This window comes from Meriones unguiculatus, chromosome 18 (genome assembly GCF_030254825.1).
Source record: "Meriones unguiculatus strain TT.TT164.6M chromosome 18, Bangor_MerUng_6.1, whole genome shotgun sequence".
NCBI classification, from domain to species: domain Eukaryota; kingdom Metazoa; phylum Chordata; class Mammalia; order Rodentia; family Muridae; genus Meriones; species Meriones unguiculatus.
Genome location: NC_083365.1, coordinates 53,393,110 through 53,465,198, shown reverse-complemented (window position 1 = coordinate 53,465,198; position 72,089 = coordinate 53,393,110). Strand labels below are relative to the sequence as shown.

General features: G+C 38.3%; 1 pseudogene; it reads right to left on the bottom strand.

Moving 5' to 3' along the window:
* Positions 1–52,402: 52,402 nt before the first annotated feature.
* LOC110563962 (ferredoxin-2, mitochondrial-like) lies at positions 52,403–52,909 on the bottom strand (annotated as a pseudogene).
* Positions 52,910–72,089: the final 19,180 nt, after the last annotated feature.

The following is a 72,089-nucleotide window of genomic DNA, read 5'->3' as shown; positions in this document are numbered from 1 at the left end:
TCTATAGTGAGAGCTAATAGTTAAAGAATTAACGACTCAGCCATGGCTCTAAGAAGAGTCATTAACCAGTGGGACCAAGTAAGAAAAGATTTATAACAGTTGTTAGATTTTTGACATCTTTCTTTTTAAAGATTATTTTTTTCTCCATGGCTAAACTTTTATTGTCTTCTTATTTTATTTGCTTTTGTTTGTTTGTTTGAGACAGGTTTTCTTTGTGTAGCTTTGGTTCCCCTGGACTTGCTTTGTAGATCAGGCTGGCCTCGAACTCACAAAGATCCTCCTGTCTCTGCCTTCCAAAGTGCTGGGATTATAGGTGTGTGTTAACATGTCTGTCTGGCCAAACTTTTTTCTAATTATCTCTGACTGCTTGCCATAAAAACAATTTCTCACATCATTATACAGAAACCTTCATAACGTTCCAATGCAGTGGACCCCATGACACCTACCCCCACCAACAGGGAAAGGGAATGGGGATGGCTTTTGTTCATTCTAGGTTTAGGTGGGCCCTGCCCTTTTTTCCATCATGGAGTAACACCTTTCATACAACATCTATGAGGACAGAAAGTCTTACCAACATGAGCTGATCAAGGACAACATCAAAAGACATGCTACTATGAAAGGGAGGAAGGCTTCACACACAGCTGCAGGCAACTAAGAAATAATGAGAAAGGGAGAAATAATCACCCCCATACAGAATACATCAACTAGTTATTTAATTAGTTTTATTTCAGTTATTAAGAGAGTTTTCCAGAATTTTTAATTTTTTTCTTCGTGTCTTTAGTACCAGTTAATTGAAATTACTGAGATGTATATTAAACATCTTTTTATACTCTGACTATAAATAAGCTTATATATCAAAATTATCACCAATAAATCATAATGAGGAGTTTATAGGTGGAAACCAACATATGGTAGACAAGATGGTCTAATGTCTCCATTTCTCTTTCAACAGGGACCTAATGAAACCTGCAAACAATGGTATCCTAGGCTCTACTCTGTATTTGAGGCCAATTTGCTCCAGTCTCCTGAAGTCTATTATCTATTTATAACAGCGTAAGATACTTTCCAGATTCCTTATTTTCCCTCATTGTTCCTTTTTCCTACCCTTCCTAAAACATCACAATTAAACATTTTGAAATCATAATACATCATAAATAAAGCCTTCATCTCTTCTTCTCTACAACCTACTCTCTTAATTGCAGCCATTCCTACTGAGGTGAGATGGAAGCTCTAGCACTGAGTTTTAATTTGCAATTTAATAGTAGCTAATTTTTTTCCATATGTTTACTGTCTATATGTACTTTATATTTTCAGACTTATTGGGCTTTACATTTGCCCATATTCAATTCGTTATTTAATTGTGTTTTATTCAGCTTTCATATTTCTTTGTATATTTTAGATATTGATCTGTTAGATGTGAAGTTGTAATGAAAGGTTAATGGGACCCTCAAAGACCACCAGGAGATGAATCGATGCAATAGCAAGAGAACTTTATTACATTACGAGAGCGATCGAACTTGGAACCCAAGTCTCACTGAGGCAGCAGTAGAAAAGTGGGACCCTGAGCTCTGAGTGAACAGGATTTTTAAAGGGAAATTCTGTGAGCAGGGGTTTCCATGGCAGCAAGCAGGGGGCCACAAGCCTTGGTGTGACAGAATTGGGTGAAGTTTAGCAGGGCGGCATGACCTTTTCTGAGATACAATCACAGTGGCTAAGGCATATAATCACAATGGCTATTTTTCTAAACTATATCTGAAACATTGGGGATAATTCTCCCACCCGATCCCCTCCCCCATCCAATTCCATTCATTATTGCCAGGGAGTTTGTCTCTATTTACTATGAAGCATTTCTGTTATATTTCCTGGAGGCTGTTGCTAGGAGAGTTAACTTTGTTCTCTGCCAGGTGTACATTCTGTGATATTTCCTGGTACCTGAATTCAGCTCCTGGTCAAGATGGCTCTTTATTTTAAAATGGAGTTATACTCAGGCTAACTATACCCAGGCTAACTTAAACTCTTCAAAGTCAGCAAAAATATTTCTTCCTTCAGTAAGACAGCTCATTGTTGTTCCTTGTCCTGACCCACGGGACCTAGTAATTCGTGGGGTCCCGAGGAGGACCAAGCCTGAAACAAAAACGGGCGAGAGACAAGGAACAAGACCAGGCAATGAGTTGTCGAGGTCTGTTTATTGCTCGCTGGAGCTACACTTTTATATTTTTGAATTAAGGGAGCGACTACCCTCCCAAGTGGAAAAGGGGGGCAAATAATCTCTTGCATAAGTGGCACATTCCATGGCTCTTCCTGGGATCGATAAAATCAGTCAGGGTGGGGGTGGTTTAGCAACTTCTCGGGAAGTCCCCTCCAGGTGGTTGAAGTTGATTGCAGACCCTGGCGCCAGCATCCATCTTAACCACGTGCCTGGGATTCCTGGTTCCAGGCAGTTCCTTCCTATACTGGATTTTTTTTTTTTTTTTTTTGGTCCAATAGACACAGGCTAGATTCAACAGAGAGGAAGGAGGCTCAGCTGAGGAAATACCTCTATGAGATCCAGTTGTAAGGCATTTTCTCAATTAGTGATCAACAGAGAAAGGTCTTGCTAATTATAGGTTGTGCCATCCCTGGGATGGTGGTTCTGGTATCTTTAAGACAGCAGGCTAAGCCAGCCATAGGATACAAGCCAGTAAGCAGCACCCTTCCATACCCTCCACATCAGCTCCTGCCTCCAGGTTCTTGCCGTGTTTTAGTTCATGCCCTAACTGCCCTTGGTGATGCACAGCAATGTGGAGTGTAAACTGAATAAACCTTTCCTCCCCAACTTTCATTTTCGTCAAGGTATTTTGTCATAGCAAGAGTATCCTTAAGTAAATTCCTTTTACATATTGATGCATAAAATCACATCTGTATATAAATCACTTCTATATGAATGTAGAAATTAGACTGCAGTTAAGGAAATTAATAAGAAGGCGAAGGGATAAAAATGAAAAGTGACTCTTCAATGTATATACATTATATATACATTGAATTTCTGTAAGGTAAAGTCAACACAAAGTACAAAAAAAAATCACATATTCACATCAAGCTGCATAAAATTCAAATCCACTAGAAGGCAACGTCCTCTGCAACATGCACATGAAGGTGGTTTATCCTCTTCTATCCATATACAACCAGGATTTTTTTTTATTACAGTTTATTCACTTTTTATCCCTCCTGTAACTCCCTCCCTTCTCCCCTCTCAAGTACACCCTTCCTCCCCCTTCTCCACCCGTGTCCCTCCCCAAGTCCACTGATAGGGGAGGTCCCCCTCTCTTTCCTTCTGATCCTAGTCTATCAGATCTCATCCGGAGTGGCTGCATTGTCATCTTCTGTGGCCTGGTAATGCTGCTCTCCCCCCAGGGGGAGGTAATCAAAGAACAGGCCAGTCAGATTATGTTAGAGGCAGTCCCTCTTCCCATCACTATGTAACCCACTTGGACACTAAACTGCCAAGGGCTACATCTGTGCAGGGGTTCTAGGGTATCTCCATGAATGGCAGTATTTGTTTTATCATGGCATTTTTCATAGTCTGGCATTATTTCTTGTGGTAACAGCTAAGTGTCCTAGACTTCTACAGCAGTTCTTAAAATGTCATTATCTTTGGTCACACATTTCTTATTGCTAAGTTTTCAATCAAGGTGATCATTATAACTTTCCTTAAACCCTTCAAACCACATAATTATCAGGGATTAAAGTTCTCTAATATTTCCCTTGGTAGCATGGTTTCTGATCTTTTTCAATTCTGGCCTATTGCTTTGTATTATTTTTTGATTCAATTTTCAAAGAAACCAGATATGTCTACTATGTGTAAAACTACAAGCAACTTCAATATATTTCCTTTATTGTTGTTTTTTCCCTACCTGGCACTTGTTTTTGTCTGAATCCATTATCAAGAAGGTAACTATGAAATATATAACCAGAGTCTGCTATAGCTAGGGACTTGTTATTGTCTGAATTTTGGGGGGCATTAGATTTCATATATTGGAAGATAGTATCTAAGAAAAAAGTATTAAAAATGGAACCTTTATGTAATTGATTAAACCAGAAGAGCTTTACTCCTATGAACTTATGAAGGGGTTAAGAACTCTTTATTGATGCCTTATAAAAGATGTTGAGAGGGTGAGTTACCCCTTTCACTTTATGAGAATCCAGCAAGCAGGTGCCATTGTCAAAGTACAGAGAAGTCCTCACCAGACATTACAGTTGATGATACCTTCATCTTTGAAATTCTAAACTACAAAATAGTAGCTTGTTTCTCTAGTGTAATGATCAGAGGTTGGGTACACCTAAACTTTTGAGGTTGGAATTTAGGCATGCAAATGGATATCTTTGGGCAAGGCCAGTTTGGTATTCCTCATGGAATCAGTGAAGAGATAGGCTACAGTCATTCCTCAAGTTGTCACCTAGGGTTGGAGAAGGACTAGAAGAGTGAGCTTGATTTTCAGAAGAAGGCATGCCCTTCTTGTGGAAATATTTCAGTTAAGGCCAAGGAACTTCCAGAGTTCTGGAGAAGGTCTATATCTGGGGGACCTCCATGTTGGTTGTTATGGTGAGTGTGGTGTGATAGATAAACAGTGAAGCATCTCTTTTTTGGAGGTTGATAGTGAGAGAACTGAAATAAATGCAAACAAGAAGGACCCAAACTGAAATTATGGGGCACACTCCAGAGCACTATGATGACAAAAGCAGGAACAAACCAGAGGTTTCAGATCCTTACTAGCAGCTGTTAAATTCTTTAGTAAGCTTGGTAAGTTGCTACCCTCTTTACGTGACACATATCAGAAAAAAGATAGGGGGTGGGTAAGGGAACAGAAGAAAGAGTACCTAGAGTTGAGAGATGGGATGTGGGACTGTCTAAAGTCCTCTCAATTTTTAGCATCAAATTTTACATCACAATGGATCCAGGCAATGTGAAAACGAGAGAGAGAGAGAGAGAATGAAAATCTTAATGGAAAATATAGAACATGTATTGTTATGAGGTGTAAGCATCCTTCCTGTGGGAATGATGGTCATGAAATTTGGGGATGGTGAAGACTTATGAGAATGGGGAAGGCAGGATTTTATAAGATATAGAAGTCTGGGACAGGGAAAGGGAATTGTGTGATTTTTTTTTTCTGATACTTCCTTGTTGGATAGATTTTTGGGGCCTTCTGGAACGGAAGACTTAGGTTGGATTCTGCTGCTTGATCAGGAGAGGTAAATGTCCTCAAGGGAGGGAGAGTCCTTAGTTTTGGAGGCTATCCATGTTCTCCTTCGGACTTCTACGAGAAGGAGTAGATGCTATTCAGCAGAGGGAAGGTTCCTGAATTTAGGGGCCACACCTTCCTCCAGTCTTCACACAAACAAATCAAATAACCTTCTAATTATTATGGAAACTCAAAAGACCTCCTCATAGTAGAAGCAGTATCAAACACAGAGGACAATATTGAAAAGACTGTAATACTTTATTTTTGAGTTACACTACAGAGACATAGTAGCAAAATCGTTATAGTCTAGACACATACCGGTCAATGGAATAGAATAAGGAACTTAGATATACAGATATGGCTTCATTTCAAAGCATGCATTAGAAACAAACAAACAAAAAAACCCAGCCTCATTCAGAAATGGTGTGAATACAGATATCCACATGTAGAGAAATGACACCTTATCTTTCATACTGTAAAATTCCTGAAAGGATCTAAGATCTTAAAATATGACTTCAATAGAACTCATAAAATTTCTGGATCTCTTAGATCAAAATTTTAGCACAGGCAAGGACTTTCTGAAAAAGAAAGTCTTTGAAAATGGGATATAATTAAATTAAAAAAAAAGATTTTGCACACTACAGAAAACAAACACCAGGATGAAGAAAAAGCTTAGAGAATTGGGTGAAATGATTTCTAGCCATACATCTGGAAGAAGATTAATATCTAGTTGTAGAATAATAGGTAAAGGGCTCAAAAAGCTAACTACAAACACCCAACAGCTTTTCTTACAAATAATCTAATGGAATATACAGTCAGATCTCAATCTTTTCCTTTAGGGAACCCTGTGAAAAAGAAGGCAGTAAGAATGTAAGAGCCAGGCATAGAGAACACCAAAGAAACAAGGCCTTCCAAATGAACATGATCAGAACTCACCTGAACTCACAATGAAATAGTATGCACAGGGCCTGCTCAGTCAGCACCAGGTTTTTTGCATATGTATTATGGCTTCCAGGAGACCAAGGGGATAAAAATTTGAAAGAAGTCAAAGCATTGTTATTTGCAGATGATATGGTAGTTTACATAAGTGACTTCAAAATTCCCACCAGAGTAATTCTACAGCTGATAAACACTTTCAGCGAAGTGGCTGGACACAAAATTGATTTAAAAAATCAGTAGCCCTCCTTTATACAGATGACAAATGGGCTGAGAAAGAATTTAAAGAAATTACACCCTTCGCCATAGCCACAAATAATATAAAGTACCCTGGTGTTACTCTAACCAACTAAGTGAAACACCTGCATGACAAGAACCTCAAATCTCTGAGGTAAGATATTGAAGAAGATATCAGAAGATGGAAAGATGCCCCATGCTCATGGATGGGAAGGATTAACATAGTAAAAACTGCCATCTTACAAAAAGCAGTCTACAAATTCAGTTCAATTCCCAACAAAATTCTAGTACAATTCTTTGTAGACCTTGAAAGAACAATTTTAAACTTCATATGGAAAACACAAAATCATAGAATAGCTAAAACAATAATGTACAGTAAAAGAACATCTGAAGGTTATCTATACCTCTGATTTAAGCTATTCTACAAAAGAGTAATAATAAAAGCTGCATAGTACTATCATATAAATAGACGGATTGATCAATGTAATAAAATGAAAGACCCAGAAATAAACCCACACACCTACAGCCACCTTATTTTTGAAAAAGAAGCCAAAACCACACAGTTAAAAAAAAGAAAAAAGAAAAAAAAAACAAGAAAAGTAAAAATAGATCCACATTTATCACCCTGCACAAAACTCAAGTCCTGGTTGATCACGACTTCAGCATAAAACCATATACACTACATCTATTAGGAGGTGGGAAAGAGCCTTGAAATCATTGGCATAGGAGACAACTTCCTGAACATAACACCAACAGCCCAGGCTCTAAGATCAGTCATTAATAAATGGGACCTCGTGAAATTGAGAAGCAAAGGACAATGTTAATAGAATGGAAAAAGCAATCAACAGACTAGGAAAAGATCTTCACCAATCTTACATTGGATAAGGGCTAATATCCAAAATATATGAAGAACTGAAGACATTAAACACAAGAAAACAGAATATGACAACTAAAAATGGGGCACAGAGCTAAACAGAGAGTTCTCAATAGAGGATCTTGAATGGCCAAGTAGCACTTAAGGAAATGTTCAACTTCCGTAGTCATCAGGGTAATGCATACCAAAATGACTCTGAGAGTCCATCTTACTCCCATTAGAGTGGTTAAGATCAAAAGTGCAAATGACAGCACACGCTGACAAGGATGTGGAGAAAGAGGAACCCTCCTCCATTGCTGGGGAGGCACAAACTTGCACAACTGAAAGACCAGAAATAAACCCGCACACCTATGGCCTACTTTACAAATCAATCTGTAACATTCTCAGATAATTAGAAAGACACCTTATCTCAGGACCTAGCTATACCACTCCTGATCATATGGTCTACAATAAGACAAGGAAAATTCTCAACTATGTCCATAGCAGAGTGTGTGGTACATTTACACAATGGAGTACTACTCAGCTATTAAAAACAAGGAAATCATGAAATTTGCAGGCAAAAGATGGAACCAGGAACGGTCATCATTAGTATAGTAACCCAGAAGCTTAAAGACACTCATGGCATGGACTCACTTAAAAGCAGATTTTAGCTATATAGTACGAGATAAACAGCTACAATTCACAGACCCAAAGAAGATAAGTAAATAGGAGGACCCACGGAGGATGCTTAAATCTCACTTAGAATGGGAAATAGAATAGATGGTAGAAGTAGTTGAAGAGAGGGAACAAGGTAGAAGAGGGATCCCTGAGAAAAACTAGGGTAGGGGGCTCCCCATTTCTGAGGAATAGGGGAGGAGGAGAGAGAGGAGGGAGGAAAGATGGGACCAGGAAGAAAGGAGGGTGGGGACAGCAATGGGATATAAAGTGAATAAATAAATTAATTAAAAAAGAGGATCTATACAAAAAGTAAAATTCAATTAAAAATATCGTTCTTTGCTCTTAAATCTTAAGATGATGTCTGTAGATGCTAATGGTAATAAAAGAATCAGTTTAACTCTTGTGCGTATGGTGCAGATTAAAGGCAATGGCTGTTTGCAAACACTTTAGCATCTTTTTTAAAATTGTTGTTTGTTTGTTTTTGTTTTTATAATTTTTTTTTTATCACGCAGAGCATTGTTGCATTCCTTGCTACAAAGCACCACAGGCTGAGTGGTTCACACAGCCAGAATTTATTTCTTTAACAAGCCATCTAATTTCAAGGTGTCAAAATATTTTCCTGTGGTGTATGATAGGTAGAAGGTATTCTCTTTGTTGTCATATAGCTTTCTCATTGTCTACTCATTGTCCTGATGGGACCAACTGAATCTTGTGAGTCTATCAAAACAGAGAAATGGGGCTGGCTCTTTGTTCATCTCCACCTGGTGGGGGTGGGAGCTTTCAAGTCCACAGAGGAAGACAATGCAGCCAGTCCTGATGAGACCTGATAGGCTAGGGTCAGATGGAAGGGAAGAAGGACTTCCCCTATCATTGAACTGGGGGAGGGGCTTAGGAGAAGAAGAGGGAGAGTGGGATTGGGAGAGGCTGGGGGAGGGGGCTACAGCTGGGATACAAAGTGAATAAACATGGCATGCCTGGGTTGGCTACCCAGAGGCTATTTAAGCTGTGGGCTGGCTTTCCCCAGGGTCCGAGGATTGTTCAAGGTTTCTGAATAAACTGCATTGAAAAAAAAATTTGAAAAGTAAACAAACAAACAAACAAAAACAGAGAAACTTGCTTTGCTCTATAGCACGGGTTCTCAACCTTCTGAATGCTGAAAATTTTTAATATAATTCCTCATGTTGTGGTGACCCCCATCATACTTATTTTGTTGCTACCTAAACACTGTAATTTTGCTACTGTTAAGAATTATAATGTAAATATCTGATTCTCAGTATATCTGATATGTGAACCCCAAATGGGTCATGACCCACAGGTTGAGAACTGCTGGTCTAGAACGCAAGAGAAAATTTACTGAAAGGGAGACTATATACCGCCAGTTGAATAGATGGATAAATTAAGGTCTGCCTTCCCCTGGGTCTCATTCTCCTACCAACTCAGAAATTCTCCAAGGGATATTAACTTACTGAAATCCCAGAGAAACAGTTAGAATCACATGTTTCTGCTTCTAAGAAGGAAGAAGCAGAAAACAATTACAAGTAGACCAAAAGAAGGGCCAAATCCAACAGTATTTCTCAGTATTTACTGTCTGGAACTCTCTCGCTCTCTCTTTATTTTCTGGTCTTCAAATGACTCTGGAAGCTCCACATCTCTGGCTCTGCCCTCCACAGTCCTTATAGTTTGCCATGAACTTTTCAGATGACTCCACTCCACACCTAACACTGTCCGTGATGGCCATCCTACTGTTCTGGAATTTCCTGTAGCTTTCATGCCTTTGAAAGCTTCACCCTATGGGAGATACTTAAAATATTCACTAACTTGGCAGGCAGCTTGGGTTTGCAGCACTGTCCCCGTCTGGACCACATCTTTTGTATGCTGATCCAGAGAAAATAGTTCCCACAAGATTTAATACCATTGATGCTAGCCTGTTATTTTTATTAGAGCTCATGTTTCAGACACAGCTTTCCAACATCAATTATACAGGTAAAGCAAAGGTTTTACTTCAGTGGTGCTGATCTCTTGTTAATCATAGATAATTCTTCAGCACTAGTTGACCAGAAAATACAGATTATTAATTCAAAATTTTGTATGAACAACACTGATAGATTCTTCCAGAAACTTTGAAGCTTCCCTCTGGCATTTCACAAGCCATAACTGAAAGGCAGCATTATTTCTCTCTTACAATTTTTTTTGGGAGGTGTGGTCACATTATGATCTATCTAGTCTGGAGATGACCATGCTGGAAGCCTTTTAGGGAGACAACTCCTGGTTGTATAAACTTCACACTTTTGATTTGGCCTCAAGTCTTTTGTCAACCAACTAAAACAGACTACATGAAGTTTGTGAATTCTTCACACTTTATAGTGGAACTTTTAGATTCACCTGCAGTACAAAAATAAATAAATAAATAAATAAATAAATAAATAAATAAATAAATGACACAGAGGCTTTTTAATATTTTAAAGCCTAGGCTTTTCTTGCCTGGGCAGTCTCCCAACCAGCTCTCTAGCTTAACATGAATACATGTTGTCATGTGGCTAGCTCTACCTCTTTGCTTCCCTTCACACTTGTCCATTCACCTTGTATTCCTCTGAGGAATCTCCCAACTTGCTTTTTATCTCCCAGAGTCCCTTCTCTCTCTCCCAGAAGTTCCACCCTCCACTTTCTGTCCAGCTATTGTCTATCAGATCTTTATTGTATTTATTAAGCAAGTGAGAAAGGATGAATGTTGACCAAATATAAAAAGGATGATGGGTCATAGAAATAATACCAAAATACAGCTACTCCTTAGCTCCCTGGCTAATACATAGCTCCTTGCCCAGGTTTAGCAATCAGTAATTGAATATACAAAGACACACCTTCTCATAATGCACCCCAACACAACTTTGTAAGCAAAGTCTCATATACATCCTGCACTCACATGCGGTCTGTTGGGATTCTGACCAAGGACAATAGGCTGAGGTGCCTATTTAACATATAAAGCAGAACTGGTCTCCAGGTTCTCCCAGCATCCCTCATCTCTACCTGAACTTTCCAGACACTGGCTTTCCTCTCCCCTTATAGAGGCTCTTTGCTATATAATTCAGACATTTTGGTTTTCTCCTCTCTTTCTTCTCTCTTCCATGTGCACTTTCTCTCTCTACATGTGCTTTCTCTTTCTGTGGCAACTGCAACCCCCTCCTTTTCTCTCTTCTTCTGTATGGCCATTTTCCTGGCCCCTTCCCTTTGGGACTGGTGAACCCACCCAAGAGCTTCCCCCAATAAACCTCCCTTTATACTTTAATTTGGCTTGAATTGGCTCATTGCATCAGCAGAAAATACCTACCACAGTCCAGTGTTATTTATCAACTCCTCTGTCAATTGTTCAAGAGGAACTAGCTTTCATGTGCACCTTTCCTATTTTTTTTTCAGACCATACAACCATAAAACCAAAGGCTAAAGGTTGTAACAAATAACACCTGTTACAAAGAATGCAACCACACAGCAGGCAAATCGATAAAAGAGGCCCAGTGCATCTGTATTTGGTAGGAAAATCAGTCATAATCCCAAATATCATCAGGGGCACAACTAGTGGGCATCTTCTAGTTTTCTCTGAGCTTGTAACATTCCCTCCTACAGGGGAAGCTCTATAAACGTGAAGGTAAACAACTCACAATAGCTTTGGAATGTCCCTAAAACTGACCAGATTCTCTGGTCCTCCCCACCTTTTATTGCCTGGAAATAAGCAGAAGCCACCTGAGATGCCTGGAAAAGTTCTAGGCCAGAGTAACTCTCTAACCTCTGGAGCTCACTGCAGGCTTTCCAGTGTGCACCAAGTTCCCAGCTATTCTAAGCTTTGGTGATGCAACTGTAACTTCTGACCCTGTCAATAACCCTTCAATCATGTTCCTGCGAGTAATCCTAATAAAATGTGTTGGCTCACAAGGTTGGACTTTGCTAGTTTTTTTGTACTTTGGTCTGTTGTGGGTTCACTATATGGGGTAAATAGACATGTGTACTGTCTCCCCAGGAAAATATTTGCCACACAACAATAAGATAACACTATTTCCTGGCAACTGTGGGCCTTAGTGGCCACACTAGGGGCAGGATAAGTGAGTGATTTAGATGGAAAAGCAGTATCCAGAATAAGGCAGGCAGTGTAACTTGATGACAACCTACCTCTTAACCACAGGAAGTGAGTATCTAGGAAGAGAGTCATTCCATGCTCTCAGAACAAGTCAATTGGCCTATAGAGATCTAGAGCTTAACCCCTTCTTGCTCGTCTGACCCTGCAGGGTCACAGAATGTGCCTCTCTGTTGCTCCTGGGAGCTGTTCTAAAAGTGCTTCCTTTATTGACAATAGTTTGTTGAATTTGCGAAGTACTTAGGAAACATAGGATTCTTACCAGCCTTTTGAATGTCTCACAGCAAGAAGCTAGTTTGTCTAGCTTTTTACCTAAGCCATGATCTTCTTGTAGCTGTGTAAACTTTAAACTCTGTTAGTTTTTGCATATTCTGATGTTGTTTCCCACTTATTTTGTCTTTTAGTTTATATTGTGAGCAGGCACCTATGTAGAGAATTATAAAGTGTTTCTTCCTAAAGGCCATTGGATGTGGATGGAAGTGATCCCAATGAGAACAGACACAGGCTAGCTGAGTTTTGCTAATGACTATGTGTCTGTGGACAAAAGAAAATATATTGAGATGTCATTTATATCTTCCATGTTTCTCTCTCCAGAAGAGACTGAAAATTTGACCAACATGGACAAGGGTATCTGTATACTGTCCTTCCTCATTTTGACAATGAAAGGGGGATGATCTATTGAGATTATTTGTTCTCATTGATATCTCTCTTTGGAACCCTGTGACCCTAATAGATTGTTAATGTTGCATGTGTAGGGTATACTATTCAAAGAATATCTGGTGTAAACATTTCCTTTGACTTCCTCTACCCCCTCCAATTTATATTCAAGCACTGTACCTAGAGAACATAGAAACATAGAATGCTTTTTTCCCTCAGCTCGTTTGTGTCATAGCAGCTAGAAAGTGAAAACAAAAGCAGGATGCGCAAGGTGCAATGAGTGGAAACAAAAGCACTATCAAAGGAAGGAAAGCATATTTAATTTCAACTAGAGAAAAACAGGCTGGGAACACCAGGCATATGAACAGGCATTAAAAACCATTGGAGAGGAAGGCAATGCAACCAGTCCTGATGAGGCCTGATAGGCAAGGGTCAAATAGGGGGGGGGGGGGAGGACCTTTGCTATTAGTGGACTAGAGGCATAGGTGAAGAAGACAGAAAGAGGGTAGGATTGGGAGGAGATGAGGGAGGGGGCCACAGCCTGGATTCATATTGAATAAATTGTAATAAATGATGATGATGATGATGATGATGATGATAATAATAACCCATCATATCCCTTGTCTTCTGCCTTCTACCCAAGCAGGATTATTATTTTTTGCCACCAGCTGCAACTGGCAGTAGTTTGTCTAGGGCCTGTCCCTTGCCTGCTGCAAATTCTGTGCTGGCCATGGAACTCAGGACATCCAGCTTGTTTAGACTCTTTCACTTTTCCTTTGATTCCCCAAACATAGCCCCACAGACAGCCCTTTGGACTTCAAGAGCTTAAGTCTTTTGCAAGGCCAGAGAAGTTCTCTGCTCATTTCAGCAGGGACATGTTGCAGCCAGGACTAGATAAAGGGCATGTGCATGATGTCAGAGATGTCATCCACCAGACAGTCCAACTAAGGGAGACCATGTTGTGGCCAGCTGAACATTTTCTCATAGATTTCCCATTAGAACCTTCCTCCCTCTCTTGACAGCTCTATAAAAAAGCAAAGATAAGCTTCCAGGAGCCATAGAAGTTCCAGACAAACAGCCAAGACCCTTTAGTTGTGTCTGTATCTAAAAAAGCTTTCCTGCAGAGCTAAGAACTTGCTTTCCTATTACATTTTGGTTATTCTCCATTTTTATATCAAACACTTTCCATTTCAAACTCAAAACAAACTTGATATGAGAATGTGTGTCATATATCTTCGAGTGTTCCTTGAAGCCAGAAGAGAATGTTTAATCCCCTGAAGTCAAAGGAGGTTATTAGCTATCCAATTTAGGTGCTGGAAATTAGGCTTTGTTTCTCTGGAAGAGAAAGCAGCACTTTGAACCTCTGAGTTATATCTTCAGTCAATTTTGTGATTTTAGTGTTTATTCACAAAAAAATTATCATGTAATTTTATCATTATTTGCATAAGTTTGCAAACTTTTACAATATCTTCATATTCTGAGAAGATAGTTATATCCTAAGAGTGATGGTCTAAATTTATCAATTAATGTACGAGACAAATGTAATAAGGTATATAATGTGCAAAAGATTAGAAAGAATCAATCTAAATTCCTGTCAGAGGTACCCAAAGCTAACCTATTTAAACACTGATGAGTCAACTTTCTGAAGAATCCTGGGAGCCAAGGGCAATGACAGGATTTATGCTTGGATTGTTCTTTCAGGAGATTTGATCAAATGGTATTAATGTGATTTGAACTTTGAAATTCCAGCCTGAGCTTAAGAAGTCTTTTACTTAATTCCCCTGCTACCTGCAACCACTAAGTTTAATACACTCACAGTTCTAATCCATTAAAGTTAACAACTTTCAGAGCCATTAGCAATAACAACTTCCTCCATCACAGTTTCTCACAGCAGCCCTCCTGTGTAGGATTTATACAAAAAACAGATCAAGAGAGAGGAAATACTTTCAAATCTGTTAACATGCTGACACTGGAGGTGACAAACCTTGTGACCTGGTCCATGGAATGTACCGAGCTGAGGAGAGTTCAGGAGACTCCATCAAAGGCTTTCTTTATTTCCTATTACTTCAGACCAGAAATTCATGTTTGGTTCTGGGTCTTATAATTCCAACTGTTTACCCCCTCTAACATCTACAAACCACTGACATATGCACTGACCAACTTGAGAGAGAAGCTGTGAAGGTGCAGACAGTGCTATCAATTCAGAGTTCCCTGCCCCCGAGCTCTTTGTTTCACCGAGAACCAAGAGCTCTGAAGACAGCCACTCCCAACATGTATGTTTTTAAAACTTTCCCTTGTCTTTCTTGGACTTATGGTTTTGCATTTTCATACTTGAGGTGGATTTAGGTCAGCCCTAGGGTTCATGATTTTCTGTCTTTCTTTTTTTATCTTTGCTGAGCACAAAGAAAAAGAAAGATAAAGAAACAGAGAGAGCAAGCTAAAACAAAGTCTGAGATTAAATGTTTTTCTTTCTTTTTATTTATAAGAATTTAAAGTCTGAGTGTTCTCTGCTTTCTGCTATTCTGAAGGCCTGTTATTTATGTATTTATTTATTTTAATTAATTTCTCTGACAATTTAATGCATGAATATATGCATTCTGACAATTTTCACTTCCACCTCTTCTTTTTCTCTTTCACTGACTTTGACCCCAACTTCTGTCTAAAAGTCTTCTCTTCATATCTGTTTGTTTTATTTAGTAATCTTTAGTTTAAACAGAACCATCTGTCTGTGTGACCATCAGCGCAGACTGTACAGTAAATTCCAGTTGGCTCATCAGTGGGTATATTGTTCTGCCCTAGAATTCATCAGTAGGCAATAGTTCAATATTGAGGGGTATGTTCACATGAGCCCCTCTTTAAAACAAATCATAGCTTGATCTCAACAATCCAACCTAGTGTGGAACCAGAATAGGCAACAAAAGCTGCAGACTCAGTGATTTTAGTGGAAGCACCTGATCTTTTGTAGCATTTCTCTGTAATATATGTTTACATCTTTTTTTTTTTTTTTGGTATTTTTAAAAACTATTCCTGGAGATATAGAGGGAATGTTATATATGCCCTTTATACATAAGCCCTCAGAAATCTCTTATTTCTCAAAATTAAAAAAAAAAAGTCTTTGCTCTTTTTTTTTGTAGTCTTTTTTTTTTCCCTTCTTCTTCTCATTCATTATAAAGCCAAAGGTAGTAACACTTAGGAAGTTTCGTTTTCTTCAAATGCTGTGGGATGTGCAGTTGATTAAGCATGGTCATGGTAAAATGGGACTTGAATACTGAGTCTATTGGCTACATCTGAGCAGGGGATTTAGGTCCTCTCCATGCATGATCGTTGGTTAGGGTATTGGTCTCTCCAGGGCCCCCAGGGCCTAGTTTTGTTTGGCTCTTTTGGTCTCCTTCTGGAGCTCCTGTGTCCTCCCGCTTCGCTCATAAAATTCCATTCATTCTGTCCAAAGTTTGCTATGAGTCACTGCATCTGCTTTTATACCTTGATCAGTGGAGTGTTTCAAAAGCCATCTGTGTTAGGCTCCTGTCCTGTTCCCTGTGGGCTGTCTGTGGCATGAACTCACTGACAAGCTCTCTGATCATCTCTCCCTGGGGGTGAGTACAGCCTTGCCAGGCCATAGAAGAAGACAATGCAACCAGACCTGATAAGACCTGATTGGCTAGGGTCAGATAGAAGGGGAGGCGGTCCTCCCCTATTGGTAGACTAGGGGAGGGGCATAGTGGGAGAAAAGTGAGGAAGGGTAGGATTGGGAGAAGAGGGAGGGGGGCACAGCCAGGATACAAAATGAATAAATTGTAATAAATAATAATAATAAAAAATGGGACTTGAATGGAATTCTAACACACTTTAAAATATTCTTTAAGATAGAAACTCTAATATTTTTCATCATGTAATTTCTGATAATTTCAGTACCACATCAGAAATACCATTATGAAAATAACACTTTGAATTACATAGTTAAAATTACATAGTTAATTTTTGGTGAAATTTTATTTTAATTGTGTTATATGTAGCAGTATATCCCAGGGTAACTGGACCAAAAGAATAAATATACTGTTATATGAGAGAATCTGTCACATTGGCCAACAAGACAGGAAGGTAAGCTGTTCCACAGTGCAGTTGGCTTGGGAGTCTGAAGCTACCAAGTCCAAGACACAAATACTTTAGTTAAGTGAGGTACCAGGATTGAGGCAGAAGACCTTGAAGGTCCGAGGAGCCACTGGTGAAAACCCACACTCAAAGACAGAAGAGCCTGGACTCAGCTATCTATCTGGAAGAGCAGCAGACACATTGTTCAACAAGAAGGGTCAAATACAGGAGAGAGCTTTCTACTTTTTCCTTGATTTTTATTGCACCCAGGTATCAGCCTACTACAGATGGTGCATCACACATTCTGAGAGGGTCTGACCCTCTCTTGTCACCAATTCATATCCATCATTGCAGAAAACATTTCTACAGACACATTTAAAAAATCTCTTACCACTTTTAAAAGTAAAAATATTCTTTAATGCTTGTCATTGTGACAAATAAATAAACCATCACATCTTGCTGTAGGAAAGGAAGAAAATTGTATTCATTCTTAGATGGGCCAAGAAGTAAATAGCTTTAATAAACAACACTTTGATTTCTATTTCTCACTAGTTGACTTTCTAATGGCGACTTATTTGAGTATTCTTTAAGATAGAGGATATCTAAATTCTGTCTAGAATGAAATACTGTTCATAATTATGGATACCAAGAAGAATTGTGATCTCAGCTCTTTTGATTCATCCCTGCTCTATAGGGGCTCTTCTGTATGTGAAAAGAGCATTGTATGTATCCTTGTATATTTGGTATCTTTGATCATTAGCTCATTGGATATATAGCTGATCTGCACTTTGGCATATTTATTTTCAAATCATGTCTACTGTATCCTGGGAATAATAAAAGCCTATGAAACTTAAAGCTGTGCTACACAGGACTTTAGGACTATAAATATATCACATTTATGGGCACCGAGTTAAACAATAGGCCACAAAATTCATTAAAAAAAAAAAGAAAATGTGAATACAAGCCTTGGAAGAGGTCACAGCAGGGGTCAAACATCCCAGTGTGAAGCAAGGTCTTAATATCCTCATTGCCAGCTATGAAGCAAGAGTTAGGGGGAAAACATCACAAGCCCTTAAACTCTATTATTAGATATCTGATGTTAACGCTTTGTAGATTTTATTTTAGTTGCTAGTGCTATAAGCTTTTTCTTTTCAAATGAACACTTCTCACTTTCATTCTGAATATAATGTTTTCTGTGAGGGTCTTCTGTTAATCTACTGGAAGTTTTCAGTAAATATTTCAACTTACACAAGCACACACACACACAAAAAATCCTTTTAAGTCCTTTGGATTGAAACGGAATGCTCTTTATTTTTGGCCTATGAAATCCACATATGTTCAGTAAAGTTTACATTGAGTAAAGAATTAAGGATTGAGGAGAAGGAGGGGCTATAAATGAGATATGCAGTGAATAAATCATAAAAAATACAAAATTTTAAAAATGAAGGATTGGACATTAATGTCTTACTTGTGAATTATCCTCCAACCCCAGAACTCCACAGACAATTTTGAGTGATAGTTTTACTACTTTGACTCACTTCTCTTTTACTGGCTTTCTTCTCCATTGTTAAATCAGATTTTTGTTTCTTCTTTTTTAAGAATCCACATCTTTGCTTTGACATGAAGTTTGAGCAGAGTGCTTTCTGTAATTGAGAGTACTGAATTATCTCAGCGATGACTTGTTCCCTTTTCATGATGACTTTATTAGTAAATTCTCATGTGACATCTTCTGTGGTAGAAACTGAGGAAGCAGTCAAAACCCCTGTTCTGAAGAATACCAACTTGACGGAGCGCATGAGAGTAAGTATATGCAGTGTGGAAAGTGGTTTGGGGTGGTTTAGGAATGCTGGGACTGTAGTGCTGTCATCATGTTAAACAAAAACCTTCCAAAAGAGGCTGTATGGGGTCCCAGTCCTGAAAATTAGGAGTGTATTTGTGTGGTACTCTCTGATTGTATTACTTCTACACTCCCAGATATGCCTCCATTTTAGGTATCTTTTTTCCATCCTCCATGCTTTTGTCTAGGCACTGTGTTATCTTACCTTTTCCCATCAGATTTTTTATTTTTTGGAATGGTCATTTGTATTTGCTTCATTTTATTACAAAATAGTGACCAATTCTGTGCAAGGCAGGCAATAGCTATTTGTCAATTTTCATAACGCCATAACTGTCTAATTGAACAGCAGTTTTCCTGTTTTTATTAGACCTTCCTCTTTTTCTTCAATTTGGCACAGGTTATCACTACATTCTTGAAACTCTGACATTTATTCATCTATGCTGTCAATTTCTCCTATTTCTGGGAAATAGTATTCCTTAGATAGTCTGGTTTTAACTCATACAGCTTATAAAATGTTATCAAAACGCTGCTAAATAATTCTCCTTAATTAATAGATTACATATTTTAAAACTGTTAGTACAATCCACATTTCTATAAATGAAGAGTTTGTGGGTTTCCTGGTCTAGCTACCCACTGATTTAACACTATCTGATCACATTTAACACTATCTGATCACATCCAGTTAAGCTGTGTAAACTTCTAATGATAAAGGAACTGCTTACACAGCCAGCCCTGATGAGACCTGCTAGGTGAGGGTCAGATAGACGGGGAGGAGGTCCTTCCATAATGGAGTACTGGGGAAAGGGCACAGGGGGAAAAGAGGGAGGGAGAGCAGGACTGGGAAGAGACACTGGAGGGGGCTACAGTGTGGATACAAAGTGAATAAATTGTAATAAATAAATATTTAAAGAAAATGGTCTGTCAATATCATTTCAAGGTTCTTCCTGTTTTTCTATCTATTTGCAGTCCTGCATACCTTATTAGTTTTGCAAGAATAATTGTTTTGTCTTATGTATTAAACTGCTCACATGAAGTTCAATTGCTTTATTGCTTTCTATTTACTATATTTTAAGCAGTAAGAGTGTCCTAAATTCCACACTCTTCAATCATGTATTATTTAGTCCCTTTGTGTCATTAAGGATAGTGAATTGGAACAGGATGATTAGCCATCCTATTGGTACCTCGTTAGAAACTCCTCCCCAGTTGTAGAGTGAACTGATCATTCTGTTCCAGTCTAGGACATTTTCTTACCTACGTTTCCTCAATAGCTATTTTAACATGGCTGTCATTATTTCCCAATTTCCCAAACTTCCTAACTTCATTTTTCTCTTTAAAAAATGAGTGCTGTGTTCATGCCATTATCAATGGCTCATTGATTTTTATGTCCCTCCTTATTTGTTAGCAACTCTCTATTTTCTCTGCCATCCTTTCTTTGTTTTCAACGTTTAAAGCTATTCTCACTGATGTTACTGACATATGTATGTATTCCTCTTTCCCAGTCTTGCTTATTAAAGTTTCCTATCATGGATTTAATATTCTTAGTTCTTTTTTAACTTTTGTTTGTTTAATATATTTTATAAGTCCAAGTTTACACATTTAAGTCTTAGTGCCCAACATCATACTATCAAGTGCTTGACATATTAAGGATTTGAAGATGATAATACAAACACCACTTCATGAAGAATCCCTCCCAACTGTCACATTTTTCAGCTTTTGGCAATGCATTTTCTAGTTTACAATATCATCAAGTGTCTGTGATGATAAAGAAGGGAAGAAAGCTGAGCTCACAGGATGTTTCCTTTGCTACAAGGTTCTGAGTCACTGCTCCTTGTGTAGTACTCATCATTGAATAAAACATGCTACAGAAGGCAACCAACCCCACTTTCTGAGTTTCAGAATGGACAGGAGAAAAGGACCTGATGTGTGTCTGATCCCCACATCTTTACTTTCTTGACATATAATTATATGTAGCTTTCATTTTATACACTTAAATGTGTCAGTTGATCTATTGCTTTTTACTTGTTTGAGAGATTTTCAAAGTAAAACATCTATTAAATATATCTATAGGCAAGTAATTGTAGGGGGCTCCAAGGAATAGTTTATGGGTAATGGGGTGAGTCCTCCACCCTACCCCCCTTTTTTTCTTATATGTTCTCTCTTTAGTGGTTCTTTGTTTGTCCTCCAACATCCTTCAAAGAATGTATGGCTCATATTGTGAGAAAACGGATTTATTTTAGTTAAGTTTCATGGTAGGGAAACACATGGCTGTTTAAGCCCATATTCAAACATATAAGTCGGTGTTTAGGATGGTCAACAAACCATAAGAGGCTCTAAAGAAACTTAAAATGTAGAGCATTTCCAGAAAGAACATTTCTGGTTACATTACCTAACCATTACATTTTATCACTCATTTGAATTAACTACTTCCGAAAACATGGTAATATATAATAATTTAAAGTTCCATTGGAAGCCAATGTTACAGTAACAATAAATTCATAAATACAACAGCAACACTACAGAAGGGTGAAAATTATTACTATCACCTAATTATATCAAATATTCAATAAAATGATAAAAATTAACGAACAATTTTACACAGTAATTTGATGTTGATTTTGCTTTCTAAGAATAATCAGTATAGTTTACATTTACAAGATACACAGAATACAGGATAAAGTTACAAGTGTTCATCTCAATAGATGGAAAGAAAAATATGTGAAAAACAAATGAACCACCTCTTCACATTAACAAATGGCAGCAGCTGGGAAGATAAAAATATTTCAACTGGGTCCAAAGCATGCATTTTAGAGGAAGCTTCATATTTAACTGTGAATATTTTCTTTACAAAATTATAAGGAAGAGCTGTGAAGATAGCTCTGGAAAATGAGGACCTGAGTTCAAATCTACAGAAGTCATGTGAAAACTAGATCATTTGTGTCTCTTCTACTATTGTTCCAACTGTGAGATGGGAAGTGGCAACTAGAGAGTTCTCCGAACCTCACACTAATCTGACGTGGCACTCAAACGAAAAACAGAAGAACCTTATCTCAAACAAGGTAGAAGGCAAAGACTGACAATTAGGTCTCTGATCTCCACGTATGTGACACGCAAGCACACACTCACACACACACACAAACATGACAAAAGCAAATAAACAATATATCACCCTTCTCATATAAAATAATTAGGAGCCCTGGTACCATATATTCGCCATGAATAAGCAAATATTAGTTTTATTAAAGAATTTGGAAAGTTAGAAGAAGCATATTTTATCAGGTGTCTATTACAAGAGAGCCCAAAGCTGGTTGTTTGAAATTAGGAAAAAAAAAAAGCATTTCTTATGCTTTACATTTATGTAAGTTGGGCATTTACCTGACTGTGTGGAAGGATTTTTACCTGGTGCAGATATACAGGGATTCTATTGAAATGTTCAAAACATACATGAACTGATCTGAAGTTACTTACACTGACCTATCTGATAGCTGAACTGTCTGGTAGTTGACAGCGCCTACAAGGCAGAGAGTTTTCTGAGGCAGCTGACAGTGACACAATCATGTAAATCCTGTCCTTAGCACGGGAACCAGATGACTTGAGCAGCTCTCTGTTAGTAGATGAGGGTTAGCAACCTGGTACCAGAAGACTAAAGGGAGGCAGACAGATGCAGGATTCCACAGTTTGCAATTTCTGGAGGATTTACGTGGAAAAGTATGGTCCAGGTGGTGGGAAGACTAGTGGATCCCAATGACCTCAGTTAGAAGGAGAAGGTTTATAAAGTGATGGGTACAAACGTGGCTTTATCAGTCACAGTGTACCTACTTTATCTCAAGTCGCTACCAACAATACCATATACATTATTTTGGGGAAGACCCATCATAGGGTGAGTGGGAAATCATTTTGGGCATGACTCAACAGAGGTAAATTTAGATCAACCTGGATTCCTATGTCAGGTAGAAAAATGCAAGAATTATGATACACATGGTTAAGTGGACTCTAGAAAGCATAAAGTCTGTCTCTTCAGAGATTCTGGGGTTAGTAAAGTAAAACAATTTGGACAATACACTGAGGTTTAAAAGGAGAATTTTCTCTCCATTATAAAAAAATGTTAATGCTGTATTTCAAGAAGAATATATATGTATATGTACATATGTATGCATGTATGTATACATGTATGTATGTATGTATGTGTGTGCTAAGGCAAGTATATGAGTAGCCATTCTTGGGAAATATCTCCTCTACTACAAGATCAATGTATAAAATACATATTTATAGAACGATTAATGAAAAAGAAAATAAGTGTCTGTGGAGTGCTCAGCCATAAACGAGACATCTGTTTCACAATCCTGTTTCACAAAAATATTAAGAAAGATCCAGAAGTCAGAGAGGACTCCTGTGACAGAGTATCTTCTGGAAATGAGAGGGTTGTTATAATCACGAATCAGAACTGCTTGGTTGCCTGAAGATCTAGCTAAGAAAGCTGTTGGTTGCTACAGTGGGAAGGAGTGTGCCCCTAATACACTCTCATGAATGTACATGAGCAATGTAGAAATCCTAACGGACTCAATGGATTATTAAAAAAAAAAAAAATAGGATTTTCCTTTAAGCCTTAAATCTTCACTGTACATTACCTGTAGGTTCCCAACATACTCTGATTCTAAAGTAGAATTGAATTAGTATAAGAATGCATGCTCTGGTCTTTAGGATTTCATCTGTCTAGTACACACATCATCCATGGAGTCAGCCAATGCATGCATTAGTTTTGTTTATCAAAGCTGCTTGTAGATAGTTGCAGAGTTACGTTTGGACTACTCTGGTGTGGCCTTTAATGCTACAGTAGACGTTTAACTGTTTCTTGTATGGGTCCATCTCTGGCTAATGGAACAGCCTGAAGTGCTTCAGTGGGACGAGACTTTCTGAGCAGCACAGCGGTTAAGGTGGCGGCAGAGTTGCAGAAACACAACCGAAACCTCTCAGAATCCTTTGCTGACTTACTTTTAATTTCCATATTTCTAGCTTCCATCTCCATTGCTAGAAATGTGATCTGGACGGAAGCTTAGCTGAAAAAAGTAATGAGGTAATAATTTGAAAACATTCTACAACATATCTAATAAATTATGGATGCCTGAGGAAAAGAAACACAGGCCCCACTCTCCGTCTTCAGAACAGGAGAGTGTGACAATGAATCTCCTGAAAATACCTTGGCATTTACTCCTAAAAAGAGAAAATGGTTTCATTTGTCACTGGATTCATGAAATCGAGTTTCGGCAAGTCTCTGTAATGTCTGACCTACATGATTTAAATCTTCGTTTTACCAGTATTAGTTATCTTCTTTTCTTAGAAACAAAATGTATTTATCATTTGGGATACTTTACTGCTGAAAGAAAGCTGTTTAGAGGAAAGGAACAGAGGAAGAAATGTAATTATGTTATAATCTCAAAAAATAAAAGTTTAAAATAAAAATAATTAAGACAAGGCGGGGGTGGGAAACTGTAAAGATGACTCACTCTGCAGTTAAGAGCCCTGACTGTTCTTTCAGAAGACCAGTGTTCAATTCCCAGCACCCATGTGATGGTCAACAACCAGCTGTAACCGAAGTTCCAAGGCATTTAATGACCTCTTCTAGTCTCTGAGGGCACAGCACATATGTGGTATACAAAGACACAAGCAAAACACATGAAATAAAAATAATTAAAAAAAAAATTCTACAGGGAACTCCGCAGATAGTTCCTTGAACTCTTGTTTAATACTTTCTCTTAGAAATATTTTTATTAAGAAGATTTTAAAATGTTAATGTGCTTAGAAATATTTTTTTTTAAAGCTGGGCATGGTGGCACATGCCTTTAATTCCAGCACTCAGGGAGGAAGAGGCAGGCAGATTGCTGAGTTCAAGGCCAGCCTGGTCTACAAAGCAAGTCCAGGATAGCCAAGGCTACCCAGTAAAAAAATCCTGTCTCAAAAACAAAACAAAAATAGAACAAACAGAAGAACAGATTTTAAAGTATTTCAGTATTTTAAACTATGTGTATTATTTATTGTGTTTTTAAATGTAGCCCTGTCTCTGATTTCATGATTGGCAACTATAATGTTTAAAAAATTATTATATATAGTCCCAATGAATTCATTATGACAATTTTTTAAATATTTACTTAAAATTGAGGAATATTTTTGTCTTCTTTTATTCTGCATTTTCAAAAACAACTTCATTAGCATAGTATAAATGACAACAGCAGAGTTTGTGTATTGCAACACTAATTTTTTTTTTTTTTCAATGCAGTTTATTCAGGAACATTGAACAATCCTCGGACCCCGGGGAAAGCCAGCCCACAGCTTAAATAGCCTCTGGGTAGCCAACCCAGGTGTGCCACGGGGGCAATGCAGATAGGTCCACATACATAGAAGCAAGCCAGATCCTCGGCCTTAGCCAAATGTGGAGTTGTTCGTGACAGAGAGCACTCACCATCGGGAAGGTGGAAGGCGGAAACCAGCTCCATCTTTAAGGCATAGCATTCCGCAGCTCTCTACAGTTCCCCCTTTTTGTTTTAGACGCATCAGGCAAGAGGAGAGGTCTGATCTCTGATATTAGAAATAAATTGGGACTTGTAGCATACAACATGAGAATTTCTCCTGCGCTGCAAATCTGTCTAAACAATTGTTGAGCTATATTTTAGGTAATTGGACTGGAGAATTCGATACTACGATGGAGCAGCTGAGAGTGGCCATTGTCACAGTAAATTCTACCGGAGTGGACGCAGGACTAGCCACAGGATTATCAACATGGATTGCTGCAGCCATGAATCATCTGAAGGAATGGGTGGGCATGGGAGTGTTAGCAGGCCTTCTGGTGTTGGTCTCCTTGGTTTGCCTGTGGTATATATGCAAGATTAGAGTCTCACAACAGTGTGATGCAGCCATGATCATTCAGGCCTTTACAGCCATTGAAGCAGGGCATTCTCCCCAAGCATGGTTGGATACCATAAAAAGCTAAAATGATACGCTCAGGATGCGAGGCTAAGCACTGCACTCAGGGTCAGCCACTTTGGACCCAGAGAAGAGCATGTCTGATTGCATGCGGGTTGATGCCCCAGGTCCCGCCTCTGAGAAAAAGGTATCGGACGGGTCTGATGCTCTTTGGGTGGATGACACCTAAATGAACATCTGTGCAACACTAATTTTTAATAAATATTTTATGATGATAATATTCATTTTAGAATGAAATAAGAGCCTTACTTCCTTTTATTTCTAAGGATCAAATAATAAACATTTGTTTATATTTTGTGAAATGATAGTGTTATTATTGTAAAATTAGCAACATGGTTTTATAAACAGAAAAAGAACAATAGTCCGAAAGGCATGATCTAAACTGATTTACAGAGACGCTCTGTGATCATGTTGAGGTGTCTGAGAACATGTATTGGTGTTGACAAAGCCCATGCAGCTCCATTAAACATTATCATGCATCAAAATCGAGATTTTTGTTGTTGTTGTTGTTTTTGTTTATGTGGTTATTGACAAATCGTCTAGTATCTATGCTACTAATTGGTCCACTTAGGTAGATGAAATAATGAGAAATAGAACAAATTCTGGCCATGAGGAACAAGACATATCTTTTTGTCTGTTGGATATTTTAAGAGATTGAAATGCTAAGATGTGCTCTGGAGTGATATCAAGTCTTTTCCTATGTTTTCCTGAAGATACTCAGTGCACATTTACTGATTCAGTACTTTTTAACAATGCGAGGTCAAGCAATCAAAAATAATAAAATAATTGTAAACTATTCTCATAGATATGTTTTGAAACCTTTCCATGGTTCAAACATTTGTGAAAATAGTGCTTATTTAAAAATGTCTTAGTGTTGGGGGAAAACCTTGAACTCATTGGCACAGGAGACAACTTCCTGAACAGAACACCAACAGCACAGGCTCTAAGATCAACAATCAATAAATAGGACCTCATGAAACTGAAAAGCTTCTGTAAAGCAAAGGACACTGTCATCAGAACAAAACGACTGCCTATAGATTGAGAAAAGATCTTCACCAACCCTATATCTGACAGAGGGCTGATATCCAGAATATATAAAAAACTCAAGAAGTTAAACAGCAACAAATCAAGTAATCCAATTAAAAAATGGGGTGCAGAGCTAAACAGAATTCTCTGTAGAGGAATATAGAATGTCAGAGAAACACTTAAAGAAATGTTCAAAGTCCTTAGTCATCAGGGAGATGCAAAATCAAAAGGACCCTGAGATTTCAGCTTACACCCATCAGAATGGCTAAGATGAATAACTCAAGTGACAGCACATACTGGAGAGGTTGTGGAGAAAGAGGAACCCTCCTCCATTGCTGGTGGGAATGTCAGCTTATACAAGCACTTTGGAAATCAATCTGGCACTTTCTCAGACAACTAAGAATAGTGCTTCCTCAAGATCCAGCTATAGGACTGCTAGGCATATATATGCAAAAGACACTCAAGTATACAACAAGGACATCTGCTCAACCATGTTTGTAGCAGCTTTATTCGTAATAGCCAGAACCTGGAAACAACCCACTTGTCCCTCAGTTGAGTAATGGATACAGAAATTGTGGTACATCTGCACAATGTAATATTACTCAGCGATAGATAACAAGGAAATCATGAAGCTTGCAGGTAAATGGTGGGAACTGAAAGAGATCATCCTGAGTGAGGCATCCCAGAAGTAGAAAGACACACGGGGTATATATCACTCATAAGTGGATACTAGACATATAATATGGGATAAACATACTAAAATCTGTACACCTAAAGAAGCTAATCAGGAAGGAGGACTCTGGCTAAGATGGTCAATCCCCATTCAGAAAGGCTAAGAGGAGGACATCGGAGGAGGGAGAAAACAGGGAACAGTACAGGAGCCTACCACAAAAGGCCTCTGAAAGGCTCTACCCTGCAGGGTATCGAGGCAGATGCTGAGACTCAGAGCCAAACTTTGGGCAGAGTATGGGGAATCTAATGAAAGAAGTGGGAGATAGTAACAACTGGAGAGGACAGGAACTCCACAAGGACAGCGACAGATCCTAAATGTCTGGGCACTGGAGACTTTTCTGAGACTGATACTCCAGCCAAGGACCACTTGTGAAGATGGCCTAAAACCCCTGCACAGAGGTAGCCTATGGCAGTTCAGTATCCAAGTGGTATCCATAGTATGGGGACAGGTACTGTCTCTGACATGAACTGATTGGCCTGCTCTTTGATCACCTACCCCTGAAGGGGGAGCAGCCTCACCAGGCCACAGAAGAAGACAGTGTAGCCTGTCCTGATGAGACTTGATAGACTAGGGTCAGAGGGGAGAGGAGGAGGAGCTCCCTTTCAGTGGATTGGGAGAGGGACATAGGTGGGGAAGAGGGAGGGTGAGATTAGGAGAGGAGGAGGGAGGGATGCACAGGGGAGAGAAAAAGTGAATAAACTGTAATTAATAAAAATAATTTAAAAATGTCTTAGTGTTAATGTACATATGAGTTTATTACATTTTTTCCCATAAATTTGAAAATGTAAGTAGCAGCAAAGACTTTACTCTTCTGCATGTTTAGAGGGTACTTCTTGGTGAAACAGCTGTAAGATATGGTGTCTGCCCTTTATCCTGCTTCTGTGTTTCACTCTCAAATAAGCCAAAAATGGATTCTTACCTTCACACAGTACATTCATTTACATTTATTCTGTCAATTAAAATTTCTGTGTTTTAACTTTTTAACATTTAGGTATAGTGCTCAAACTATGTTTTTATAATCTGGTTATTACAACTCTCATTTCACTGGTGGCTGAGACTGGCTACTCTCACTAGCCTTATTTATGAATCTGTTTGAATAAGGCTGTCTGGGAACACTACCGTTTTTCTTCAATAAACCATCGTGTGTATAAGTCTCAATTCTCAAACAGGGAGGTGTTTCTAAACATTAGAACATCAGATCAAAATGGACCACATTGAGTACAGCTTTATCTTTTTTTTCTAAAATATTTTTTGAGATTATAACATAGTCACATAGTTTTCTCTTTGCCTTTCCTCCCACCAAAACTTCCTACATTTTCCTCCTTGCTCTCTTTCAAACCTATGGTCTCTCTTTTTTTTTTTTTTCTCAATGCAGTTTATTCAGGAACCTTGAACAATCTTGGAAAGCCAGCCCACAGCTTAAATAGCCTCTGGGTAGCCAACCCCAGCGTGCCACGTGGGCAATGCAGATAGGTCCACATACAGGGAAGCAAGCCAGATCCAGATCCTCAGCCTTAGCCAAATATGGAGTTGTTTGTGACAGAGAGCACTCACCATCGGGAAGGTGGAAGGTGGAAACCAGCTCCATCTTTAAGGCGCGCGGCATTACGCAGCTCTCTACAGTTCCCCCTTTTTGTTTTAGACGCATCAGGCAAGAGTAGAGGTCTGATCTCTGATATTAGAAATAAATTGGGACTTTGTACTGATGTTCATTTAGGTGTCATCCACCCAAAGAGCATCAGACCCGTCTGATACCTTTTTCTCAGAGGCGGGACCTGGGGCATCAACCTGCATGCAATCAGCCATGTTCTTTATGGTCTCTTTTTTTACTAATTGCTGCTACACACACACACACACACACACACACACACACACACACACATATGCACATAAATATGCAATTATGTATATATATATATGTATACATTCATTGTATATGTACATATATTTGGAAATACCTATTTCTACATAAAGTGGAGCCTATGATATATTAATAGACCCCTTGATTTTTTTGTACTTTGATAATTTTCCCAAAGGATTGTAGTAGGGCCTTTATACCTATAAAGTGACATTATTTTACTTCTGCAAAGTAAGCTTTCCTAAGTTATATCCTTAAATATGGGTTAAGTTCTTCATTTGGTTTCACTGATGACTAACACTAATTATAGGTACATTGGACTTCCTGTGTTTACCTTTTGTCCTCATCATTTTTATTTTTCTATTTGTTTGTTTGTTTATTTATTTAATCCTTTTCAGCCTCATCATAGACCTGTTTCTCCTGTCCTCCCAGTCTCACCCTTATCCTTCGTCTGCTTTTTATTTTGAAATGTGATAGAAATTATCATTTATTTTGTACTCTGTTGTGGTTCTGCTATATTTGTTTTGTGGTTTGGATGTGGCAGTTGTCAATGGCTCGCTCCACACTTACGTGCTATAACAATTATAATCTGTTCTACGTAAGCTCTCACACTGTTGGAAGTGGGTATTTTATATCTATCCTTAATATGCTAAAGCACACAGATATGAGTGCCGTGAAGACATGGGGGGCTGTGGAATACATGTTTGCATACAAAATCTGTTGAGTGTTCTGTTGGAGATTCCAGCTCATGGCACCAGTATAAATCTCAAGGACTAAACATCACAGAGGCTAGAGCACACAGCAAATGAACTCTTTGTGTGAAAGTGGAAGTCGTAAAGATATTCAGAAGTTAGACCTGGACTTCTACAAGCTTTTATTCATTCATAAGAAATAAACAGCTGTCCACACTAGAGAGTACTGCTGGTTGACATAGCTTCCTCCCTCCTTTGGAAGCTTGCATGGTGCCTTCTGGAACCATGAAAGCTAGTCCTCAAGAAGGGCACGTTCATGTCAGTTCCAGCAGAGGGGCCTCTGGACCATGCATTTGAAATGCGCTGTGTCTATGTAGAGTCTTTCCTGGGAACTTATCTTTTAATAAAGCAGGCAGTTAATAACAAAATTACAACATAGGGCCTATTCAACTCTGGAAATGACAAGGACACATTATAATAACAAAATAGCAATAGTAAGTATCCTTGTTAGATATTAGATATTATGGTAAATGCATCATACTTTTCATTTATCTTTAAATATGCCTCTATTTTATAGATTGCAATTAAGGCATAGAGTTGTTAACTAATGAGCTAAAGCACACACAATGATGATTTAAGAACGTTCCAATTTCATACTTATTTTAAGTACATTATTTCCATGCTTTCCAAACCCAAAAATGATGAGCCACAGCAGCTAATATGTAGTTTTTATATTTTTTATCTTATTTTCCTTTTAAGATGCTCCATCATATTGAATTTTTTCTTGCTAGAGATTACATGTGGACAAAGTAACCATGTGATCATATTAGGAAAAGATCCATTGCTGATTAACTTAAATGAAGTTAAATGGACAAGGCCTCGATCCAGCAAGACTAGACTCAATGCCATGAGAAAGAGAAGTGATTGGGGTGTACGATTCAGGACGTGGAGGGAAAGCCATGTGATTTTTATGAGGAGAACACTGTCTACAAGCCTGAAGAGAGATCGCTACAGAAACCAGTGTAGACACCTTGGCCTTAGGGTTACAGTTTCCACAACAGTGAGAGTATAGATTTCTCTTCTCTAAGACACCAATCTGAGACATCCTGCTGTAACAACCTGAGGAGGCTCATCTAATCTAGGAGAACCTAATCTAATTGGCCAACCCTTCTGCAATGGACATGGGTATCAATAGCAATTTCATTTGAGGTATAAAGATACTCTCCTGTTATACACACACACACACACACACACACACACACTTGAGGTTTAATGATACTCTCCTGTTATACACACACACACACACACACACACAGTAAATTATCAAACAATTATTTAAATTTCTCAAAGATGTAAGTTTCTGTGTTTTTTAGAGTTCAAGTTTTATGTTGTTTCCACCTCATTACCATGTTAAAAATATTTTCATAAACCAGTATATTTAATGAGCTCTCAGGGGAGTGAAGAGTGCAAATAAAATTAGTCCAGAGACTGAAAATGAAGGCTGGAGTTCATCTGATAGCTTTTTCTCACACATGCTTTCGTAAAATCAGATCTTACTTCTTTTCAATTACTCTCACATGTGAGATTTTCCTCCCTCTGAATCCACTCACCTGCCTTTATTGTTGCCTTAAGCAACCATTTTTTCTGTCTTCATTTAATATCTTTTCAGCCTCCAGGTCTCATAGGGCCTTTTGTTCCTGCTTGTTAACTAATTACAAACAAGCATAGAGCAAGCCCCATCACCACCCTTTCATTGCACAAATCTCAAAATCTGACGATGTATTTACCTACTTGGTAAAAATGTTAGTGTTGCAGTTCACCAGCTATTGAAAATTGGCAAAGCTGCCTTATTTAAATATGCTTCAGTCATAGCTAAAGAAAATGCAACTGGGACACTTATCACATCAGAATATGAGAAAAGTTAAGTGTGACATCTTCTGAAATGTTCATTAATATCATAGTAATTCAATTTAGGTTAATTATAAAAGGTAATTTGTATTAGATTGCTAGTATCAATTAAGCAATTGACAGTGGTCATCATGCAGGTTATTTATTATCTGAACTAGTAGAAAAATGATCCCTTCAATGACAGCTGCATGTGATTTGTTGTACATCTGGTGCCCATTACAGAGGCTATCACCTTGGCAATGGATATGAGAAAGTCTCTGAAGCAGCTCAGTATTGTTATGTAGATTGGGAAGCAACAGGGAATTCTCTCAGACAAGTCATCAAGTAAAGAAAAAAGTAATAGGCTTAATGTGATGCTTAGCCACGTCCTGCACTTGGTTTTACTTTCACTAATTCATTAACTATTTATAAGGTTTGATTGCTACACCTGGCTTTTCATTTCTTCACCATTTTCCAATGGCAAAGAAAATTACTGTGTATAAGAAGTCCTCATCTGACATGCTGTCATGATGTTCACATTTTGTCTGTGTTGACAAGCTCAAAGTGACATCAAATAAGAAAGTGCAATTGTCTCATAATAAAAGTAGGCTGTCCTTTGTTTCTTTGCTTTGGGTTTACCTATCTACATGTTGACAAAAAGTTCTCAGTTTCTATAGTTAATATTAAAATGAGGAAGAAACAACTAACAACTAGTGGGGGATGACGAAAAAGTGAAATTACAGGAAAAAAGGAAAAACATTTCAAATATTGGAGAATGAATATTCCAAATTATTTGTCTTACATTTGAATGATCAAAAATGAATTTAAACTTGTATCTATTTCTGAGAAAACTGTTGAAACGTGCTGCACAGATACAAGAGAAAAAAACAGTTTATCTACTTCAGAAAATAGGGCTATTACATTTACTTCCTAGTATCCCAGCAAAGGAACATTCAAGGTTACAACTTGCAAAGTATTTTTATATAGTAACGATATTTTCCATTGAGCACAGCACAATAAATCTTTTAAAGAATTTTTGGATGTATTTTTCTCTGAGCTGTATGTAGCCTTGAACAAGCCATTCTGGTGAAAAACTTTCCAGAAACTGATGTTGAAAACAAGAGCTTATGAAATTACATTTTATCTGAAAAGAGAAGAGACAGCTGTGAGCAGAAGGAGAACTCATTATTACCACTGAAACACTGTAATTCTTTTGCTACTAAAATTTCTTTTTATTGTATTAACAGTCTGTCTGAACACATAAGCCTATTTCACCAAGCAATCAATTCTAAAACAATTGCAAGGCTTGTAACACAGCTCTGGAAGAGATTCTTAAATGTTCCTACACACACACACACACACACACACACACACACACACACACAAATTCTCTGAGAATAATATAACTGTACTTTTGAAGGAAGAGCCTTTAGAATTGGGTTACCTCAGGAAAAACATTTGAAATAAAGAATTTATGTTTTCGTTTGTTTGTTTTTTAATTGTAGAACATCAGAAAACACATACTCTTCAAGTAGAGAGTTTACTGTTTGGTAGCCAGCGGTAAGTTCTCTATGTGTTTTGGTTGTTAAAAAAAAAAAAAAAGCTTGCTATTTCAATCTGTCTACATATTTTTCTCAGGCTACTAACTATAATGAGATGATAGTGGGTTTCTTTCTTTCTCTTTTTTTTTTCATCATTGCAGACTTGAAAGCATGTTACTTCTATAGGAACTTCTGTACCAAGATGATATCCAAAAATTGGTAACATAGTGAATGGATGATACATGTAAATACCTTTACAACTATTAGTTGTGACATAATTTGGGAAATGGCAGTGTATCATTGTGTTTCCTAGAGAACACAGAGTGTCCAGGACTGAGACTGGGAGTAAAACTGTGCTTTCAAGGACATCAGAGCAAGCCATTACTAAAAAGCAGAAAGTAACAGCAGCTAAAATGTAGCAGCTACATTTTAACTTGGAGAAGAGAGCTCCAAACTGGTGGCCGGCCCCAATATGCCTATGTGTTTCATCTATTCTGGGATGTTAAATCAATCCAGGAGGGATGAGGAGAAGAATCTTACTTTTCATACATTCATTAATAAAATCAATTTTTGTTTTAAATTGTCAGTATATTTTATATTGCTAAAAATTTAATTTATGACTATTTAATGAATTGACTTTTCTTTAATTTTTATCATATGTGTTTGAAAAAATTGCTTTGGGATAGCTTGTTGCTCTATTATATAGATGAACATAAACTTATGAAAATTATTTCCCCTAAGAATACATAAATATTAGCTCAGTATAGATAACATGTCCCAGTGATTTATAGAATCTTAGAGTTTGTTATAGCTAATAGTTGTAAATAATCAACATTTTCCTTCTTCAGCACAAGTAAATTTTAAATTCTTACATGTAACATCTATCTATATATTTATGTATAAATTGATTTGGATATACAAGATTCATTTCAACTGCAAAAAATATTTTATTTTTGAAAGACACTATTAGGAAGATTAAATATAAAGGCAAGTTGTAGCTTGAGAAATTTATTATTTCACATAGACATATGTATGTATAGAATACAATGGCCTGAATCTTTTAAAATGTCCGATTTTGTATTCCAAGAAACGCCACACAAACCACTCAGACTTTGGTCGAAGTTAGGTAGTCAAAGAGCTGGCCACTGAGTTCATGTCAGAGATACTGCCTGTACCCTCTACTAGGGAACTCACTTGGAAACTGAGCAGCCTATGGGCTTCCTCTGAGCAGGGGGTTTAGGTCGTCTTCATGCATAGTCCTTGGTTGGAGAATAGGTCTGTGTCTTATGCCAAAAGGAGCCCTTTTCTGATGTAGTTAAGTATTTCAGCTTGTTAAGTGGGATAATGGATGATATATTCTCTTCTGTAACTACTTCCAGCTGACATTAGTATACATATATTTTTTTTTTAATCAGGGGTCCAGGAAGTTTGAAATGCTAGTTTAAGGCTGAGCAATGTGGCAGTTATCAGAAGCATCTGATTAGTTGATTCAGCTGAAGACAGGGAACAATCATATCAGCTGGATTGGTTTACATCAGCTTTCAGGAATTCCAAAGCTCAGCAGTTTGCAGTCTGTAGGTGATTCTGTCAGCCAAATGAATGATTGCTGAGACACATATAGACTAGGGACAGATTTACTATTTCCTAGTAACTGGGGTAAGTGAAGAATCCAGAGTAAGTATAGCAGAGCTAAATAAACTTTGTTTATAATTATTCACCCATTCTAGGCTTAAACACAAAAACAAAAATCAAGAGAGTAGATAAAGCTTAATTTTACAATTAACTGCATCAATTCTCCACACAATTTATTATGAATATACGTCTGAACACATTAAAGGACTTGACTTATCTGGTGGAAAGTATTAATCATTTCTTTTAAGATGTATAAATTAGTTATTTTTGCCTTGGTCAATTACAATGTAGCAAGGCATTTTAGTGCTGCTGAGCATAGATGCCAGCACTTACAGTGGGCCAAGTTTACTTGATTTTGTTGAGAAATGAATCTTAACCAGGCACAGTAAAAGTATTTAAAGCCAATGCTTTAATGCCTGAGGAAGTGCCTTGGTTTTTCAGGAACAGCAAGGTTCACAGTGTCTCAGCAGCCACGGATTCTAACCTGAATAACCTTAACTTGTTTCTCAAAGCAGCTAGACCAGGCCAATTCAATGTTTTATCTCCATTTTCTTTTTAACTTTAGGGTACGCAAGTCAATATTTAAAGCATCCATATGGTAGCAAATTATTATTAAGGTTGCTGTGCTGTCCAGTATAGCCAATAATAAAATTCTCAGAGACATTCCTAGAGTCCATAGTTTAGAAGACCAGTTAGAAACAGAAAAATAATGACTAAAATTATCTATGTCAGGTTTGTATGCAATGATGAAGGTGGTTCACCTAACTTTGAATGTTAAATTGTTAATATTTTATCATGCAAGGCCTAAATATCAACAGCCAACTTGTTGAGTAACCATCTTTGCCTAATATAATTAATATTATTCTCTTCTCAGTTAACAAAGTGAAGCAAACAAAGATCAGGCACATAACCCCAGTATGTTTTTGCAGTAATAGATGCATTTGATAGAGAAAACATAGCAAGAAACAGCAATTTGGAAGTCACACCTTTCCCCTGAGATTTTTATAAGATTTATTCTTAGTAGGAAGATTCTTTCAAGAACGCCATTGTCCCATTTTTACTTATTTACTTTTTTCAGGTGTAGCCTCAGTATATGAAGACCCAGTACCAGCATGGAAGCAGATGTAATCTCTAATATCTCCTTTAATTTCTATTGAAAGGGATGGGTGGTAGTCTGGCATGTAACATTAATATTCTTGTATGTTAGTTGCTGGAAAATAATCATTTCTGTCTCCTCAGTAACTGTCAGGCAACTGATTGCCTGATTGCCTGATCATCAGCTATGATCTCTGAGTTATCCTAAGTAATCTTCAATAATTTAGTTATTTACCTTTGTTTAATTTTGAAAACAAATATAGGAGACCAAATAAAACCCATTGAAGCAATCAGTCTTGACCATAAGCACAGTCATGATTATATTAAGGAATATAATTGTTCATGAGGCAATCTGTATGTCTGTACATACATACAATTTGTATGTCTGAATCATGTTTAACAATCCATCATAAAATTACAACCACTGAAGTGAACCTTATTCAGCATCAAAATATCTAAATGTAGAGACTGGAACCCTGACTCCCATATGGTATATCATCATAGAGCAAAATTGTTCCCTATATGACCCAGTTTATTTAAAAAAAATCTCTTAATATTTCTAGTAAAATCAAGGGGATGAATATATCATTATATTGATCTCTGTTAGCCTGAATAGACCTCATGAGAGAGAAACAAAGAAAAGTGGCGTCTTAACATCTTAACATTTTATTTTTTATCATTTCTTCATCACTAGTAGGAAGAGACTTTTAATTTGATCTGCTGACAACTTCTTTAGCTTACCAAATATTGTTTACCTTTTTTAAGTTTACCTTGCTTTGATTACATTGTTTCTGAGTAACTGCAGGGGCAGGATGTGACCAGAGTATTTTTTAGTGAAGCCCTTTGAGGAGGTCTCTGGTGTATTTACTAGACTCCCAACGTCCAGGGGGTAAGGCAGACCTTCAAGTGGGACCAGGCAAGGCTATTTCCCTAAAAGCAGGAGAGGCAGCATAGTCAGGACATTCCTGGGGAGGGCTGGAAGCAGTACTCCTGGGAGAAGTCATAAATGATTCATAAGAAAATTTTCATCAATAAAATATCACCGAGTCATATAAATAATAAAAGCCACACAAGCATGTAACATGTGGAGATCAAAGCCAAAAGGGGGAGATTGTACCATACCAATTACATCATTCAGCTCAGCTTTAATGGATCTTGGTCAAGCAGCTGTGCTGGTTTTGTGAATTTCCTGTTTTGTGAAACAGGAATTACATACCTGTTTCCATTAGGTATGTCTGGCTGTGTCATCTCATCCTTTTTTGCTGTTGTTTTTACATTTTTAAATTTTTTTTTATTAATTACACTTTATTCACTTTGTATTCCCCCATAAGCCCTTCCCTCCTCCCCTCCTGAGACCACTCTCCCTCCCCCTTCTTCACACATGCCCCTCCCCAAGTTCACTGATGGGGAGGTCTTCCTCTCCTTCCTTCTGATCTTAGTTTATCAGATCTCATCAGGAGTGGCTGCATTGTCATCTTCTGTGGCCTGGTAAGGCTGCTCCACACTCAAGGGGAGGTGATCAAAGAGCAGGCCAATCAGATTATGTCAGAGGCAGTCCCTCTTCCCATTACTATGTAATCCACTTGGACACTAAACTGTCATGGGCTACAGCTGTGTAGGGGTTCTAGGTTATCTCCATGCATGGTACTTGGTTGGAGTATGAGTCTCTGGAAAGACCCTTGTTTTCAAATTTCTAGTTCTGTTGCTCTCCTTGTGGAGTTCCTGTCCTCTCCAGATCTTACTGTTTCCCACTTCTTACATAAGATTCCATGCACACTGTCCAACAGTTGGCCATGAGTCTCAGTGTCTGCTTTGATAGTCTGCAGGGCAGAGTCTTTCAAAGGTCCTCTGTGGCAGGTTCCCAGCCTATTTCTTGGTTTCTTATTTTCTTCCTCTTCTGATGTCCTTCCTCTTTGCCTTTCTGGATGGTCATCCTTTTTTTTTTTTTTTTTTTTTTTTTTTAACTTAAGGGTCTGGATATCTCACTGTGTGCCATGTAGGGCATTTCTCAGTCCTCAGATGTTGACTGGAATGACAGAATAAAAATAAATATAACTCCCAGTTTTACTCTCCAAGTGACCATAATAGAACAAAAGTTGTCTTGAGAAAAGGAAGTGAGAGATTGTAAGAATCTATTTGCAACCTCAGAAGCTGAGGTGGATTCCAATTGTGAGTGTTTTGGAGATAATCATCCTTCAGCTAAACATTTTTGGTATCATTTTTTACTTCCTAAGCATTGGTAAATCCTTTACACCATTAATTCTACTCTTTTATGGCGTAACTTAATATTGGAGTGCTTTCCAACATATGAGATGCCATATATAACCTCCTTATAATTAACTGTAAATGGATTTTACACCTAAATGTTAAACGCTATGGGCAGACATTGCAGAAGATAATAGAGAACCTAGTGCTATCTGAGTTTGGAATCCTGCCCAGGATGTTTCTACACACAAGCCCCTGTTGCAAATTCTTTGTACGTGTATAAGCCCCCAGAGTGAAGTTATGCAGAGGCCATTGCCAAGGAATCCAAAGAGTGGCTAGTGCTAAAGGGGAGGTTATCAATGGCCTCTTCTGGTCACTGTTTACCACTGAGCCCTGAGAAATCCACCACATCAGCTTCCGCTACTCAGCTGCCTATTTCTCCTGTTGTGGGTAGCGACCCAGCGCTCAACATGGGTGGCTTCTAGGCTTGCAGGAACTCAGATCATAGCACACAGCAGCAGAGCACAGAGCGCATCGTTCGGAATCAGTCAAGCCTGCTAGGCTACCGAGCTGAACCTGCTGAATCTAACTCTCATGAGCACAGAGGTTTTGTAGCAGGACTAGCCATCAGAATTGTAAATGTAGAGCCTGAGAAGCTGCTGGTGCCCCCTGAAGTGCAGGCTTGCACAGATCACGCGGACCTGGGCTTGCTGCCAGCTTGATCCAGGCAGAAGACTCCCAGATGGACGAGCAGGGCTCCAAGGGCAGAGCCGGGTTATCGGTTTTTGATGCCTCAATTCAGCTGCCCCTCCTTTTTAAAAAAAATATTTCTTTTTCCTCTGAAAATCCTTGCAATGAGTTAAAAACAGAGTCAAGGGGTAAGCAAACAGCCAGCAGACGAAGTCTGGTCTCTCTCCAGGATATGTAACATAGAGCAACATTTAGGCAATTACAACAAATCTGCAGACATAAATTGACAGAGACACCAACAAAAACAAGTTTCAAAGGCAACACTTCATATGGGGACTCCCAGATGAGAGTCCCATCCAAACTGGAAGGGGTGGATTGTGGTCTCTTGACTGGAAAGATCATGGCCACATCTGGGTTATATTTCCTGAGTCACCAAGCTACTAGACTGTACCAAGAACAAATCAAACTTACCTCCTTTTCTCTTTTCTTTTACTTTTTTACTTTCATCATGCTGTTTAATCTAGAATGTCACCATGAAAGGCTTGTATTTTAGCAAGAATACACATGCACCAGCATGTCTCCTAGAGACCATTTCACACTGCTTTGTTAGGCCGCTAGCCTCTTGTCTCTCTCTCCAGCAATAGTGAGGTAGATACCTTTTCCTCTGCAAAGAGAAATCCACGGTCAGCTGCCCTTGCCCAGCCGAGTGGCAATCCTTTTTCCATTGGCATCTTTCACATGAGCCACATCAAAAGAGCGGGGATGTGTCTCTGTTGCTGATCACACCAATTCTTCCTAAGTTAGCACCCCCATTCACTAAACAGATTCCCAGTGTCAAACTCTAGTGTGATTATTTATGACAGAAATTACAAGTTTAAACCTCTCTGGGACACACACAAACACACATACATTTCCTGTTTGTAAGAAGAACGCAGTATAAATATTTGTCTTCCTTTGTTCTGAATTATAATTAGTGAATTTTAGGTCATATAGTTATGGACATCTGTATGGGTTTGAATGAGAAATGTCCCTCATTGGCTCATGTGTTTGAACACTTGGTCCTCAAATTGTGGAGCTGTTTGAGGAGACTGTCATACCTTTGGCAGGAGAAACTTTTGCAGAGGAAGTTGGTCACCTAGGATGATCCCTGAGATTTCAGAACATTGTCCTACTTCCTGTGCAGTCTGTGTCTCCTGACTGCATATGCACTGTGAATGCCTCCTTTCTCCGGCCTTCCCTGTCATAGCGGACTGTGCCAACCAGAAACCAGTAAGACAAAGTAAATATTTCTGTTTTCTAAATGTTAGTTATTTTGTCATTTAAATGAAAAGGTAACTAATATAAAATTACCCATGACAACTGTTGGCTAGAATGTAAGGGTTATCTTGTTCATTGATGGATTGATGATCATAATGCTCTTTGCTAATATTCTCACAGGTACCCTTATTCTTTTTTGCCCCCTAGCCCTGCCGCGAAGTCCTTTTCTTCCATTTACATGTCTTCCCAATTTTATGCCTTGTACTTCCCGCCTTTGTCTCTGTCTCTGCTTCTCCTTGTGTGTATATATGTGTGAAAGAAACCAACTGAATTTAATCAGTATTACTATCTCTTTAATTTAAAATTTACTTTTTATATCAAATAAGATAAGTACTCACACTCCAAACACATATGATCATTATTTCGCTTTCTCTCTGTCTAGCTATATACATATATGTTTTACATATACATATTCCCTATTTGCATATATAAGTATATATACTTATATATATAATATACTTATGTATAAGTATATATGTACAGTATATAAGAATATATAAGTATATGTATATATAAGTAAATATGTAAGTATACTTATATATTTACTTATATATATACAGATGTATATACATATATATGTATATATGTCTCTCTATATATGTGTATATGGAGAGATAATCATCATATATTTTATAATTTATTTGTATTTTTTTGTTTAATCAACTCTTTATTATGGATAGTTAACATATTATTTTACATTTTTGTAAAATTTCTGTAACATGAGATTCATAATTTTCACTATCTTTTTTTATTAATTACACTTTATTCATTTTGCATCCCCCCCATAAGCCCCTCCCTCCTCCCCTCCCGATCCCACCCTCCCTCCCCCTTCTCCACGCATGCCCCTCCCCAAGTGCACTGATAGGGGAGGTCCTCCTCTCCTTCCTTCTGATCCTAGTCTATCAGATTATTTGTTTTTAAGGGAGAAAATATCTCAGCCTGATGGTTGTAATGCTAAGAAGCACGTGGATTGGACCATGTATTGTTTAATATTCTCTGTGTTCTCGAATTGGTTGATATCAGATTAAAATCAGTTTTCAGTGCCTTCAAATGATAAAGGTGATGGAATAGTAATTTAAAACATATTCCCACCCTGTGACATATAACAACTGGGATCTTGAGATTTCATTTAAGTTCTAGAAAACATACGTTCAGGTCATGTTTCTTACCATGGTGTTTTTGACGCACATGGTGTCAGGCTTTTCCAATGTTTCTATGAGTATGTGGCTCTACAGTTTAATTTTGCTTTCATTTTCTTAGGATTCTTTTCCTCAATTTTATTTCTTACAGTGATCAAACTAGTGAATATTCTTCAAAAGTGTAGTCTTGGATATGATGAAATTATCTCTTTTCATGCCATGATATGCTAGACATTACACAAAGGGAAAACTTATATTATGTGTTTTCAGATATTTCTTTACATAAAGTCTTTTCAATAATGGTATAATAACTTGTCTAACCCTATAATTATACAATTGAAGTAATTCAGAAATCACTGAGTTTGGTCTGACATCAGGTGGTAGCATGGGCAGTTTCCTACCTCATCAGATTTCTCCCAGTGTCTCATTATCTGTTTTCTGGCAGGTTTTAAATTTGAAAAGACCCTATTTATATTTTCCCATTCCCTGTGTCTTTCAAATGAAGTAAAATATTTTCCTGGTCACAGGTGATCTCTCTGTGTAGCAGAGAAATTTACTTTTGCAAATAGGGACTCACTCTGTAGCATCTGCCTTGGGGAAAACACCTGGGTCTGCCTGTGTTTGGCACCTTCTACCTAGCTCCAGTTGTAGCTCACAGTGAACAGCAGGATTTAAGATTTAGAGGAACTCACAGTTACATGGGGTAGCTTGTTTTTCTCTTAGAAAAGAACCTGCTTCATAGTCTCACCAGGCCTTTTGTAGCCAAGTTGTTACAGTAAGGTAAAGCATGTCTTCCATTCTCTTATGGCAGAGAAGACAGATACAATCATTTTCTTTATTAAGTGAAGCATATGCTTGTCAACATACACCAATTGCAACCCCGTAGCCGTAAGTTTCAAAACAGCTCAGGATGGAATATGATGCAGTATACGGCAAGGCAATATATTTGATTTTATCAATGACATCTTTCTCATAGTAATTGATATTTATATATAAACATGAATTAAGTACAGCATAAACTAAATAGAACACATGTTTTCTGCACTGTGGGAATTTCATTATAATACATGCAGTTAGTAAAGAAGTATTGTACCATAAGCTCTTCCTACTTGTTCTGAAATAAATTGATGAAAATATCATTTTTCACATAATCTGAGAAAAACTGAATCAGAACACGTGTTGAGTCCATTTCTTAGAATATATACAGTAATTTAATTAAAGATATAATTTATGGTTTCCCTTCCTGGTTTCCATTTTAGGAAAGAATGTCTGTATTAAGAAAGGCACCATGTTAAACAGAGGATGGCAAATAAAACATTTCACTTTCATTATTTCTTACTTTTAACCCACACATGCTCATTATTGTAATTAGACAAGTGATAGCTGTTCATATTCATTATGTAAATCTATGTTTCCAGAGTGTTCAGAGTAGTTTTAAAATGCCTGTTAGTTTAGATGTTTGTATTTGCCTAATATATTTTTCTTTTTTGAAATTGACAGATAAGGCTGTCTACAGATAATACTACTTTACTGTCTGTAAAGGAGTGTTTTAAAGTGTTTATACGATTAAATGCGGCTAAGTGATGAAGGCTTACTCTCACACAGGTAACATTTCACCACTGATAACACATAACATTCATTCATCTATCCACCCACCCATCCTTCCATAATATTTTTCTTTATTTACAAATATAAATGAATTTTTTAAGTATAATCACCAGTCTCCACAGTAGACCTTGTGATCTTATTCTTCCTCACTGTAAAGCTTCATCTTTGACCAACATTGCCTCATATTCTGCTATGGGTTAAGTTTCTAAAAACAAGTAAAAAGCTGTCTACTCTCAACTATTTTGAGAGAGGTGGTTTCCTTTTTCATCTTTAGTGTCGGAATCTACGTTATTTGAAATTCTGTATCTAGTTTACTTCACTTAACAAAATGATCCCTAGTTACACCATGGTGTTACAAATGAGGTGATTTCTTTCTTGTGGCTGGGTGGTACATATGTGTATGTGTATATATATATATGTGTGTGTGTGTGTGTGTGTGTGTGTGTGTGTGTGTGTGTCTGTGTGTATGCATACACATATGTACCACATTTTCTTTATCTGATCATCTATTGATGGAAACTTATTAATCTCATTGTTTGGTGACTGAATAGTGCTATTGTAAATATGGAGTTTCAGTTAACTCCTCAACATACTAACTTAATTTTTTTGTGTATAAATATATGTCAGATTGCTGGAGCTGTTTTAATATGTTATAATATAATTGATGTTATTTATTAAATAATGAGAGCGCTCTATAGTTATGCCTGCCAATTACCTCTCTTTCAATGAAATATTCATGGAAAATGTACAATCAGAGCCAGGATGAGTAAGAACCAACATGTCATTTTATTGTCAAATTTGTCATCTCATATAAATACAGAAAGTAGACAAAACTAGAATTTTCTCAGTAAGCCATTAACTTCATGCAGACTCTCCATTTGAACCTATTTGTACTAAAATAATATTCTAAATTATAAAATTATATAATTATTTCTACATTTCAAGAAAATAAGAAATGTATAGGAATTTTGGAAGAACTGGAATGATTTTTAATTATCAAAAAGTCTCTTTAATCCGATGAAAGTGAATTTTTAATTGACGAATGAGATGTAAATGAAGAAATTCTGTTCTTACTCATGCTTATTTAAAAACTAATATTCTCGCCATGTTCCCCCTCTTACCCTGGCCTCTATCTTCAGCCACTCTGTCTATCCTATTACCACTTCTGAGTGGAGATTATGCATCCTTCCTTCAGTCATCCTTGTTACCTTCTTTGGGTCTATGGGTTGTTTTGCGGTTATTTTCTACTACAGGGCTAAAATACACTTATAAGTGAGTACATCTCATATGTGTCTTTTGGGGTCTGTGTTACTCCACTCGGGCTGATCCTTTGGACCCTGTAGAGACTGAAGCACCAACCAAGGACTATGCATGGACTGGACTTAGACCCACTATATAGATATAGTCAATGGGCACCTCAGTCTTTATTTAGGTGCCCAAGTAAGGGGAATGGGGACTGACTCTGTTGCCTGCTTTTATATCACTTTTTCTGCAAGTGGGGACGAGGGGTAGCTACCTCACAAGGCTGCAGAGAAAGAGGATACTCTCGGTCCTAATGGAAATTGATACACTGGAGTGGGTGGGTAAAAATCATTCCCCTTATCTGAGGTGTAGGGGAGTGGAGAAACGGGAAACAGGGAGGGTGGAACCTGGAGGAGAGGAAGGATGGGCCTACCACTAGGAAGTAAAATGAATAAATAAAAACTAAATTAAAAAAATACCCCCCTATATCTGACAGAGGGCTAATATCCAGAATATATAAAAAACTTAAGAAATTAAACACCAAAAAAACAAGTAATCAAAAAAAAAAAAACAATGGAGTAAAGAGCTAAACAGATTTCTCAGTAGAGGAATATCGAATAGCAGAGACATACTTAAAGAAATGCTTAACATCCTTGGTCATCTGGGATGTGCAAATCAAAACAACCCTGAGATTTCACCTTACACCCAACAGAATGGCTAAGTTCAAAAACTCAAGAGACAACACATGCTGGAGAGGATGTGGAGAAAGGGGAGCCCTCCTCCATTGCTGGTGGGAATGTAAACTTGTACAGCCACTTTGGAAATCAGTCTGGCACTTTCTCAGAAAACTAGGAACAGTGTTTCCTCAAGATCCAGCTGTACCAACTGTATCCACTCCTAGGCATATATCCCAAAGATGCTCAAGTACACAACAAGGACATTTACTCAACCGTGTTTGTAGCAGCTTTATTCATAATAGTCAGATTATGTCCCTCAGTGGAGGAATGGATACAGAAATTGCAGTACAGTTATACAATGGAATACTACTAAGCTATTAAAAACAAGGAAATCATGACATTTTCAGGCAAATGGTGGGAACTAGAAAAGATCATCTTGAGTGAGGTAACCCAGAAGCAGAAAGACACACATGGTATATGCTCACTCATAAGTGGTTATTGACATTTAATACAGTATAAACACACTAAAATCCATAGTCCTAAATAAGCTAAACAATAACCAAGACCCTAGGCAAGATGCTCAATCCTCATTCAGAAGCAAACATGATAGACATTAGAAGCAGGAGAAGACAGGGAACAGGGGGCCTTTGAAAGACTCCACTGTCTGAGCTATCGAAGCAGAAGCCTAGAGTCATAGTCAAACTGGGCAAAATGGAATTTTATGAAAGAAGGGGGAGATAGAAAGAACTGGAGGGGACAGGAGCTCCAAAAGGAGACCAACAGACCCAAAACAAAACAAAATAAAACCAAAACAAACCAAAACAAAAGAAAACAAAATAAACTGAGCCCTGGGGCCTCTAAGAGACTGATACCCAACCAAGGACCATGCATGGAGAGGACACAGTCTTCAAGTGGGATCCCTAGTAAGGGGAGCAGGGGCTTTCCCTGGCATGAACTCTGTGGCTCTACCTTTCCCTGAGAAAGGAACAGCCTTTCCAAGCCACAGAGGAAGACAATGCAGCCAGTCCTTATGAGACCTAATAAGCTAGTGTCAGAAAGAAGGGGAGGTGAACCTCCCCAATCAGTGGACTAGGGGAGGGGTGTAGGGGGAGAAGAGGAAGGGAGGGTGGAATTGTGAGGAGATCAGGGACTGGGTCACAGCTGGGATACAAAGTGAGTAAATTGCAATAAATAATAATGATTAATAATAAATGCAAAAAAATTCTCTGAGTCTCTCTGTGACTGAGAGAGTGTGTGTACATGTATATACTATAGTATGAATGTGGAGATCAACTTCTGGGACTCCATTTTTTTCTTCTATTTAGGTCAAGGCATTGAACTCGGATCAATAATTTTGACAATAACACTTTTATTTACTGAACTATCTCATTTGCCCTCTTTTTCGTTATACTTATTTTTTATTTTTATTATTAGTTACATTTTATTAACTCTGTATCCCAGCTGTATCCTGCACCCTGTAAAGTGGGAATATTAATTGCAAAAATTCCTTTATTAGATTGGTTCAGAGGCAAACCAAATCTTAAGGATATTGTCTTAACTGATGACTGATGTGGGAGGTGGTGATGTGACCCCTGGACAGGTGGTCTTATGTGCCATCAGAAAGCCACCCAAGCAAGAAACAATGTAGAAGCCAGGAAGCAGTGTTCTTCCATGACTTTTGCTTCAGTTCCTACCCCAAGTTCATTCCCTATTTTCTGCTCTGATTTGCCACAATGAGCAGCTGTGTCCTGGGATTTGTAAGCTGAATAAACCTTTAAACCATCAAGTTGCCTTTGGTTCTATCATAACAATAGAAAACTAAATGAAAAAAAAGGAGTTTATGGAGGTTAAACTGTTTGTGGTGCCTACATGATACTGGGTGAAAGGGAAGAAGTGTCCTCTCTGTTTTATGACTGAATCTATCTAGTGAACAGCTGCCTCAGTCTCCTGTCACCATATTTCTTGCCATGGCAGAAGGTACCACTCATGAAATCATGAGTTCAAATAAGCCCTTTTATCAACTTTTTTTTGTCACAATGATGAGAAAAGTAATGTGCAACCAAGCATTTCCATGAGCTTGCAGAATAGTTCTGCTATCTGGGAACAAATATTCATATGAGATTGTGGAGGGACATTTTTGAACCACATAAAACTCAGTATCAATGATAAAATGATATGATATCGCTAATTAAAAAAAAAAACAAACACAGAGTGTGTCATGCAGGAGCCAAATCAGTTAATGAAATTGATTCTCTGCATTTCTACAATAAAAAAACTCTTTCAGATTTCTTTATATATTTTCTTTTATCTTTATTTATTTTATTTATTTATTTTATTTATTTTTTTATTAATTACACTTTATTTACTTTGTATCCCCCCTGTAGTTTCCTCCCTCTTCCCTCCCCCCATTCCTCCTCTTTCTCCATGCATGCCCCTCCCCAAGTCTACTGATAGGGGAGGTCTTTTCCTTCCTTCTGATTTTAGTCTGTTAGGTCTCATCAGGAGTGGCTGCATTGTCTTCCTCTGTGGCCTGGTAAGACTGCACCCCCCTGAGGGGGGAGGTGATCAAGGAGCAGGCCAATCAGATTATGTCAGAGACAGTCCCTGTTGCCATTACTATGGAACCCACTAGGACACTGAACTGTTATGAGCTACATCTATGCAGGGGTTCTGGGTTATCTCCATGCATGCTACCTGGTTGGACTATCAGTCTCAGGAAAGACACATGTGCCCAGGTGTTTTGGATCTGTTGCTCTCCTTGTGGAGCTCCTGTCCCCTCCAGGTCTTACTATCTCCCACTTCTTTCATAAGATTCCCTGCACTCTCCTCAAAGGTTGGCCATAAGTCTCAGCATCTGCAATGCTGCAGAATACGGTCTGCATACTGCCACAGCTGAGGTTCACACAGGAACCACTCTACAGGTAAGCATCAGAGGTAGGATCTCAGTGACTACAACTGCTGTAGAGGCCAAGCCAAGACTGCGTGTGAGTCACAAATTCTATTAGATGACACTTCTTCTGTGGACAGGCAGCCCTCTTGGCATAGGGCTTGGCAAGCAGACCTCAGCTAAACTGCAGGCCTCTGATGAATAGTTTATGTGCCTTACAGCACTTTCAATGACAGCAATTGGCTACTGTACTCAATGAAGAATATCCTGGTAAAAGGTAGACACATAATTGAAACTAGGATCCATCCATCCATCTCTCTCTCTCTCTCTCTCTACTTATCTATTTTTTTTGAAATATACAGGAAACGATATTGTGTTGGAGCCTTTTTTAGAAATGTATGGTCACATTTATAGGTGTTAAGTTGGTAAAGAGTCCCTTTTGTGCTTTACATGAGTTCAATTGATATAAATATGGGCACAATAAGGATATTCTTTGCTGATATAAGTTGAAAATATGAATTATCATAGAAAAATAAAGGATGGCATTTTTGCATAGCCTGAAAATATCAGAATAACAAAGCTTAACAAGGACAATTAGGAATAGTGTTTCCTCAAGATCCAGCCATACCACTCCTAGGCATATATCCAAAAGGGGCTCAAGAACAATAAGGACATTTGCTCAACCATGTTTAAGCACCTTTATTTGTAATTTCCAGAAACTGGAAACAGCCCAGATGCCCCTCAACTGAAGAATGGATACAGAAATTGTGGTACATCTACACAATGGAATAATTCTCAGCAATGAAAAATAAGGAAATCATGAAATTTGCAGGTAAATAGTGGGATCTGGAAAGGTTCATCCTGAGTGAGCTGTTCAAGAAGCAGAAAGACACACACGGTATATATTCACTCATATAGACATGTAATATATGATAAACCTACTAAAATCTGTACATCTAAAAAACTAATCAAGAGGGAGGACCTTGACTAAAATGCTCAACCCCTATCCTGAAAGGCAAAGAGGATGGGCATCAGAAGAAGAAGAAAACAGGAAACAAGTTAGGAACCTGCCACAGAAGGCCTCTGAAAGGCTCTGCTCTGCAGACTATCAAAGCAGCTGCTGAGACTTATGGCCAACTGTTGGGCAGAGTACATGGAATCTTATGAAAAAAGTGGGAAATAATAAGATCTGGAGAGGACAGGAATTCCACAAGGAGAGCAACAGAACCAGAAAATTTGAACACAGGGGTCTTTCCAGAGACTCATACTCCAACCAAGTACCATGCATGGAGATAACCTAGAACCCTGCACAGATGTAGATAACCTAGAACCCTGCACAGATGTAGCCCATGACAGTTTAGTATCCAAGTGGGTTCCATAGTAATGGGAAGAGGGACTGCCTTTGACATAATCTGATTGGCCTGCTCTTTGATCACTTCCCTCTGAGGGAGGAGCAGCCTTACCAGCCCACAGAAGATGACAATGCAGCCACTCCTGATGAGATCTGATAGACTAAGATCAGAAGGAAGGAGAGGGGGACCTCCCCTATCAGTGGACTTGGGGAGGGGCATGTGTGAAGAAGGGGGAGGGAAGGTGGGATTAGGAGTAGAGGAGGGAGGAGTTTATGGCGGGATACAAAGTGAATAAAGTGTAATTAATAAAAGTTAAAAACAATAAAAAATACAAATAGAATAGTCATGTCATATGTTTCAATTCATGTGTAATATGTAGATCTGATTATTAGAGAAGAAATCTCACTGATATGATACCAAGTACAACAACTAGTATAAAAGAACAAAATAGTTTTTATTAGTTAAAAATAATCATGCAAATTAAACTTCTTTTGTCTCCTCCTCCTCTGATTCATTTGTAAAATGAAGATGCTAATGCATATTATTTTTATTAGTTGTAGAAAACAGGTATGCTTTTACACATATGTATACAGACATATTCATGCACTGGTTATTCCTGATTTGATATTTTACAGATATGGGAATGAGAATTTTCTCATAGGCATTCATCCGAACAGTGATTCAATGGCTGTCAAGTGAATTATGCCCCTGTGTTTGCTATGTTCTTTTGTTCGCCTGATTCATTTTAAGTGCACAATAATAGACAGATTAAAACAGCTTAAGGTCTTCTGTTTTCTGGTTAAAGAGTTAATTAAGTCATGTTGAATGCAAATCAATTAATGTTTTTAATCTGGTGGCTGTTTCACTGGCTGCTTACAAGTTTTTCTGGTGTTTATAATGCAATCAGGCAGTGCCCATAGGTCTTAGAAACGGTGAAAGAAGTCAGAAGTGCCTGTATCCAGCAAGTTTATTTTTACAAATTAACTATTCCTCAGTGAACCCCACATTTGGTGGCCTGGCATGTTGAATAGATGTAACTTTCAAGTTCTAGGACAAAGTATTCTATCTAGGGCCTGCTCTGGTTTGAAAATTATAAAGATCACAGAAGTTAGATGTTTTCTTTAAGGATTGATGACAGAGAAGGATTTGTGAAGAGATAGAAAATACTTGAATCATTTCTCATAGACTTTCACAGAATTTTAAAACCAAAATGTGTGTGTCAGTGCTTTGTAAAATAAGACACCAATAATGAAACAATCAGCTGATGCATATGCATTTGCCCTTACTTTAAAAATTGAGGTAATATTAGTAGAAGAAGCAAAACCCAGTAAAGCCTTGGTCTTTTTATTTCTTTGAATAAGAGATAAGCACGGCCCAGTCCATTGTTTCACAGAATAATTAATTTGGAGCACTTGACTATCTGTTTATAATATGTATTCCTAACTTTTTGTGGCAGCCAGAGGCCATGAGTCTTGGGCGTGACATGATGAGCCTACTGGGAGAGACATGCAGTACACATTTCGGGTACCCTTAAGAGAGTTCCCAGCTGTGTACTCTGCTTTTAAAAATGGATGCAAAATTAAACTTTCTATAATGATTTCTGTTGGAGTCAGTGAGAATTAGTCTTCCATGGCGCAGGTGCTAAGGCATAAAGTGAGTTATTTAGCACTTGTAAGATATCTCTAAAAAGATAGGGAATTGAGAAAATGCACATTAATGTTTATTTCTAGCTAATCTTTTCAAATCCTTTAAGTACATTTTAGAACTTCTGTAGAAAAGGGAAAGTAATCTCCTCCTGTTGCCAAAGAAAATTGGGGTGGGGGGAATGGGTTTTCAAAATTCTAAAATTCTGAAAGGAAGCTGGACACATGGGTGATCTATAACATAAGCTGAGCTCCTACCCCTGGGTTTAGAAAGAGTCATACCCTCCAGTGGTTCATTTAATATTGGGATTCACAGATTTTTCTTATACCAAGAAGCTTTGTTGGTGAGTACAACGAAGTACAACAACAACAACAAAAATTAGGTCTACCTCTAATTCAGGGTGTGCAACTGTCGCAGAACTGAACATGCCGTTTCAGTTGCCTTCAATTTGTTCAAGAATGCATGGTGTGCTTTTCAGTCACTGGAGTGAGAGTGAGCGATGGTAGTCTTGGGTATATTTTTTTATATGAAGTTTGGGGAAAACAAAGAATAAGGAACCAAAAACAGCAGCTGTAAATATCTTGCTTTTTACTTCAGAATTCTGAATATAGTAACTGTGAAGCATTCTCTTAGGAAAGGGTGAGAGGAAATACCACAGAAGGACTTCACACAGTGAAAATTGTCAGTGGACCTCTGAGTTTATAAAGCTCCTCTGATGTGTTATTTCCCAATCACACAGTAACACAAACGCACATACCCTTTGTGCTGAGCCCAAATTGAGTCCTACCGGAGAAAAACGGTGTACTTCAAGGATTCACTGAAAACCTTCCTAAATGCAGACCCTACAAAGTTCTTCAAATTAGAGAACAGAAAAAGAAATAAAAACTATTATCAGTTAAAGCTACTATTTTAGAATTCAAATAAACCATGAGTCTGCTCTCATCTGACAGGGTCTTTCTAGGGAATTCTGACTTGATGTAAATTGTGCACCCATATATTTTTCCTGTAATAGAGACATCTGGAGTCTTAAGAGAAACCAAGCATGTTTAGTGTCCACAGGAAGTTGAGTTACATGATAAACTGCTCAGTTTAAACTTAACAACATTCTAAATTTGTTAACTCTTCTAGATTTCTTGGCCTCAGGAAATGCTTCTATCTGATTACTTGTGTTCCTTGTAATGCACAGGTATGTACCCAACAGTAGGTCATGAAGTCCTATTCTTTCTCTGTGAACTCATCTCCTAACATGTTCTGTTGACTGAATCCAACTTTTACCACTCTTCTTTTTTTTTTTTTTTTTTTTTTTTTTTTTTTTTTAGATGTGTGTGAGTTTTTATTGCAGCTCTGGGTTAAGTCCATCCTTAATTTACAGTTCGATTCTCCCTAGTGGATTGACACACCCAAGATGGAGACCCATCCCGTCCCCCTCAGGGCCCTGACACTGGTTTGTTCCCAGTGGCAGCTCTTGTCTCACACTGTGCTTCCAACTTCTCGTTTCTGACCAGTCTGTGCTCTGGGGCCTGGAGGGATGGCTTTTCTTTCCGGTTCCAGGGCCTTGCGCAGTCCAGCAGCCTCATGTCAGTGGGGCTTGGGGAAGTGGCCATCCACATAGAAATTCCTGGTGATCTTGGGAAGTGCAAACTCAGCCCCCTCCAGCTCAGGGGTCAGCATGATCTGGCAGCCCAGTCTCGAGTTCTCCTGGAGCAGGGGGGCCATGTCCAACATGTCATCCTCCCTCTCCTCAGGAGGAGGCAGGAGATCCAGGTGGGCCTCACTCACGTACACATGGCAGGTGGAACACGCCAGGGACGCTTCGCAGGCCCCTTCCAGGTCCACCCCGTGGCGCTGGGCCAGGTGAAGAACATTGTCCCCCGACTCTGCCTCTCACCGGGATCCGCCGACCAGAGTGGTCCACGAACCCCACGTTGACCGCATCCCCGGGGAGCTCCAGGCCATCTGCCTCGTCCTCGCCTGCGCGCCGCTCACCTGTGGTCCTGAACATCCTGGGCGTCAGGCCCCAGCACCCCAGGATCCCCCTGGCCGCCCACAACAGGACCCGGGCGCTCACGCAGCGGGCCATCTTATCACTCTTCATGATTTTGTGAAACCTCCTGAGCTTCTGGAAACCAAGCACTGGGAATTGTTCAGCTTAGTGCCAGAGATCTTCAGAATTTGTGTCCTGAAGAGTGGATGCTCTCTCTTTAGAGAAAATATGGATCAAAGCAAGACTGAGGACATGAAGCAATGAGAAGTGAAGGGTGTTGATGTTTCCCTCATGCTGATAGATAACAAACCATACATGTTATATACAATCTCCTAAAGATATCTCAAACAAATGAGAAGGTCTATTTCCATGAAATGCTATGAGTTGGTTGATTGTGTCTACTACTCTCTCTCTCTCTCTCTTTTCATTCTTCTCTTCTAGAAGCACATTCCAATCCCAGCGAAAACAGTAGCGTGTGGATTTGTAACTAGGCTACTTTTAAAGAAATAAGTTCTAAAGCATGAATTTAAAAATGAGACAGAGAAGATTCATCCTCTTGATTAAAATTAATGTTAATAAAAATATAGTATAAAATCTTATCACTTGTACTTTTAAAATGTTTGCACATTTTCAATATTTCACACACTGTATTTTGTTCATATTCTTTTCTCTTCCTCATCTCCTCCCAGATACTCCCCTCACAAAGTCTCATCCCACCCAAGAAACATTTATTTATTTATTAATTTTTATTCACTCATTCATTGAATTGCAATCCCCATGTCCTTTGGGATTTACTAATAAATTTATCAACTATTATTGAGAGAAATAGTAAGATTTCTGTGTATACTCTTACAAAAATGAGCAGAATAGAATTTAATTTGTTTTTTGTTTGGATAATGTCACATCAAACATTGACTTCTTATAGATATAAGTGATAGACCATGCATTGATCAGCCTCTGCAGAACTGACAGCGAGAGATCCCAGAGAGCACACACAGCTTCAAACAGAGCTGCGCGCTTTGGCTGAGCAAACACTTGGCTTTTGGCGTACATTACGAGAGCACCCATTGCCATTGTACAAGTGAGCGCTTCAGACCTGGAGCCTGGTGCTTGTACGGTTCACTGTATTTCAGAAATACTCTCCTTTATACACATGTGCCATATTTTAACTTTCCCTTTATTTCTCTTTATTTTCTCTCTTCTTTACAGTTTTAAGATTACAAGATAAAAAAATAAGAATAGTAATTATAGGTCTTTGACAAACATGTAACAGGAGGGGTCAGTGAGAGCTTGTTGTGCCTGTGAGCAGGTGGCAAGGTTATTTCTGAAGAAGTTATACAATTTTCCAGGGTGATTTGCTTCAGTGAAAATGGCTAACCCTTATGAAAAATGGATGCCTGAATGTAGGTGGGTAAAATCTAGCACAGAGTCAGTGGTCCCTACTCTAGTTAAAGAGAAATGTTTTTCTTTGAATGAAGACCAAACAAGAAAAACAAAACAAAAAAACAAAAAACAAAAAACAAATGCTATATCGTAGGAAACACACTTTATTTATGAGTTTACATTATAGCCTGAGAGCTCCTCAGTTTTTCTCTGTGTGTGTGTGTGTGCTCTAAACGTTTTAAATAAGCGGTAGCGAATACCATTAAATTGTTTCCAGAAAGGTGTTAAGTGAAATGAAGCATCATTCAGCCTATAGGAAAGATGATTTTATATAAGTGAGAAATACAAGCTGAAAATTAGATTAGAAGCTGCACCATAACATTGGAAAACAATTTTCAGATGCGCAGCACATTATTTTTTTCTGATAAAAAAATCTTTGTATTTAATACCTAACCTCAGATTTCTCTGGTTTAAGCATATCACTAGACTACCTTGGCTCACTTTTTTGTTGTTTTTGTTGTCAGTCTTCCTGAGTCATATATATCTGCTCAAAAACACATAGGAGATAAGTATTTCTATCTCCAGTGGAATTTTATTTGTTGTAAACCAAACTAGAGATACCAAATTCTATATTACTTTATCTTTTGATAGGATTGAATGGTAATCCCAAAGACATCCTCCTTATATTCTTTTCCCTTAGTGCTAACTATTTAGTCTCTTGGAAATCAGCATCATGATATTAAGTGATTTAATTTCATCCTGGACCTGTGTCAGTACTTGTGGTGTTCACAAAAATGAAGAATTGTCATGTGGCATGAAGCTCAATGAGATTGCTTCTCGAGAACTGAGGAACTATTATGGATTCTATGATCAAAATAAACAGAAGACGTAGAGGTAGACAGACTTACCCAGTCTTGGAAGGCTTAGTCTTTTAACTATCTCAGTTCTGACCAACCATGGATCTTTATTAATAAAAACAGGCAGAGCTGCGGAAGAGCTCCTGAGTCAAATGTTTCTTTCTTTTATGCACCTTCTTCATGTCAGTACTGGAAGAACTCTCCTCAGTCCATATTTACTTTATTTCAGGAATGATCCTGCCAAGACAGATCCAGATCAGTTCCACCAAACTCTCTACTGATTCCTGTGGCATCATCTTCAGAAAAAGGGTCAGTCTTATTTTATTTTTCTGGAAGGTAAGCAAGGGCTATGATAGCAACCTTTATTGCTGGACACCCCTAACAAAATTGAATAAGAGATTCATGCCCGGAATTTTGTTGTTGTTGTTAGATATTCTAAACTGTAATCTTTGCATGTCTTTTTAATTAGTTGTATTAGAAAAAAAGAATGATCAGCCTGAGTTTTAAATACATACAAGAAGCACTTTTGTAACTAGTTGTTGTTTTGTCCTCTCTGATAAGTTTTCAAATTAAAGAAACTCATGCCATTTATTTAAGAATCAGAAGTTTTAAGATTGACAAAATTCTAAGTCACTAATCTTATAAACCTCTGCTAGAATGCCATTCAAAATATATGAAAATATCAAAAGAATTTTTTTCAATTTAGGTTCCTTTTTCAAAAATGTTGTAAATATTATCAGATAATATCTCAAATATTAGGTATTTGAGAGTTTTGGACAATGTTAATCATATTCATTTTATTCTGCCAACTCCTCCTACATGCATCCCATTCTTCTCTACTCACCGAACTTTGTGTTAACTTTTCCTTTCTTAAATCCATAAAATGCAGTTCATGCTCTTGGATGTTCAGCCTTCCAGAGAAGTGTATTTGACCTACCAGGGGACACACCCGCAGGCCAAGAACCACTGCTCCAGCTTCTGTCAAAGTGACATAAATCTCATCAGCACAATGAGGTATTATTAAATTTCTGCTTCAGGTGTTTCCTTTTTAAAAAAAAATAGGAATTTTATTAACTCTTTGAGACTATCATATTATATAAATATAAGTTTTTTTTGAGTAATTGGGATTTGTTTTTTTTTTGCTATTTTTGTTTTACCTGTATTTTTAAAAGTGAAAGGTCAGTAAATGTAAATTTATCCAGTATGGCTACACTGGGAACAGGAATAAAGAAACTGAGTGAATCTCAGGTCTATTTTTGGGGTCTTAAAGTGTGAATAGATGGCCATGTTTGTACTCATTTAAGAAATCCTGGGTCCAAAGCGGCTGACCCTGAGTGCAGTGCTTAGCTTCGCATCCTGAGCGTAACATTTTAGCTTTTTATTCTAGCCAACCATGCTTGGGAGAATGTCCTGCTTCAATGGCTGTAAAGGCCTGAATGATCAAGGCTGCATCACACTGTTGTGAGACTCTAATCTTGCATATATACCACAGGCAAACCAAGGAGACCAACACCAGAAGGCCTGCTAACGCTCCCATGCCCGCCCATTCCTTCAGATGATTCATGGCTGCAGTAATCCATGATGATAATCCTGTGGCTAGTCCTGCGTCCACTCTGGTAGAATTTACTGTGACAATGGCCACTCTCAGCTGCTCCATCGTAGTATCGAATTCTCCAGTCCAATTACCTAAAATATAGCTCGACAATTGTTTAGACAGATTTGCAGCACAGGAAAAATTCTCATGTTATATGCTAGCATGCGGGTTGATGCCCCAGGTCCCGCCTCTGAGAAAAAGGTACTGGACTGGTCTGATGCTCTTTGGGTGGATGACACCTAAACGAACATCGGTACAAAGTCCCAATTTATTTCTAATATCAGAGATCAGACCTCTACTCTTGCCTGATGCGTCTAAAACAAAAAGGGGGAACTGTAGAGAGCTGCGTAATGCCGCGCCTGAAAGATGGAGCTGGTTTCCGCCTTCCACCTTCCCGATGGTGAGTGCTCTCTGTCACGAACAATTCCACATTTGGCTAAGGCTGAGGATCTGGCTTGCTTCCATGTATGTGGACCTATCTGCATTGCCCATGTGGCACGCCTGGGTTGGCTACCCAGAGGCTATTTAAGCTGTGGGCTGGCTTTCCCCAGGGTCCGAGGATTGTTCAAGGTTTCTGAATAAACTGCATTGAAAAAAAAAGAAAAAGAAATCCTGGTCATGTTCTAACCCTGTCCACCCTTGAACCATCCATGTCTGGGCTTCTGTCACATCCGGTAAAGTTGTCTAAAGAGTTGTTTGAATTGTGTGAAATCGTTATAGGAGATGAGTTCTATTTCTTACTAGTGGCTTTTATTTTTCCACAGCATAGGATTTCTGGGGAAATTCCCATTTTTTTTAGTTGTTCATCGATTCAATTATGAAATAATCAAATTGGAAGACATAACTGTTTCTTTGAATATCTGCATTTCTGTCGAGCCCATAAGAGTTTCCCCTCTTTCTATTTTAATATCTCAATTTTGAGATATAAAAGTTCCATGTCTGAAACAAATATAATAATCAGAAAGCAAGTAGGGAACAAGTTTGGAATATAGTTAGTTAGCTCCAGGTAGAAGTGCATGAAAATTACTTTTCATAATCTCTTGGCTTTTAGTTGCTTTTGGAAGGGGTGGCATAAACAAATTTGTTGCTATCTTTTTTGTGTGTTGTATTGTTGTGAAGAGATACCATGACCAAGAAAACAGAAAGGTATAGTGCTAGAGCAGTCAGTGAGAGGTTTATATCCTCAGACAAGGGGCAGAGAGAGATAGTGAGGTGCTGGGTGGGACTGACATGTTTTTTTGAAACCTCAAATCACACCTCAAGTGACAAATTTTGGGAATAGAAAAACGTCTCAAAAATATTTGCTTCTGAGGCAAAGAGAGTTCACTTCCAAGAAATCATATCATTTGACTCAAAATCCCACATTTAGCTCTAGCTCCAGGTTATCCATCCAATGGCCTTTTGTGGCATTTGAGGGATTTTAACACACATGTGCCACAAAACCATACAAATAAAAATAAACAATAAAAATAAATAAGTATAAACAATAAACAAATAAAAATAAATAAATTTTAAGACCTAACACTCTAAGCTTTTAAGATTTAGATAGAAATTCATTCTTATTAAGATAAATTATATTAAAACATTTTTTTCAATTTTTCAGTAAAATAAAATTAAGGACTTTTTTTTTTTCAATGCAGTTTATTCAGAAACTTTGAACAATCCTCGGACCCTGGGGAAAGCCAGCCCACAGCTTAAATAGCCTCTGGGTAGCCAACCCAGGCGTGCCACGTGGGCAATGCAGATAGGTCCACATACGTGGAAGCAAGCCAGATCCTCAGCCTTAGCCAAATGTGGAATTGTTCGTGACAGAGAGCACTCACCATCGGGAAGGTGGAAGGCGGAAACCAGCTCCATCTTTAAGGCATAGCATTCCGCAGCTCTCTACAGTTCCCCCTTTTTGTTTTAGACATCTCAGGCAAGAGTAGAGGTCTGATCTCTGATATTAGAAATAAATTGGGACTTGGTACCTATGTTCATTTAGGTGTCATCCACCCAAAGAGCATCACACCCGTCTGATACCTTTTTCTCTTTCTTTTCCTCCTGGAAACACTTCGGTGGCACTCAAACTGTCTCACTCCCTCTGAAATTTATGGAGAATAATGTGTGTGAGTGTGCAATGCATATAAATGAAACCTGATGAGTCCATTCAGTGTTGGCTTTATTATAAGATTTTAGGGCTGAATACTTGGTATTGGATAACCAGTTAGAGAACTCATCTATGGGAAAGACTAGCACTCCCTTTCACAGTTGCAGGCAGTTGCCTAAAGGTGGGGGCCTTGTGGGATTTTGCTCTACCATGTTAACATTTCGGCACAGGTGCTGGTGCTCTGTTCTTCAAGTCTTGTTTAGGCAGTCATATTGTTATGGTACCTCGAGTATATTTTTCCTGTTCCTTCGGGGAACACAATCTCAGACTTGGTCCTCTGCCTCTATAATCTTTCTACCTTCTTTTCATCGACGCTCTACCAGTTTTAGGTTCAGGCCTTGTACTGTAAATGTATCCTTTGGTGTAACACCCCATAGTCAGTTTATGTATATTGACCAGCTGTACTTTCTGCAATGGTTTCTGTATTCTGCAATGGGAAGTTTCTTTGGTGAGGGGTGAGAGCTGTGCTTCTCTGAGGCATAACGATAATTTTAGAATGCAGTTAGAGATTGTGCTAGTCTAGTTGGTTGTAATGGCAGATTCTTCTCTAAGATCCACCAGGTATATTACCTGGTAGAGGCTTGGATTTTTTACCAAACCTACCATATTTAGGGTTATTAAACACCTTTACCTTCCTTCGGACTTTATATAAAAGATCAGTAGGGGAAAAGGCTATATCTACTTTTATCTACTTCCTGCTGATTAGGTTCTATGGGTCTTTAGGGGATTACCAAACTCAGTTGTCCGGATGCCAGCTGTCCAGTCCAAAGGCCAACACCAAGCAGCAACACGAATCAACACAAGTCGGCAAAAGCCGCAAGACTCCACATTGAAACCTCTGTCCTAAACAAGCCAAGCAACAAGGAGGACCCTAGGGAACAGGCTTAATCCTCTCTCCGAAAGGCAAACAGGAGAGATGTCGGAAGTAGGAGAAGATAAGGAACAGGACAGGAGTCTTCCACACAGAACTCTACCCACCAGGGCATCGAGGGAGATACTGAGACTCAGCCAAACTTTGGGCAGAGTGCTGGCAACCTTATAGAAGAAGAGGGAGATAGAAAGACCTGGCAGGTGACAGGAACTCCACAAGGAGAACAACAGAGCCAAAGTTTCCAGGCCCAGGGGGACCTACAGAGACCAATATTCCAACTAAGGACCGTGCTTGGAGAGGACCTAGACTCCCTATTCAGAGGAAGCCCACAGGCTGCTCAGTTTCCCAGTGGGTTCCCTAGTAAGGGGAACAGGGGTTGTCTCTGACAAGAATTCAGTGGCCAGCTCTTTGATCACCACCGACTGGGGGGTGCAGCCTTGGCAGTCCACAGAGGAAGATAATGCAGCAAGCCTTGAAGAGACCTGATAGGCCAGGGTCAAATAGAAGGGGAGGAGGTCCTCCCCTATCAGTGGACTACTGAAGGGGAATAGTGGGGTAAGAGCAAGGGTGGTGAGACTGGGAGGAGACAAGGGACCTGCAGCAGGGATACAAAGTGAATAAATTGCAATAAATAAATAAATAAATAAATAAATAAATAAATAACCCAAGACTCAGATGGATTTCCTCGAGAAGGTCTCTGGAATGCTTCTCTCTGCAAAGTCAAGTGTAGAAGCACAAAGATCAGCGCAGCGATGTTGACCCAGTGTGTGTGGGCCTCTATGTAGATCCTCTCCTTAGAGTCCACACACAGATGTTCTCAGCTGGCCAAAGTCATGCCACTCGCACAAGAGAGCTCACAGGGCAACATCACACGCCCTTCTACAAGCCAGTGTCCAACAAAACCTCACAAGCCCAACTTGCAGCAAAACATCACATGGCAAAGCTGAGTCTTCAAAGAAATCAGAAACTTCTACTTCAGCCAGGTTTATATTAGTAAGCAGGACTTCAGTTAGATAGTCCTTTTTCAAGAAATGCTTTTAGGTGAAATAACACATCATTTTTTTTCAAAGGCTCAAAGATCTGTAGAGAAAAATAAACCTTTTAGTAGATGTCAGATAGAATAATTATGAATCCAGGAGGTAACTCAGTCAAAATTCCAGAAGGAATACCCCATGAATTCTTTAAAAACTAGCTTCTATTTCAGTCACTTAATTGTTTTAGAATGCAACATTCTATGAGAATGGTCTATGCAAGAAAGGTAAGAGTGTTCTTACCTGTAGAATTAAAAAATTCAAAAGTTATTTAGAGCGAGGTTAGTTTCCAAGTGCATAGATGGCTTTGGGTTTATGAAAAATGTTCCATCCTAAAAAAAAAAATACAGTTTTTACCAGTAACTAATATAGTCTCCATATTATCTGATGGGGTTTAAGGCATACCTATCTATCAAGTTGGGGAAATATTTTCCACAGCATGCCTATGCAATATACCCATATGTATACGCTTATGGAGAACAAAACAGGGATTTTATTCATATGCTTTCACTCTTAGCCTTCTCAAAAGATATTAAAACAAATAGAGGAAGATATGCACAGATAACCATGCAGAAATTTATCTGGAGTTTCTGATTGAGTCTTTTTAAATTAATCCTCACTGTGGTTGCTTCTCTTGTCCTCTACCCCCAAAGCACAATGTCACACTTCAAGCATGTTGGCTTTTCACTCAGCATAATACATTGTCGTTTCCAGATTTTCTAAGTGTGCAGAACATGTTTCAGGTACACGTGGGCTGGCCTTGAACCATTTATAGCCCTTGTTTGTCAAAGTTCACAGCTTAGCAACATTTACTGCTATTCTAACTTTCCCTGCAATGGTATGGTTGTAATTATTTGGTGTTATTCTGGGAGTTAATTGCCAGAAACAAAATTAAGGGAGCATGTCTGATTCTTTCCCTCCTCTGAGACTACTGAAAGAGGAATTGAAAAGAGGTGAGCCTTAATATCGACGCAGCATGGGCCATGTCTCCTGTCGTTGGTCTCACTGAGGGAGCTCACTCCAGAAAGTCACGAAGAGGCCAGAAGATTTTAAGCCAACAACTTAGACCTTCAGTACAACTTCCAAAGCCTTTCGGCAATTTGGGATAGCGCCACTGAGAGACAGTTTGTCTTTCCCCCCTGTCATGAGGCTGCTGAGTGAGATCCCGAGTTTTCATTGTGCTAGTAGAACCCTTCTTAGAAAGATGTCTAAATGACTCAGTTTCATAACTATTGCCTTTTCAGACCATTTTATGTTGAATTTTTACAAAATAAAAATTTTAGATCATTTGAGAGAGGTGAATGACATCATTGTCTATATTGTAATTAAATGGTGATTCATACTGAAGAATGTTGAATACCTTTTTGGGTCATTAATTCTCAAAGAGGATTACCTCCTACAGGATGTGAAGCGCAGAAGGGTTTATGCCATGCCAGTTAGACCCATCACCCTGGGTTATTCACAGTTTACTGCATCTGTCTTGACATTTGCTTATCCACATTCTCAGAGGAAGTTGCTGTGTCTGCTCAGAGTTGTTTCTTTTATCATCTGAAATAGCATTTGGTTGCATTTTTGTCTTGACCCCTTGTTTCAGTTTCAATGAGAGTATAACCTTCAAAATCGTTCATACCAAGAATGTGTTCTTGCCTGTGCCTGTATCTTCTTCTTTCTTCAGCTTTCTATCTTTCTATGTCTTCAGCTTCCCTTAACAACCCAGTGTTCATTTTGAATACAAACAATTAGATAAGAAACTATTTGTCTTAATTGCTGAGCTTCCAACAGATGGTTTCTTAATAGTGGAAAGGCAGCTTCAGCTAAAGGATTACTTTAAGATTTTAAGATTGGAAAGCACTGTCTGGCACTAAAATTTGCATTCTTATAACTTTGAAAACATTCAAATTCTACTTTGAAGGTCACACAGACTTAAAAATAACACTTAATAACAAAATATCATATAAGCCTACAATTACTTTAAGTAATGGCATGTTCATAGAGAGCATGTGCATGCTAATGGTTATTGCTGGGAAAAATTTTGCTAAGATGCAGATCAAGATACTGGAAAATGCCAGGCATAAGAATGATTATCTGTCTACTCAGGATGTAGGAGATTGAGAGAAGTGGCCAGGAATTAGTGGCAACACTGTTCTATATATATCAAGAACCTGTCCTAAAATGAAATACTGTTTGGGTTCTGAGATTATATAATATATAAGAGACTTCATAAAGGAAAGCATTATTTATTTATCAAACAAATGAAGCTTTATACTTCTTAATCTCATTAGTCGATAGAAGCTTTTATCCAGTCTATAATATAAAATTTAGAATATATATTTTCATGAAATTTGCTAACATATACAAGTTGATTACTTAAAAATGCTTCAAACTTTTATATGGTATGAAAGGATGTAGTTTCTATGCCTGGTCAACTTTTAAATTATATATTGACTTTAGATTTGTAATAATTTAATATTTAAGATTACCATGTGGCAAGGAAAATTATTTTCTGTCAAGAAGTTATAACCCCTCTATATTTATAGGAGAAAATAAGCATAAATGAATGAGAATGAGACCTTGAGTATTTCACATCTTGATTTATTTATGCGTAATTCTCAACATACTTTTTCTGACCATTGCTCATCAAAAAATATTTGACAATAGTATGTTGAATCAAAGGTCATTTGTTCACCCTGTTTGTAGTGACTCATTATGGAATTTTGAATCAGTTTTTTTTTTAAATCAGATTCACTGTTCAGGAAACTAAAAAAAGGAAGTAGAATTGAACTATATATATATTTCTCTGGAACACTCTTCATCTTTCTCCTATATTGCTATAGGCTTGCCATTTTTGTAAACTTGCATTTCATTTTGTGATGCGGCTGGTCATTGCACTTGACTAAAGATTATTCAGTTTGTCTAAGACTAATGTTGTGATATATTACATATTAACAATAATAGATACTTTGGAAGGATTAAAGATCTTCACAGAACCTATGTAGTGGATACTCACTGGTTCACCAAGTAAAAGTAAAGTATTCACTTCCTATGTGCTTCTAGGTTATAATGAGACATCTATCGTCTCTAAAGGTGTGATGCCTGTTCCTAGTAGTCAGCTTCAATACTTCTGGAACCAATTAAAGACCAAGTAATTAAGCACATGTGAGAGATTTTTCTAGATTAGATCATTTGAGATTGGAAGACCCACCCTAAAGCCACGTCGTTTGAGATTGAATGACCCCGCCTAAATCTGAACCATATGATCTGGTGGTATCCTATGTAAAGGACCCAGAAGCAGAAGTTTTTGCTGTTGGCCTGCTTTCCCTCACTCTCACTGGCAAGTTCATTCTTTCACTGACATTAGAGCCTACTTCATTGGGATTCCAGAGTATTCTGAAGAACATCTGAGATATCTACCCTAGTCTACTAAATGACTGTTAGATTTTTGGATTTTCTGTCATGATTCAGGTTTGTTGGAATAGTCAGACCACAGCCTGTACACCACTCAAATAAAGCCTGTGTGTATATATAATATATGTATATATATATATATATATGTTTATATATATATCCATATTTACTCTATCGATTTTGTTTCACTGGAGAACCCTGACTAATAAAAGATGTTAACATTTATTTATTTTTTCCTTGGAGAAGTGTTGCATAGAACAAGATACCTTTCAGGTAAGAACATGAAGAGATCTGACACACACAACCCCAAGATCTTGGGGTTGTGTGTGGCAGAAAGTCTGATTCTGTTAAAAAGTTATAGATCTGTTCTTTTCACTTCCATTTATGTATACAAATATTAGGTACTTTAATTCTTAAAATTCTTGCAAATAATTACTGGAGATGCATTATATGAGAAAATATTTATGAGCATTATACTAATATTGACCAGAATCTAATTGCTAATTTATTTTATTTAAAGTCATATTAATTAATATAAGAATTAATGATTGTTCAAATAGAAAATTAGAAAAATAAAATTATGAGAGGTAGAATTCAAACTGTAAGCAAAGTATATTTTGAAATAAATACCATAAGATGAGTAGCCTTCAATATGGGTTATCTTAAATGGGTGTATACCCAGCACCTGGGCCTAAGCAGCATATCTCCATCACACCCTCCCCCTGGTACTTGGGAGCTATTCAGAAGAGAAAGCAGGAAGACTCTCAGAACCAGAGAGGGTGTGTCATCTGGGAGACAGTGCACTACAGACAGGAGTAACGCATATGGACTCAAAGAGACTGTGGCAGCATGCACATGGACTACACAAATTCATGCTAGAATGGGTCCCAGGACTAAGAGCAGAAAGTGAACATGGGCTCAAACCCCCAAACCAGAGGCTACGTGCAATTGATATTTGCTTGCAAAGAAGACAGTAGTGTTCTCCAATGGATTCTCACTGGGTATATTTCAGGAGCAGTCCTATGCTCAGCAGAAGATGGCCAACACAAAATGAACTCAATGGTATTTCTACAGACTTTTGTCTCAAAATGATTGTTTAAGAATTTTTTTTGCTATATTGATCTTCTGCTTGACTATTTTAATTCCTGTTTCTTAGGTTCTCTCTCCGTGTGTGTCTTTTTCCTTCTCTCTATCTTTTCTCTCTCTTTCTCTGTATGTCTTAATGGTTTGATTTATTTTTTATTTGCTTGTTTGTTTTTAAGAAGAGAAAAAAAGAGAGGCATTGAGTGGTTGTGGAGGAAGGGAGGATCTAGGAAGATCTGTGGAAAGAGAAAAGCATGGTAATAAAACATATGAAAAAGAATAAAATAAAATAAAACCACAGTCTTAGGGATATTAAGTGAAAATGGCATCAGTCACATAAATAGGCATATACAAAGTGCCATTTTATTTAAACAGAGATTTTTTAAATTCTGAAAGCAATTTAACTCAGGCTGTACGAACTTTTCACTAAATATTGCATAAGTATTGAGCTTCTGTGGAAAAATAGACTGAAATGAGAATATAAGATTATCCCCTAAATATAAAATTGAGAAGTTATGCTAAAAAAAAAGATAGATCTCAAGATCTGTGAAGTTATACCAGATATGCAAATTATGACTCCAAACAGGAAACAAGCAAAACATTAGTTAAACTAAACATTCAAGACCTAGAGCTAAAAACAACAACAACATTAAATAAACAACAAGCTAAAAAGAAATGACAATCCACACCACAGTGGAGGAAATATTTGCAAAGTTCACATATGTTAGACAACTACAAACTCAAATACCAGAAGGAAAAGTCATTTTGAATGTGTGCAAAAGTCACAAACAGACATTTTATTTAAGGAGACAAACAGCTGGCAATAAGTGCCTTCAAAAATACCGAATCTTATTAGATATTAGGGGACTGCTGAGCGGAAGCACATGAGAAACTTTTGCAGGCATATTGCAATGTCTGGAGTTAAACCAGCATTAGCACTAAATCCAAGCAAGAACTCAAACAAAGTGAAAAGTGGATAAAAAAAAATAGATGATTGTTTCGTAGCTTTTTTTGTAATATGCTCGTCATTAAGTCCAATAAAAAAATCAAGACAAAGTTTATAGTGTAAAATAACCAGTCATCTAGAATTCAGCAAGGAGAGGTGACTGAGACAATATGACCTCCTTTTCAGTAAGACAAAAGTACACACACACACACACACACACACACACACACACACACACAGAGTCATATGCCAAAAGTCTGTACATGATTCTTAGTGTTTGCATCAGAAATACATGCTAGGGCTGTGACTGAGCTGAGGCACACATGATGGTCTGCAGTGATTCAGCTTTGAACAGCAGCTTGGTTTTCCTTGGTTTCATCAGATAATAATGCTTGACTCGGGCAGTTGCATGACGAATCCAGATGGTTTATCAGCAGCAGTGATTAGTTTCTGCAATGCATTGCCCCAAAGAAAGGACTGTTAATCTGCCAGCCTGTGTTTTTCCAAGTGGCAGACCAAACACTAGGCTTCTGGCAGGAGTGCAGGCTTCAGTAATGCTGCACCAAGCTTCACAAAGGTGAAAACTGGCCAGATATCTAAAAATGTCTGAGTTCTGTCCACTGAACTGTGCCACCGTCTCTTTTTTTCTATTCTTCACAGCTGGTGTTGAGGTTGAACAGACCCACATGCCCAGAGGATCCCATCAGTTTTGAGCTTTGCCAAGTCATCAGTGAACCAGGCCCAGATTTTTATGAGAATCTCTCAGAATCAGGCTCTTCAGGGGGTTCTAGCACCCTTTCTATCAAACAGTGGTTGGAGGGTGAGATTTATGCCGGATTTTTCTTTCTGTCTTTGTATGTGCCACTTTCAAGAAATGTAGAGAGATAAGAGCCAAGGCAGACCACTCATATTCTTTTTTATAACATTTCTGTGTGATAAATGTGGCTTTCCATTCTTCCTATGTTTGCAAGTGAGTCCAAGCTAACTCCAAGTCAGTTTCCCCCATCACATTTCAAAGGACCCCAGTGGCAGGTCAGTAGTCATAATCTTGGATGACATGTTTCTGCAGTAATGTTTCCATAACCCTACAGGTGGCCTCTCCAAAAAGGCCTCAAGTGGCGGCATCACAGCATCTACATCAGCTTTGTACAGCCAACATTCAAAAACATCATTCATTTAGTGGTGTCACAAAGAGGCTGTGCCAAAGTTAGATGGGATGCTTCCATTCCGATTAAAGATTTGTGCCCCAAGTAAACAAAATGGAGGGCAGGTTCTTCAAAATAAATGGCCACGAGTGTCAAACGTAAGCACTTATTCACTGTAACACTCCGTCTTGTAGTGTGAGGCCTTACTTACTGTTGTGCAGAGGACCAAAACATTCCTTCCCTGATTCCAGTACATGTTAACTGTTTGGGATATAGTTACACTTTTCCAGGAAAGCTAAGCTGTTAGACGTTTACCTGAGTTGCACTGAGGTAGGCCTGTGTCTTTTTCAGATAACCCTACTACACCCCATTCATGGATATTAACACCCTGTCTTGCCAGGCAATTGTGGTGTTAGGTAGATAGTGGAAGCTATGAACATCTGAAGTGTTTGGGCACATGTTGACTGACCACAGACTGCAAATAAAAGGGAGAGGGCATTGTTTTAAAGAATTCATCTATGCGCTGACTGTTTCTGGTGCTTTTCTAGAAATGGAGAATAATTTCTAGCACATACACCCTGCAGGAAGGACAAAATTGATGCCAGTAACAGTCATAATAATATTACCTTTAGTTCGCTCAAACAATCCCACTCACTTCTTAATCATTAGGTAAATTTGATGGCAGTTTCTTTCCTGGTCTAGAGAACAGTGAATCCTACCCTACATTCACCAGCACAGTCTTGGTAGTATGTAGGGTGTTTCGTCCCTTTTAGGGAAATAGCAAGATAGGAATCATCTTTATTTACATCAAGAAACTGAGTTTAAGATAAAAGCTTTGATCAGCTCAGGTGACACAGTGGAGGAAGTGTGACCATGACATTAACAATTGAGTCTGATTTCATATTTGTTTTGAGAAGCAAAGAGGCAGCCCGCGGCTCAACCACATCAACTCTCAGTATTTGGGACTGCTCAACATTTTGTTTTCCACAATTAACTTGTGAAGGTTGCCATCATTTCTGCCTCTGAAATCATTAACTCTGTAGTTTCCTTCACGCTAGTGTTTAGATGGATCGTAGTTTTAATGCTGCCTGACTGAGGCTTGAGTCAAGTAAGGTGACTTAATTTGAGGAGCCTACATTAATACAAAGTTTCTGTTTCTTGCTGCTCAAATAATGTCACCTTGCCTCTTTCCTTGGGCTGGTAAAATTACCCAGGGTATTAAGCCTGTCTGCAAAAATATCTCCAGATTTCCCTGGTTAATCATCTCAGTCTGCAGTGAGTCACCATTCTCATTATTGAGAACTCAGTTTTGAGCAAGGAGCGCTTCTGAATCATCGCCAATGACTGTGTTTTCACACAGGAGATTTTCTGTTTCAAGGAAATCTCAGACAGGCCAATTCCCTTGCAGCATGATTTTCTGCAAAATGCTGGAATCGTTTATTGGTCTGAGTGGATGTTAAGTAAGATTGCAGGATAGATACAGAAGCCGTGAGATGAGCCAGCTGTTTCTACTCTTCCTTAACTGGTTTTATGTGATATGCCTCCAAATTTTACAAGTGAACCAGACAAAATCATGGTGATTCATTTGGTTTCTTTTCATAGTTATGACTTAGTTGCCTTAATTTAATGACCAAAATACAGACACTTTTTATGTGAATATTGCCTGAAAAACTTTCCTCGGCCCAATGAGAATATGACCAGCTGCTGACCAGGAAAAACAGACAAGGGGCTACACTGAGGTCAGAGACGTGTCCAACCTCAAAAATCTCAAACCTGAGACTGAAAACCTCATCCTGTGACCTGAAGGAATAGGACCACTTCTTCCCTGCTTCTGTGCCTGCATGTCCTGGGCCAGGCTGGCTGGCGACCCACAAATCTCCAAGTAGTCTCAGGTGGTCTCACAGCTTGCGCCTGGTTGGAGAGCATTACCAGCATCCCAGGCAGAGCCATGAAAATGTATGCGCTCACAAAAAACAAACAAACAAACAAAAACCCTTCTAAATCCCCATGTTTCATATAGTACTTGTTCATCATGAGGAAAAAAACAGATATATGCTGCTACATTAGCAAACACATATAGGCTGTTTTACTAACTATCATCTAAGAGTTGCTGTTTCACTGAGATAGCTCTGTAACAGTAAAATCCCCAGAAAAGCCCATACCCCCAGCTGGATGGTAATCCTATAGACTCTCCCTCTTCTGGACTCTGAACTATGCTTCTTTCTTTCCAGATACCCCAAGAGAGGAAGCAAAGTGCGACACCACAACCAGCTCATGTGCTGGGGACATGAGATTCCTTTGACTAGGAAAGGAATTATGTACTTGAATCTTGTCACATAGCTCCCAGAAACTCCTGAGAGTGACAAGGCTCAAAGTCGTGCTTGGGCTTATTAGGCAATGTGGGAGAATAGCAAACAGTCGCCTAGACAGAATAGTCAGCAATAACAAGGGCAAAATTTGTACCACTCATGGGTACATTACATTAAACCACCTTCTTAATTTCACCCCCATTTAATTAGCAATAAAATAGTGAACCATTTCAATTTCATCCATGACTACAAATCTGTGTTTTTACTACCAATTCCCAAAGAGTATGGTCAGATTATTAAATGACTGCACAAAATCTCACTCTTACTTTCTCAAAGCTGTGTCTTTTTAAAAACCTTTATATTGTTTGAGAATTTCATATAAACATACTGTAATTAAACCACTTCATTTTACTGTACTCCATTTTTTTTTCTACCACCACCTTTCCACCCTAAATCTATGTGCTATATTGTTTAAACCCACTAAGTCTTCTTTGTGCTGCTAGCATGTGCATGGATGTACGGTAATCTACTACATTATACATATTTATTTTTTTGAGGCACTGCATCTCTGACGACCATTTTATAAATTCTGGTGCTGCTTACGAAGATCTGGAACAATCTGCAAGGTTGCTTCTCCTGTAATTCACGTGAGAACAGGTGTCTCCAGTCTTCATATTATTAGACCTCATTATCTGTAGGCCAACAATGGAAGCAGTTCTCCAGCCACGTGTGAGCTCAGTGACTCACTCCTTCATCTAGGTTGAGTATTGACTGGCTTAACCTTGTAGAGTTCTTGTGTGGACAGTCACAGCCTCTGTGAGCTCATGCAAGCAAAATCATGTCATGTCTGAATAACTGTTTTGCTGTGGTGATCCACTACCCCAATATCTTATGACCATTAAGGACTCTTTTCCATGAAGACTTTGAGGCTTGGGAAGAGAATTATAATATAGTAGATCCATTTTGGAATGAATACTCCATCGGCTCTAATTTCTCTGTATGTTGAACATTATTGGGTCTCTGTATCAGTCATGATCTATTGTGAAAAGAAGCTTTGTTATCATCATTTTTATTTTTTTACAATTTATTAATTTTATATTGCAATTGTAGCCCCTTTCCTCATCTCCTCCTGGTCCCAAGCTCCCTCTCTTTTCCCCCCTCTACCTTTTTCCCACAGTTCACTAAAAGTCGAAGTCTTCCTTCCCGCCACCTGATCCTAGCTTATGAAATCCCATCAGGATTGCCTGTATCCTCTTCCTCTGTGGCCTGACAAGGCTGCATAGACAGCGGGAAGTGATCAAAGAGCAGGCAACCTAATTCATGATAGAGACTGGTTCCCCTACTCAGGAACCTGTATGAAAACTCAGATGCCTATTAGGCTGCATCCAAGCAGGGGGTCTAAATCCTCTCCATGCATGATCTTTGGTTGGTGCATCAGTCTCTGCAGGTCTCCCTGAAGCTTTTATGATGAGAGTTGAAAGATGCACTTATCTGTGAGTACATAGGTAAGTATTTATGGGGTAATTTGATACCATGTCCATTTAGCAGAATAGCAATAACAAATTCTCTTCTGGTTCCTATAGTGTAGTACTAGAAATCTGTGGATTCTCAGTTCACTTTTGTGTAATGCCATCTTCATCACTAGAAGTCTGAAAGTATATTCATGTACACAACTAGTAAAATCTAAATTCATGAATACTAACAGAAGTGACAGGAACTAAGTAAAAAATAAAAGAGTTTATTACATTAAAACATAATATAGTATTTGTACCCCACTCATTGAGTCTCAGAGACTGGAGGTTGATGTGACAAAGATTAGAGCATGACTACCCCAACTTGCATCACAGGAGAGCTAAGCTAGCTGGTGATGATTGAAGATCTTTGTAAATATCCTAAGCTTGAGGAAGTCTAAAGAGATCATGAAGATACTTTTGAGTATTTTGTTTAAAAGTTAATGTCAAGGTTAAAAGTTCTTCTGAAAGATATAAAATGAGTTAAACTTATTATTTGCTGGTTATTTTTAAATGTAAATTTAATTTAATCACACATTGTTTGTATTCTTTTTTAAAAATTTATTTATTATTATTTACACAGCATTCTGCCTGCATGTGTGCCTGTGCACCAGAGGGCGGGACCAGATCTCACTACAGATGTTTGTGAGACACCATGTGGTTGCTGGGAATAGAACTCAGGACCTTTGGAAAAACAACCAGTGCTCTTAATCTCTGAGCCATCTCTCCAGCCCATTTGTATTCTTTATAATGAGGTAAAATACACATTTTTGTGTTTCATAGATTAATTTTATGTAATTTAACTAGTTGGACCACACTAATTCTCAGTCACGGAATTGCATATCTATATGCAATTTGGTATTTACATATTTAAAAATGATACCTATCACTTTCAATAGCTCCAGCACTGAAACAGGGAACATTGAAAGCTAAGCTAGTAAACTTTAGAAGTTCACACGGCCTACTATTACATGTGCCATGAATAGTAACTG